Source organism: Lampetra fluviatilis, chromosome 1 (genome assembly GCF_964198595.1).
Source record: "Lampetra fluviatilis chromosome 1, kcLamFluv1.1, whole genome shotgun sequence".
Taxonomy (NCBI): domain Eukaryota; kingdom Metazoa; phylum Chordata; class Hyperoartia; order Petromyzontiformes; family Petromyzontidae; genus Lampetra; species Lampetra fluviatilis.
Genome location: NC_136275.1, coordinates 1,588,335 through 1,659,303, shown reverse-complemented (window position 1 = coordinate 1,659,303; position 70,969 = coordinate 1,588,335). Strand labels below are relative to the sequence as shown.

At 46.4% G+C, this 70,969-nt stretch overlaps 4 protein-coding genes across 9 annotated transcripts in view; 1 reads left to right on the top strand and 3 right to left on the bottom strand.

Moving 5' to 3' along the window:
• The first annotated feature begins 15,351 nt into the window (after positions 1–15,351).
• CDC27 (cell division cycle 27) lies at positions 15,352–25,088 on the top strand. The gene is made up of 19 exons (XM_078879732.1): positions 15,352–15,575; positions 16,880–16,955; positions 17,083–17,230; positions 17,899–18,024; positions 18,155–18,252; positions 18,347–18,492; positions 19,262–19,473; positions 19,697–19,808; positions 19,912–20,018; positions 20,116–20,224; positions 20,337–20,535; positions 20,703–20,875; positions 21,056–21,208; positions 22,049–22,257; positions 22,421–22,538; positions 22,674–22,802; positions 22,926–23,000; positions 23,780–23,960; positions 24,165–25,088. Exons 1-19 carry the CDS (start codon positions 15,549–15,551, stop codon positions 24,248–24,250), a joined length of 2,484 nt encoding a protein of 827 aa, XP_078735858.1. The 5' UTR covers positions 15,352–15,548; the 3' UTR covers positions 24,251–25,088.
• A 2,352-nt stretch (positions 25,089–27,440) lies between these two features.
• On the bottom strand, positions 27,441–49,109 carry LOC144949399 (protein mono-ADP-ribosyltransferase PARP14-like). Of its 4 annotated transcripts, none has more exons than XM_078879524.1 (20): positions 49,004–49,109; positions 46,872–47,062; positions 46,435–46,586; positions 45,810–45,873; positions 45,304–45,489; positions 44,581–44,847; positions 43,980–44,213; positions 41,133–43,378; positions 40,722–40,838; positions 39,854–40,093; positions 38,129–38,350; positions 36,460–36,688; positions 35,529–35,678; positions 34,600–34,662; positions 33,630–33,800; positions 32,350–32,556; positions 31,077–31,685; positions 29,838–29,998; positions 29,371–29,551; positions 27,441–28,867 (listed from the first exon to the last, which is right to left on the bottom strand). In XM_078879524.1, exons 2-20 carry the CDS (start codon positions 47,041–47,043, stop codon positions 28,581–28,583), a joined length of 5,958 nt encoding a protein of 1,985 aa, XP_078735650.1. In that variant the 5' UTR covers positions 47,044–47,062; positions 49,004–49,109; the 3' UTR covers positions 27,441–28,580. The 4 variants fall into 4 exon arrangements, with proteins under 4 accessions (XP_078735650.1, XP_078735513.1, XP_078735733.1 ...); XM_078879387.1 differs by having other exon boundaries at positions 48,992–49,094; XM_078879607.1 differs by having other exon boundaries at positions 32,350–32,532; positions 48,992–49,094.
• A 7,095-nt stretch (positions 49,110–56,204) lies between these two features.
• Positions 56,205–59,835, bottom strand: LOC144935461 (uncharacterized). The gene is made up of 5 exons (XM_078862133.1): positions 59,664–59,835; positions 59,341–59,480; positions 57,874–58,051; positions 56,774–57,040; positions 56,205–56,212 (listed from the first exon to the last, which is right to left on the bottom strand). The coding sequence occupies exons 1-5, from the start codon at positions 59,833–59,835 to the stop codon at positions 56,205–56,207; spliced, it is 765 nt and encodes a 254-aa protein (XP_078718259.1).
• An 8,299-nt stretch (positions 59,836–68,134) lies between these two features.
• LOC144949217 (uncharacterized) overlaps positions 68,135–70,969 on the bottom strand; it is a 52,111-nt gene continuing 49,276 nt past the window's right edge. For all 3 annotated transcript variants that reach the window (XM_078879145.1, XM_078879231.1, XM_078879314.1), the window contains 3 exons: positions 70,873–70,969; positions 70,532–70,620; positions 68,135–70,152 (listed from right to left, as the gene is read on the bottom strand). The exon at positions 70,873–70,969 is cut by the window's right edge and continues 44 nt beyond it. In XM_078879145.1, coding sequence (XP_078735271.1) covers positions 69,931–70,152; positions 70,532–70,620; positions 70,873–70,969 — 408 coding nt within the window. In that variant the 3' untranslated portion in view covers positions 68,135–69,930. The remainder of the gene's footprint in view (positions 70,153–70,531; positions 70,621–70,872) is intronic.

Sequence of the window (70,969 nt, the reverse complement as noted above, 5' to 3'; positions counted from 1 at the left end):
CCGAGATAGCTTTTCTTAGAGCCTAGTCTCACATGGTGTTGGACCAGATGACGCCAAAAGGCATTTGTTTGCGTTATGACTGCAGGTATTGTGGTGTATGCAAACATGACTCCTTGTAAAAAAAAAGGTGTCAGTTTTGTTGCCAGATAAAAGGGTAAAAAAAAACAATTATCATATTTTTTACTGGCAAATTAGGTTCCAATGACGTTTCTTTTATTTTTTTTGCCGTATCAATAGCCACCCGCGATTCCACGCACATAGCCGCCCGCGAATTGTCACGATTTGTCAATGCACTGTTACTGTTTTGGGGGTTGTTTTTCCATACTTCGCCGTGTTGCTTAGTATGGGTTGGTGAAGGGAGGGCCCAGAACAGGTTCAGCTTGTCACTACACACACGTGTCAGCCGTGGCCAGGACTCAGACTCAGATGCGGGTTCACAGCGCATTGCACGGACCACTGCGTCACCGCTTCACCCCGACATAATAATAATTGAGTGTTTTATTAACTGATGCAGTCACCGAGTTCAAATACTCCTTTAACGTAGGAGCATGCAATGCAACGCTTGACTGATTCCATTTCAATGAGTGTTTTTGCTTAGATGAAACTGAACAAGTCCACACGGATGAGTTCATGAACCAACTTGCTGTACTGCCAATGGCAGTCCGCCATATTATGGCCACCCGAAGGTTTGCACCCCACACAGTTGTGCAACTCACAAACCTTTGACTCCAAAGACGAAATCACAGGCATGTGTAAACGAGCCCGACCTATGCATCCAGTACCAGAGGTGGGACAAAGTCATTGTTATGCAAGTCCAAGTCGAGTCGCAAGTCATCAAATTCATGACTCGAGTCTGACTCGAGTCCAAGTCACATGACTCGAGTCCACATCTCATAGGTGGGACAAAGTCATTGTTATGCAAGTCCAAGTCGAGTCGCAAGTCATCAAATTCATGACTCGAGTCTGACTCGATTCCAAGTCACATGACTCGAGTCCACATCTCATAGGTGGGACAAAGTCATTGTTATGCAAGTCCAAGTCGAGTCGCAAGTCATCAAATTCATGACTCGAGTCTGACTCGAGTCCAAGTCACATGACTCGAGTCCACATCTCATAGGTGGGACAAAGTCATTGTTATGCAAGTCCAAGTCGAGTCGCAAGTCATCAAATTCATGACTCGAGTCTGACTCGAGTCCAAGTCACATGACTCGAGTCCACACCTCTGTCCAGTACCATTCTCTGTCTACCAAGGGCGATTTTGACCAAACCAGACACTAAATTTGCGCATGACAAGCAATTGGATTACGTGCATATTACATACATCAAAGCATACACACTCACACGGGCACAACACATGCACAATTACACCCTTGCAACAACACACTCTTGACACTAAGGCACATACATATTTTAGTGACATTTCATATCTCGACTAAACGTCTATTTGCCTGACGACATCATTCGTGTTTTGTACGTGGACCATTGTAGACAATTAAGCAGCATTTTTTATGCTTCTTGCTGCAATATATTTAAAGAGCAATGATCCAGATCGTCTCCTCTCTGCTTGCGAATTAACAATCGTCAAGACTAAACTAAATTAGAAAGTATTTTTATTTTACCAAATAAGGCCCAATTAGCTATATAGCTCTGGTTCAAAAGTGACCTGGTCACAAATGATAGCTCAAAAAAGTGGCTTGTCATGCGGAAATGTGTAGCAACCAAAAACTCTACAACGCATGTTTCTAAATGTGGAGGGAAAAACCGTAGGACCCGGAGAAAAATACACGCGACCACGGAGAGAACATGCACACGCAAAATATACAGGCATCAGGGTTGGGGTTGGGATCAAACCTACTACCTCCTGTATACCAGGCGAGGTAGTTAACATCTTGCCACCGTGGCAGGATGAAGGCTCATAAAACGTCAATGGCACACTCAATGGAATGGGCTGCTCCAAGAATCAGTGCATCTTTGCCATTTGATGTCTACACATGACCAACCATAATTCCCCAATGTGATAATATTTTAAAAAATCAGATTTTTTTTTCAGTGCCCCCCAGTCAAAGGGGTTTTAAGGCATTGAACACATACCAACCGCCTCCATGAGTGTGCTTGGAGTGTACTATCACACATGTGCCATGAATGCCAACTGCAGCAATTCATAAGCAAGTGTGCACATTCCAGCAGGCCAAGCAAAAATGGCAAGCGGCATGGGATGATAGCATCCAAACGGAGAAACACACAATGAGATTCAATGACACAAAATACTGGCATTGAAAGGGGCACACCAGAAAGCTGAAAAAAGTGATTTTCTTTTACTGTGTGCTCCAGAAACTGGTCTATACAAAATGGGGAGCTTACCGCGAAACATTTACTCCGTGATTGTGATGAAGTCACCCACGCAAAATTGAAACTCAATTCAATCAATCCTGCTGCATCATGCCTTAAAACTCCCTCCCACACGGTCTCGCTTGGATTGCTCCACCATCATCGAGATAGCGTACCTTCGGTGAGAAGGAGAGACAGAAACAGGTGCATGATTCAAGACAGTCATCACACAAACACATCCCACCACGAGCGAGGGTGAAGCTCAACCAAAGATTTTCCTCGGAAGACCCTTAACCGCAAAACGGCACTTAGCATTTTGGCTAAGATCAAGTGTAGTGGGTGCCACGGTGATGGGATGTTTTCTAAGCTTCGTCCTGGTATACATGAGGTCGTGGGTTCGATCCCGACCCTGACGCCTGTATATTTGGAGTTTGCATGTTCTCCCATTGTCGTGTGGATTTTTTTCCGGATCCTACGGTTTTTCCCACCACATTTCGAAATACGCTTTGAGAGTATTTGGCGGTTATACATTTCCACATGATACGCCACTTCGTTCAGCTATCATTTGTGGCCAGGTCGCTTCTGAAAAAGGGCTATATCGCGCAGTGGAGCCTTACCTGGTAAAATAAAAAAAATTGTTCATTAGATTTAGTTTTTAAAAAGGCAGAAAATTTCGACTTAAAGCTTTCGTGACTGCAGGGATTCATCTTCTTGGTTCTTTTGGTAAAGTCACGCAGAAGGGAAATAATAAAATAATTAAAATAAAACATAATAAAATACAATTCTCACGACGTTTCGGCCACAACGCAAGCAGCCGTCCTCAGGTGAAGAACAGGTCTGTCGGAAAGACAATGCCTATGACCTTGGAGGATCCTGATCTCTTACAGGCCCTGACCTCAAACCAAAACACTGATGGAATCTAAATTATGCGACAGATGGTGTGGCAAAGACGGATGACAAGTGAACCAAGTGGTAGCTCAGACACGATCCCCAATGTGAATATGCAGAGCCTAAGCAAACGCTTGAGCACCGTCTGATGCAATGCCCTTGGTCGTCAACATTTTGCTCATCTGAGCAGATAGTTGAGCCCAGTGACAATACCATTTCTTGGCAGTAGTTTGGAGTGACAAGCCATGACATTTAATTCAATGTTCGATTTGTAAAAAAATCCAACAAACTACATAGTGCCTCTGGGTGGTACACATCATGTAAAGCCTTTCAAATCAAATTGGCACTGTGCTGTAAGCCTCAAAAAAACATTGTATTTGTACTGCACATCCCAGTGCAATGCAGCTGTTCAAGAATGTGTAATTTAACAATAAATCTTTTTTTTACAGAACACTAGACGCACCGCATAATGAGGAACACCAAGACAGTGGACTGAAAAGTGCGCGGTGCCCATCTGTTCCCGTACAGCGAATTCCTTCGGGCTGTATCGGACATGTGCTGGAGAAGACCCCCGTGTGTCAACACACACACGGCCCGTTCGGGCGGCACTCACAACAACAAAACGTCGACTTCACGGCTGTAACGAATGAACATAACATCACATTCTCATCCTTCCCTCTTTTATGACAAAGATACGTTGCTGCACACAAAATAAGGAATGGTAACGGAGAATAGAAATTATCATAGGAAACGTTCAATAGCATATTTAAAAGGGTGCCATTTATCGGGTGGTGGTTATGCTGTCACCAGACTGCCTCCGGGGAGACATTAAAAAGACATCGGGTGGACGTGTACAGAACGTGTAATCATGGGAGGGTAGTGGCACAGCCTCAGTTCGCACGGTCGATGCATCCTGCAGCGTGGCTCAGGTTGTAGTAGCTCTGTCGGGAAAATGATACATCTTACGAACGGGCGAAAACGGTTAGGGTACAGCCCTGCGTTTGCCGGGAAGGTAACACAGTGGTTGGCGCACTGTGCCACAAACCGGACTACCTGAGTTCAATAGCCAGTCATGGATAATATCAGTGACCAGTGATGTATGAATCGGTACTGGATGGAACCCTATAACCAACCTAAACTGACCAGGGTGGTGAAATATGGTCAAGCAACCCTCATGGCCAACACGGTGGTGTTGGAGGCCTTCAACCACGAGCAGTGGATCGACAAGGACTGTGTATTGTAATTAATTTGATGGTGAAATGTAAATAATAAGACCAATAATTCCATAATAATATTGTCAACAACGTTGTTCATTTTACAGTTTTATAGTCTTGGTAACAATACGTATTTCATTATGGATTTACTGTTGTTTTTGAAAATCAAAGATGGATTGAATGTTAAAACGTCATTGCTTGTAATATGATTTTAGTTATTTACAAATTAATAAAATTGACGTCGAAATAAACTGATTCTTAAGCAGTACCGTAAAATTAATTCCGGAAAAAGAACATGCAGATCATGATACAATTAGAATTTTGAATGCAATTTATTTTATATATCGTACGACCTTCCAGAATGGTCTTACAAGTGCAAATCATTTACGATCACATTTCTTGCCAGAGAATTACTGTTGCCATGGTATTATAATTAAAACGGTTATCGTGGCATGAGATTTAAAAAGAGTTACAAAATATTGGAGAGAGGATTAACCATCTCTGATTCGCTGACAAATACGGTCATTATACATTTCTAATAACTTCAGAAAATGTACAAAAAGAGCTGCAGAATTGGGTTCAGCAAAAAAAAAAAATGATTGCTGTGGTTTCCCACCTCATGACGATTGCTTGTGTCGCGATCGAAACGTCGTGATTTATTCTATTTTATACCTACGTGACTTTACCGAAAGAACCAAAGAGTAGAGTATGTGTAGGAAAGTTTGTTAAACAAACGAAAATAATTGTTGGAAGAATACAACTGGGTTTAAAGTATGCGTTTAGAGATGCACTGAGAGACAGAAAAAAACATGTTAATTAGAGAATAAGCAGAAATATATGTTTAGTGAGATCGCGTAGGTATAATGCCACTATTAGCCATAACTCTCCATCACCTAGCATAGCCAATTAAATCAAGTTGTCACTTGGGTAAATATTCAAATTGATTTGATTTTTAAGCAAACCAGAAATGTTGAAAGCGAGCAAAATTTGTCACTATTTTATATTTTTATTTAAAACTTTCGTGACTGCAGAGATTAATATTCTTGGTTCTTTCAGTAAAGTCACGTAGAAGGGAAATAATAAAATAATAAACATTATTATTATTTCTCTTCTACGTGACTTTACTATTTTATATCTCTAGTATAAAATGAAAACTTGATTTAATTCGTTGTCAGGTGGTGGAGGGTTATACAGTAGTTAAACGTGACATTATACTTACACAACATAACCTAAAATAAAAAAAATAATCCTGAATCATAATTTTGGTCGTGAAAGCCTACGCGTGAAACTAAGTGGAAATTAGAGACGATAACATTGTCTTAAAAAAATCTTAAAAATTACGGCTTGGGCAAAAAACATCGCGAGAAGGGATGATGATCGACAAGACCTGTGACAGAAGTGCAACTTAAAGAAGTCTACTGTGGAGACGGAGCGATACCATCAGCTCATGTACAGGAGCAGAATTAAGTTTGGTGTCGCAGGACTGTGTGGGATAGCTACAACAGCGATGTGTAGATCATGGCTGAGGATGATGTCAGTTTGATTACCAATTCAAATGAATATCAAGGCAACCTGCTGGGTTGCATCAAGCACGGAATACGTGTTTCGCTTAATGAGGAAAAGGCACACTGCTAAGCAAAACAGTGATTACGTTTCATAACTAATCTACTTTGCTCAAGCAGTAGAGTTTTGCAATGTTGTATAACTAATTGAGGTGCAATTTGTTTCTCTGAGACATGGCAAAGCCCTTCCCTCGCCACAGTGAGCTGCTCTTCTTTATTTCTGGACTCCCCTATCTCTGACCTGCCCTCGGGTGCTGGAGGGTCAATGTGTCACAGTGCATTTGTGTGGAATCGCTACTGTACCAGGAGGCTTATGGCATTAACCAACAACCTTGGCTGGGTAGGGCAGCGTTTTATGCGAACGCCTCACCAGTGAAAGCAATTGGACAAGCAATCCCACGCGTTTTTAATAACTCACTGTTTCATTTGCGTTTGATTGTTCCGAGAAAGTGAGACGTCCGTGTGACTTTTTAAAATTCTAAACTTTCAAACAACATCATTATTAGTGCACTGTACGGTTGCTGTTGTTTCCGTTATTTATGCCCCAATATGTTATCGCATTGTGACTTTATGGTTATCATTATTCGAGTTTTGTAGAATTCACGGGCTAACATTGTGCAAACTGACAGGCGTGACTAAGCTTTAAGCTCTTCAAAGGAGGTGTGTGAGCATTTGTTTGACACCGCAAAGAGGGCAGTCCTTTTCAGCAAAACAATCCAATCTGGAATGAAATTCTCCATTCAACATTTGAATGGCCATTAAGGTTACTGGGCAGTGACGCACCATCACTGGTATTTCTAAGAAACCAAAAATTCGACAGCAGTAACCTTGTGACGAAGGTTCGTTCGATCAGGTAGAACATACTGTGAAGGCCATAACGCTTGATAAATGATGGCAATAAAAACTATATTGACAAATTCAGTGTTTTCACCATAAAACAGGCGTGACGGTTATGGAATTGACTGTATTTCAGATTTCTCCGGTAACCTCACGTTCAAAACGTTAAGTCATTCCACGTTGCAAGCCCCGTGTGTATGTGTGTGTAAACAAAGCAGTGCTTCGGCAAATGTGGACATTTCCTCTATGGATTAAATATCAACAAAGCCACAGTTGCTATGGCGAATGTTCATTTACAATGTGGCTTACAACGTCGTGTGCCTGGTCACGACCACCTCAGTACCCACGTGACAGGCAGCTGTGTGCCTCGCCACTACCACCCCAGTGCCCACGTGACAGGCAGCTGTGTGCCTCGTCACCACCACCCCAGTGCCCACGGAGGCAAGCAACAGTTCTCCTACTATTCTTGGTTCTTTCGGTAAAGTCACGTAGAAGGGAAATAATACAATAATATAAACTTTAAACAATAAAAATTCCCACGACGTTTCGACTGCAACACAAGCAATCATCATCAGAGAAAATGTTCTTGCTGTGGATTTCACACCTGATGATGATTGCTTGTGTTGCAGTCGAAACGTCGTGATAATTTTTATTGTTTTATATTTATATTATTTCCCTTCTACGTGACTTTACCGAAAGAACCAAGAATATGAATCCCTGCAGTCACGAAAGCTTTAAATAAAAATGTAGTTCTCCTACTCTTTGGTTCTTTCGGTAAAGTAACGCAGGTATAAAATAAAATAAAATCAGGACGTTTCGGGCGCAACACAAGCGTCCGTCATCAGGTGGGAAAGCATGGTCTGCTGATGGGCGACGATGACGTCACGAAGCGCGTCACAGCCATCTTGTAACACGTGACTGATGAACAAAGAATGACAACATCCACGGGGCTCTTTTGTGTTTCGTGATTATTCCGAACGAGATCATTAAGATGACTCACGTGAGTATTTAAATGGTGATGTCTGTTTTTTCCTCGAGTGTTCGTACAGGAATAACTATTGTTTAGAGGCCACTTTACGCTGTAGTTGAATGACGCACGCAAGAGCGTTAACAGTCGTCGACGTCAATCCGCAAACAATGAAGGCGGTAGGCGAATGTCCGCTCTCGTTTACAAAGGGACGAAGGTAATTCCACACTGAGCTGAATTGGCATTTCACTCGAGATTTATCTCCTATGCCACCGAGGGCTAATGCTTTGCAAAGACTATTTACACGATTTTTCGGTCAAAAATAATGTTTTGAATCACGCAGCGTTCTGAAAGGTCGCGCAGACAACAGAAGCGTTACATAAACTGCAGTGCAGGGGAGCACGCACCATATCACCCGATCCCTTTTGTAACATCATGTTTTATACAGCACGAATTACACCTTGCAGACAATAAGACATACACACACTCTTTACACATCAGATTTCAAAGACCCACAGGAAGATGCTTTTAAGAGATGGGGGGGGGGGAAACCCTACCCCAGTGTAAGAATATACACATTTAGAATCAATGTGTAATGCATATTTAAATGAAGTTTTAGTCGAATGTTTATTTAAAAAAAAAACACTTAACATTATCCAATCGATCATTATAATTAGCATAATCTGTTGAGCACTTTTAGCAAAATGTTTGTGTATTTGTGGCCCGATTTATTTCGATGTCTAGTTTTGTCTCCGTTTTAAATGCATTTAATGCCACAAAGCACCCGTTGCAACTACTCATCAATTTGCTCATTGTAGTCTAATCTTTAAAAAGCACTCTCAAAAGCTACTGGAAATGGACATGCAGACATACACCCAGTGCCGGATTAAGCTGGTACGGGGTCTGTTCGCATATGTTATTAAGGGGACCTAAATTAAAAAAGTGCAGAATCACTGAACCGGAATTAATAGCTTGAAAGCATAATAATAGGGTTTTTCCCCTTTTTTTTGGGCAACAAAACTGAAACCTTTTTACAAGGATTAATGTCTGCATTAATCACAATACTTGCAGTCAAAATGCAAACAAAAAACACACCATGATAATATATGCATTGTCCTTGAAACTGATTGGTCCACACCAAGGGACGGCTTTCTTTTTAGCCTCGACCCAATCGCTGACGGATCACAACTCGTCACGATGATTGGCTCTGCCGGTCCTGGTCTATAGCCAATGGGGGGAAGCCTAGGGACGTGGCCCTGACGTAATGGGAAGGTGACAGCTGTAAGTAAAGGATTGTTTCTGCTGGCTTTAGCCACAGCCAATGGGGAGACGAGTCAGGGGCGTGGTCCCGGGAGCCTACGATGGAGTCTAGAAGATTCCATAGAGGCTAACCAGGATTGGTGGAAATGTACCACGTGACCCGGGTATTAAATAGGAGTGGAGACGAACAACACGTGGTCAGAACTGGAACGAACGAGGGAAGGGGCCACGCGAGAGCGGTGGTCCAGGCTGCCACGTGGCTGCGCGCGTCTTTCTCTCTCTCTCTATCCCTCTCACGCTGTCTGTCAGCAGCGTGAAGGAGTGTTGTAAAGAAAGACAAATAAAGACCGGATTCCAGAAGTCGCTTCAACGACCTTTATTACACATATGTAGCTACTTTTGCTACTAGGATAATCCGGCACTGCATACACCGAGGGCACAAACGTTGCAGTTCATCCACTTTTATTTTGCTGCCGCCACCAGTTCGCAGGCATTTTACTGCACACAGAGGGAATACTAATGAGTATTAATATCCGATTATTTCGTAATTACGTCGCAGTTTCACTCATTAAACAGTCGAGAACTACTCCGAGATGTACTGCAACATACGAATTGAAATGGCCAAATCCTTGGCAACAGTAGGGCAATTCAGCCTCCAGGAGGGAGAGGAATATCTCTGTCCAGGGTCTCACTCTATGTACAGTTTATAAACCGCATTACCTGCACCGTGAAATGCTGTGGTCTTGCAGTTGCAGGGTGGCTTCACACCGTATCCTGTGCTTCTTTTTTGCAGCCTCAGAAAATCGCTATACTTTTCCAATCGCTGGCTTGACCTCGTACTCGCAGTCTTTCGTCACGTTTTAAAAGACGAAATTCGCTTGAGCGCCACCAAATCGTTCCACCAAGTTCGATCCTTCGTGAGGACAGATTAAATCATGAGAACGATTGTTTTATCCCGTCCCCCACCCCATTCTAAAAATAATGTGCAAGTGTTTCAAGCCTTCAGTCAAGTGCAGTGACTATGAAAAAGGCCAGGGAAGGGTGAAACTCCACTTGCAAGGCCCCCTCCCCCCGCCTTGCAGAAGGACGCTCCTGCGCGGACACAATGCATTCTTAGAATGTAGTTTTTCACGTTAATCACTCGTCTTATAAATGTACAACATTTTCTTTCATGTCTCGCCTGTACATGATGACAACTCGCAACCCACACGTCCTTTAGACGTGGTTGTTCGGCCCTCCCAGTCAGCCAGCCAGTAAAACTTTTAAACTAAAATCTTACGTAGAACCCTGACTCTACACCTTATTCTTGCTTCATCTGCACGAATATCCCAATTTATGTCTTACTTGTATAGGTAGGACTGCCGTCGTTAATTTAATGTATACCGCAATGTATTGCGATGCCCTCTTTGGTGTGGGCGAGTTTTTACTAAAAAAAGACATTGAATGAATAATTGGATGTCTCGCTTTATCTCTACTTCTCTGTTCCCCTCCTGTACCTCTCCCTCCCTCTCTCTATATTTCACCCGCTTCCCTCACCCATATCTCTCTCCCTGTTTCTATTTCGCTAAAGGCAAAGTCTATTTCGCTCACCCTCGCTCTCTCTCTATTCCCACCTCTCCATTTCCCGTCCCAATCTCCCTTGACCCTCTCCCTAATCGTCCCTCCCACTTGCTCGTCGCTTTCCCTCGCTCTCCTCTTTCTGTTTTGCTCAATCTCTTTCCTCTCCGTGTTATTGCACTTTCACTCTCTCTCCCTATCCTCACTCACCTCCCTCCTTCCTCTCTTCTCGACACAAAATCTCGAGCTCTTAAAAGGTATGGGAAGAGTCGCATATTTATCAGGACGGCTACCTAAGAAAATAGGACGATCCTAGGAAAACCAGGACAAGTGATGAAAAAATAATAGTTCTTATTCTTTCCAGTAAGAATAGATGTTTAAAAAAAAGTAACCCGTAAAAACAAAGTTTTTCACTATAAATCCTTTATATGCGTGGCATCGGTTTTATTTTATTATTCATTTCTGTTTTTCTTGAGTAAGAGTTTCATTTTTATCATATTGGTATTTTAAATTAAAAATGAAATTTTTTCTTCCTAAAAAATGGAAAATTTTGGAAAAATATTTTCACGAAAATAAATTGTCACGCACAACGAGTCTGTGTGCAAAATGTCAGCTCGATTGGATCACGGGAAGCGGGTTAAAAACGACCGAAGGATTTGCAAGGTCGTAAGCGCGCAAGCAAGTGAACTTAATATAAAGGATTTAAAAACACACCAAATAGCCATCCATCACGAGGCATAAAGTCTGCATGACTCACACGTGCTTGCGGTCAAATATGTAAACAGGACAAGTTGCAATCCTGTAATGCTGCAACGGATAAATGCCTATTGTTTTCGAATTGTGAAAATAACCGAATTTGCAACTTAACTGGATTGCAACTTATCTAACCGATTTTAAATTGTCTCCATCCATAATACATTATCTGACAGGACCCCCATTAACAGAGGAGGTACTCCAGGCTCTCTGCTTGGCCCTGTCCTGTTGTCTCTGTATTGGGACATTAATATCTGTCATCTGCACTTTTTCACTAATGACACGGCCCTGTTGACCTCTGGAAATTCCACGGAGTAGTGACAACAGTGTATACAAAAGGACTTCAGTAATTATCTTAAACTTAATACCCTAAAACTGGTTCGCGATGCTAAAAAGACCAAAGTTAGGTTATTCTCCACCTGACCCAAACCTGTCTTGGCACATTTGCGTAATGTGGCTCTGCACTCACACACTGACTACTTGGAACAATGAGATTTAAAAAAAACTAAATTGTATTCCAATACAGAAATAAATTAATATAGTTAATGCCATCGTCATGCTTATATTTGATTATTGTGACATCATCTACTGCCGAGATTCTGACTCTACCCTACAATGTCTCATTCCGCAATACCACTCCACTCTGTTTTGCCCTTTACACCCCTTATAGAACTCATCAGTGCAATCTGCACATTCACTCAAATCTGCCCCCCTAAATACCCAGAGAGACCATCAACAGGCTGTCTTCATCTGAAAGGTCCTCTTAAAATAAATCTACCAATTAGCTAAAGGACCACTTAGTGTCTCTAACTCCCTCCCATAGCTTCGAGATTGCCTCCTTATTCCTTCTTACAATTCCGTTTGCTAAAACTTTGCTTGATTAATCCCGCGATGCTCCTCCACGTTTCTTTAAAACCCTTGCAGCTCATCTTCCGATCGGTTCCCTTCCATTACTCTCCCTACTTATCTCACTATTAATCCAAAAACACGGCTGATAAATGCACCCGCACTTTACTTTTTTTTCTGGCGCCTCTTGCACTCATGTTACATTTGCACAGTTTTATATTTTTTTTATTCGGAGGGAAGCCTGGCCAAACGCCAACCTGCTCCAGAAATCCATCGTCAGCGACCCCACGATCCTCCAACCAGGATCTGACCTACGGAAGAAGATCTGGTCCTCGTTGAATCGAGATCCGGACACTCCATGCAAGATGTTTGGGACACTTTCTCCATGAAAATTAACGAGAGTCCAGTTTGAGACTGTGGTGGTGGTGATGGCGCGACATATCGGACTGTGCAGCATCTCGTGAGCGACCGCCCAATCGGATCATTCAACGGCAATATGAAATCAATCCACGCGGCTACTGCTGAAGCAGTCGAATGGATATCAAATCTCGACATGAATTTGTAATCTGTTGTGATTCCCCAAAATGCCATACGAAAGAAGACAGTTTTATATTCATTTTTCGTTTATGACCGTTAAATATCTTGGGTTTTTTGTCATTGCAATATTCCTTAAGGACTCGTTTGCTGCAATATTGAACTCGTTCTCTGCAATATTGATGTTTGTCTTGGTTTTGTTGTGCTCACGCCCCACGAATCTTCCTTGTGAAATAGCTGGGCAACTGGCTAAACGGCATCATCAGTGTAACAAATACACTCAAACGCAAGCATAGTGGTCAGTGCAGATTGCTTCGGACATTATTAGCTGCTGTGTTCGCCGTCACCAGGAATCGAGCTTATGTAGCTGGGTTCATGGCGCAATGCGCTAAACATTTGACCACCACCACTCCCACCGCTTGTACATACCGTGACCGATGCCAGGCACTTTGTGACCCTTTAACTGAGCTCGGAAGTAAACCCATCAATATTCGCTTGGTAACGGACAGCATAGGCGGGCCATGCAGATAGAATCTCGCATATTCAACAAGGGTTTGTAGAGCCATCTGGCAGCGACTGGGTGGAACTGCAGGAAATGTTTCATCAGCCAGTGCACGTTCACATTTGAATTGGGCCATTGTGTATTTTTCAACAATTATCTCTACTGCTGGATGAAAGTCACCCGAAGTTGTCGCGCCATCTCTCAGGGCAACGTGATGCAAACATCCACCTTAGCTCCTGCACGCGAGCGGATTAAATCGCTCCGTCTTCGCAGTTGGCTTCTTACTTTCTTTCGAGATGACCAGCTCGCTCGTTTCGACCCGTGGCACCCAGACACCCATCAGCCCTTCGAGCGCCATGTCCAGCCCAAGACCACTCTTCCTCCGGTCACAATGTCCCTAACTTGCGTACGTTCTCTCGTGCGTGCGAAAGGGAGCCCCGTTCCATACGAGTCGTCCTGGCAAGGGGACTTTTCTGATGGTAGCAACACAACACTCACAACTACACACACTCTCGCGGGAAGCTCTCTTGTCGCCAGTGAAACCCCGCGCTCACGTCGCATCCCATTTTTTTTAAACATCAGAATCAGACGATGTATTTATGCTGGAGGAATCCGATGAGCTGTGAAGTTCTTATTCACAAATGTCCAGTAGGGCCGAGTCAGAACGTTACAAATTAAAAAGATTATACTGGTAGGAACCTCCTGGTTACACCAGCCCACAGGGGATTATTGTGTCCGTCTGTCCGTCGTGCAGGAAGGGGCTGGGTGGGGAGGGAGGGGCTGGGTGGGGAGGGTGGGGAGGGGCTGGGTGGGGAGGGTGGAGCTGGGTGGGGAGGGAGGGGAGGGGCTGGGTGGGGGGTGGGAGGGGTGGGGCTTGGGGAGGAGGGGCTGGTCACCCCGTGGTGCCCCTATAAAACTCAACGTTTAACCTACTCACGCCGGCTTGTGCCCGCCCTCACAGTCGGCCATATTTGCGGAATACACCACGTCGCCGTTGACCCTGGCCATTGACCGAGCAACCCAACGTTCCTACCAGCTCCCTCTGCATGAGTGTTTTTGCTGCTATAAATTTGCACATGATAAGCCACATTGCTGAGTTACCATTTGTGACCAGGTCGCTTCTGAAAAATAAGTTAATACCTCAGTGGGTAAGATAAACAAAGAAAAAAACAGTTGAGTTTTATTTGTATATTTGAAGTGATTTGTTTACCTTTATCATATTCTGCACTCCTATCGTGTTTTTGTACTGTGTGTCGTTGTAACGTTCTGACCCCGTGCCCCTACTGGACATGTGTGAAAAAACGCTTCATAGTTCATCGGATTTCTAGTGCAGTGTCAATACAGATTCTGATTCATGTATTACCCCGTGTCTTAAGGGGCGGAGGCCTAACTATAACAGGGCGTGGTCTAAACAGGAAGAGGCGGGGCTTACAGAGGAAGGGGCGGTGCCCAAAAAGAAGGGGGTGGGTGCAAATAGGTGAACTTCCCTGTTGATATTCTTGGTTCTTTCGGTAAAGTCACGTAGAAGGGAAACAATAAAATAATAAAGTAATACAAATAGTAAACATTAAAAAATTCTCACAACGTTTGGACTGCAACACAAACAATCATCATCAGGTGTGAAATCCACAGCAAGATTTTTTTACAAATATTTTTTAAAAATATTTTTTACTATTTTATTATTTCCCTTCCGCGTGACTTTACCGAAAGAACCAAGAATATGAATCCCTGCAGTCACGAAAGCTTTACGTCAAAATTCCCCGTTGATATTTAACAGTCCAGTAATAAAGCTTTATACTGCACAGTAATCGAACACGTGCAGCGCGCACGCGGTGAGAGGCCAACTGGCCGATTCTATCGGTCGTCGTTGCCAAAGCAGCTTGCACCCCAAATCGTCGCATTACAAATTACGAGCTCGGCCCATTGCTGCTACTGCTGCTGCTCGAGTCGCTGTCGGCGCTCCACTTGCCAGGCCTGGCACGCACCGCTCACTCTTCTCTCGGCACTCCACTGCCCGGCCTGGCGCGCGCCGCTCGCTCTTCTCTCGGCGCTCGACTGCCCGGCCTGGCCGTGGCGGTTGACGCGCCCTCCCCCCCCCGGTGACGTCATCGCCTAGCCCCTCCCCCATCAGTGTCGTAAATGGCGGCCGAGTGATCGCCGGGCCCAGGCTCTGCCGCGTCCCCCCCGCGTCTCCCTCCTCCTCCTCCTCCCCGGCGTCTCATGCCCGGCGTCTCCCCTCGGCTACCTCGACTGCGTCTCTCCTCGGCTGCGCGTGCCGCCCGCCTGCCCGCCTCCCCGTCATGACCGTGCTCCAGGAGCCCGTGCAGGTACCACACGCAAGCCTCGGCGTGACCCAGGCCCCGTTGTGGGCGAGGGGAGAAGGAGCGCGGCCAGAGCGGCACGAGGGGGCACGGGGAGGGGGGCACGGGGAGGGGGGCACGGGGAGGGGGGCACGGGGAGGGGGGCACGGGGAGAGCGGCGGGGGGGAGGGAGCGGCACGGGGGCGGAGCGGCACGGGGGGGGGGGGGCACGGGGGGGGCACGGGGAGGGGGGGCACGGGGAGAGCGGCACGGGGAGGGGGGGCACGGGGAGAGCGGCGGGGGGGGGAGCGGCACGGGGGGGGCACGGGGAGAGCCGCCCGGGGGGGGGGGGCACTGGGAGACGTTCACAGTTGGGGTGGCAAGGAGCGCATGGGGAGTGGGGATCTGGGGCAAATTGACACAACGATTGGGCTGGCAAGGGAGAGAGCGTAGAGAGAGAAAGAGGAAGGGAGAGTAAAGATGTAGGAGGGTCAGGCGGAACAAGGGGAATTAGGAATAAAGAAGGTACTGGCCTGTCACGGGGGGTAACAAAGGAAAGGGGTGGTGGTAGTGGTGGGGGGGGAGTGATAAGTTGCAGGAGGGGGTGACAGCGTCTGTCTGCCCTGACCTGTCAGGGGGGAATAAGACGGGACCAGGGCAGGTGGGAGCGGATAATGAGGAACAAGGCTTGGCCCGCTTGGCAGGAAGCAGTGACCGGTGGAGGGAGAGTGGCAGTCGAGGTTTGGGCTACTGCCGGCTTTTTAGATGCCTCGTGTGACAGCAGCTGACGGTGACAGCCGCCCAAGATGCCCCATTTTTGGTGGTCACCCTCGCCTCTCCCACCAAGCGCAGAGATTAAAACCCTTTGTGACGAGCTGCTGCTAATGCGAGCACTCCTGGTGCTGCTGTGGTGATGATGGCTCCTGCCATTTAAGTACAATGCATTTTTTAAAAAATAACCACGTTGAATAAAACCAGGAGCAGCGGCTTGTTAGGGATATTAAAGGAATTTCCCATTCTTACAACCACAAGTTAAACCGTGGTCCCACTGATGAATGACAGTGCGTACTTGTATTAGGGGCCAGCCACCCCTAGGCACCTTAACACGTCTTGGGATCTCTGGGCCCCCAACGATTTCACTGCAAGGTGATGGTGCGTGGCTTGTTCCATGACCGTGTGGCATCAAGGAGGTTATAAGAGGCTTGTTAAGTGCAAACCGATTGCTTTTGTCACGTACATAATTCACATAGAGCCGATACATTTTAGTGTTAAATTATTACACTTCAAACAACGCGTTTACACGTTGCCCTTTTGTCTGTTGTTGCACGCAGGCTGCAATTTGGCACGCCTTGAATCACTACGCCTTCCGAGATGCCGTCTTTTTGGCCGAGCGTCTCTTCGCCGAAGGTACAGTGATGGCAACGCACGGGTATAATATAGAGCTTGCCCCTATGGTATGGTCCCTAAAGTTGGCTTGGTTTTGACAGCAGCAGTTTTGCTCCAGACAGCCTGCATTGTGTGTGGATTCTTGCAGTTGCATCAGAAGAAGTGCTGTTCCTCCTGGCCACTTGCTACTACCGCTCGGGGAAGCCGTACAAGGCGTACAGCTTGCTGAAGATGCACTCTTGTTCCACGCCGCAATGCAAGCATCTGCTGGCTCGCTGCTGTGTGGAGCTTGAGAAGTGAGTGCTCTTCACGATATCACAACTGAAAGAATGTATGCAAATTTTGGTGGATGTATCTGCTTTTGTGCTTGTGGTGTCAAATTATGAAAGGTTCGAACGATTGTTATTAAATGACTCTCAAACTACACTACCAGGTGAAACTATCGGACACCACGAGGTTTATTTGATAAGCGATGTATTTATATTGTTTAACTCTGCTAGGAATTTGTCCCTGCACTGGTCAAGTAGCTCAACCCTGTAAATCATGTAATTAGCTAGTTATCTCCACAGGCTTCAAAGCGTAAAGTGTTACGTACTTGTGAATGTGTATGTCACGTGAACAACCCTTGCTGCTATTGATTGTATAAGGCATCCAATAACAAAAGAGGTGTCCGTTAAATGTCCTTTCCAAAATTCTACTGTCTACAGTGTACCGATTCTGTCTCAACTATTTCAAATTGATTCGTTTTCAGGCCTGCATATTAGTTTTGTTAATGTAACTACCCTATGGTTTTTAACACTACATTTCTTATATAGGTTATGACGGTAATTTTTCGCCCATACCCCAAAATAAATTGTATTGCTAATTTTAAATAAAAATGCCACCCTTCGCTCGTTTGCTGTAGGCAAGCTTTATTAAATAAAACAAGATAATTGTCACAGTGCAATTTTGATCTATGCTACAGACTCGCAGAAGCAGAGCGCATCCTGGCTGGAGGCATCTTGGGGAAAGCCCGCACCTATGAGGAGATAACGACCGAATTTGGAGATGCTGCGTGCTTCGTCCTGGCCACACTCGGCCAGATCTACATGTTAGTCCGGGATCAGGGACGGCTCCTTTAATTGTTGCTCATTGTACAGCACACCCAGTACATTTGCCATTACCAACTAAACATGCATTCTAAGGTGGCTGTGTCACTCGTGGTCACTGTGTTTTTGCAGTAAAACTGAGCGTACCACAAAAGGTGCAGAGTGCTTCCAGAAGAGCCTGGGCTTAAATCCCTTCCTGTGGTCCCAATTTGAGGCCCTCTGTGATATAGGTGAGTGCTCAACTGTTATGCACGCTCTTATAATGCTTAATTTTTGGTATTCTATGGTTATTTCCACTTACCACGAAACTGTGCTTGATTACAGGTGAAAAGCCAGACCCGGACCAGATCTTCAGATTGTCGTCATTGCAGAACTTTGGGACCTGTCAATCCAACTACCCCACACCGTGTGGCAATGCTGGGCCTCGTGTGCAGGAAACTCCGGTCATGGAGACCCCACAGGACACCTTGGTAAGGATGAACTATTTGGTGATAGTGCATTGGCAGCGGTGCACAGGCACAAACCAAAAAAAACTCAACACGGTCAATAACACTGCCTTTAAGCGAAAAAGTATATAATGGGCAATATTTCAGGCAATGGCTCTTCACAGCACAGAGCGAGGTAGAGTGGTGAACCATGTGCTGTGAAGAAGGGCCATCATCCAAAGCATCACCTGTTATGTGCTTCCTTTTAAGGCCACAGTTTTGTTAACGAATGTGAGTTCTTGGTGAGAATGAGAGTGGAGTGCCAATACAAAAGACCAATTTTCTTGGGCATACAGCTGTGCACTATACAAGCATGATGTTGAAGTGCATCATAGTTATTTGTTAATCGGCCCTTCTAAATATGCTGCTGTGTACAAGATTTTGCATACGGTTTTAATTAAAGCAGAATCTTAAAATATAAATAGGTGTTTTCTGCTCTAGATGCATGTAGTTCAATATATATGGCAATTATGAGAACATTGAAATGTTGGTTTAATGACGCTTTATTTTAGGAATTCCAGAACTACACAATAAGTTACAAGCATGCTTATGTATTGCATACAGCATAGGTGACAACTTGTTTAATGCCAAATGTGTTACATATATGCTATATTATATTTATTTTGTTTAACTACTTGAAAAGTCATCGGACCAGGATAGTCTCATTTGAGAGTGACATAGGTTACCTTACCCAGCTTATTTGGCTCTGCAGTTCAGTATTTTGTTTTCTCTTTTTTTCATGATGGTCAACAAGGAACTGAACCGGCTAAACCTGGAGTCGTCGGTAGCGTCGCGACACGCACCACTTACACCGTCCGCCTCGGGCTCCGTCATCGACGTGTCGGTCAGCTCCGATTCGGTGGGACTGCTGACGGGCGACCGCAGCCTCATGTCCCGCCCGCCCCGAATGCGTGCACGGGGCACGTGGAGTATGCTGACCGGCTCCGCCAGCCCTCTCACCCCCAGGTGATGCGGCTTGCACGACGTTTCTTGGGAATTTTATCTGTGCAAATGGGTCATCGGCTCTAAGTTCTGCCGTCGAGTTATGTGAAAGTGCCTAAAAGTACAGGTTCTAGGGAATTCTTCTGGAATTGAGCAACTGCTATTTAAGCCACTATACCAAGACACACATGCCCCTTTACATACCATTCTGCAACATACAGTGATGTAACTGTTACTATTTCTCTAGCTTTGGGGTTCTGCCCATGGACACTCCAAGCTCGGCAGACTCCTCTGTCCTGTCAGGCATCACGCCTACTTCCGCCATGATCGAAACTGGGCCTGTCTCTGCTCCAAAGAAGGTACAGTGTTCTTCATGATATTAATTACTTGGGAGTTTGCCAATTTCAAATAATAACTGTTTAAACATTGTATGTATGATATTGCCTGTTTTTTTTTTATCAGACGCTGACTCGCCTCGGTCAGGGAGTGAAGCCAGTGTTTAGCCAATCTGGTAACAGCCGTGAAGTCGGAACAAACGCTCTGACCCAGAGTTCCACTCCTCCGTCCAGGTCAGTCTTGTGCAGGTACATTTCACTCATGCCAAATGTGAAAATTACTAGGATGGACACATTCAACAGAACTTTGTGTGGGTGGTGCCTCCTCCAGTACTACCCAAGTGCTCTTCCCTACGAGCGGTGCTCCTGCCAACACGTTCACCAACGCTCCCCCGCGGAGGAGCTCACGCCTGTTTACTAGTGCCAGCTCAACCGCCAAGGTGAGTTACAGTTTGAACAATTCGTAAGTCTCCTTTCAAATTAATAATGGTGCCTTCCCTGGACACTGCACAGTTGCATCTTGCTAATACCATTGGAGATTGGCTTTCTCAGGAGAACAGCAAGAAGCCAAAACTGAAGTTTGCATCGCCGAGCAAGTCGCTCAGCCGCAAGCCAAAGAGCAGGAGCAGTAAGGGGGGCCTGGTGCAGCCCAACCTCGGCGAGGGCCTGGACGGCACTAAGCCAGAGCCTGGCCAAATCGCGGAGAGGCTCAACCCTGCACAGGCCGTCACGCTGCAAAAGGCTGCGGCGGGTAAAATAGCATCGCTGGAATCACTTGCATACCAACGGCATGACTATTGTAATTTTTAAAATATATTCTGGATGAATTTATAAATCTGCGTTATTGTTGGATATTGACCATTTTTGATATTTAATAAAACTGTAATTGTACCTTTGGTTTTTTTGCTTTTCTTGCAGAAGGGCTAATGAGCCTCCTCAGGGAAATGGGGAAGGCCTACTTTGCACTGTGCTCGTACAACTGCAAGGAGGCCATCAACTTGCTGAGTGAACTCCCACCCCACCACTATCACACAGGCTGGGTTCTGGGTCAGCTCGGAAAGGCACATTTTGAGTTGGCAGAGTACACACAGGTATGATTGAGCACAAGCATGCATGTGCACAGTGATACAACCTTCAAGTAAAGTGATTTACTGTGTATGTGGCTAGACATGGCTTCTGATTTGTAAGTAATTTTATTTCATATTTGTTTGTATAATTTGCTGGTTGATATCAATGAAAGGAAAACGTGTTTTTGTCATACGTGCGTGTAGGCAGAGAAGATATTTCTAGACTTGAGGCACAAAGACCCAACACAGCTGGAAGGCATGGAGACATTCTCCACCACTTTGTGGCACCTCCAGCGAGATGTCGCCCTCTCTGCCCTGGCTCAGGACCTGACCGCTATGGACAAGAACTCTCCACAGGTGAGTCATGGTGGCGGTGGAATATTTTCACCGTGTGGGGCCCTTTCACAGTTCAGTCCTTTCAGAATAAACATGCCATCATTGCCAAAGCCATTGATGCCACCAAGCCTTGCCCATGCTTTTGACATTCTACTCGAGCCTACAAGTGCTGCACATAAAACACATGGCATCTCAAGATCTTTCCTAAAAGTATTCCACCATCTGGACTTCGGTCTTCCCCTTGGTCGTGGGACTTGTGGAGACCACTCCAATACCCTTCGGTCCTTTAACAGAGTTTATAAACGGTCAATAGAACATTTGTTAAATTGTAAACATGTGCCTTACATGATTTTGGGTTTTGTCAACTTGAGTCAAGGTACTGATTTATTTTATGTTCCCAAAAAGCCATCCTTAAGGCTCCACCTGCCACTAATTCCAATGCTTCTCTTCTTTGAAATGCAATTCGATCATGTTCACCTTAACTTATTACGGTGGTTTTTCAATATGCTAACAGCACATGTACGCCGTGGTAGCGAGATGTTAACTCCTTGGCATGCAGGCGGTCGTGGGTTCGATCCCAACCCTGATGCCTGTATATTTGGAATTTGCATGTTCTCTCCCTGTGGTTGCCTGGATTTTTCTCCCGGGTCCTCCAGTTTTTCCATCCACATTTAGAAACATGCCTATTTGGCTGCTATAAATTACCACTTGATAAACCACTTCGTTGAGCGATAATTTGTGGCCAAGTCACTTCTGAAAAAGAGCCATATAGCTCGGTGATCCTTACCTAGTAAAATAAAAAAAATTGTTTTATAGTAGTTTAACAGCTGCAGCTTTCCTCGAATGCTCGTGTTCCGGTAGACGTGGTGCACAGCGGGCAACTGCTTCAGCCTGCAGCGTGAGCACGACGTGGCCATCAAATTCTTCCAGCGAGCGATCCAGGTGGACCCCAGCTTTGCCTATGCCTACACGCTGCTGGGCCATGAGCTGGCGCTCATCGAAGAGCTCGAGAAATCCTTGGCGTGCTTCCGCAACGCCATCCGCATCAACCCTCGCCACTACAATGCATGGCGAGTAGATCTGTGCACCGCCCTGCGCCCTTGTGCACCCTGTGCACTCGCTTGCCTTGTGCAGAAACTACCAGGGCGAGTTGTGCATGTGTTTTTTCTTAAATGTGACGAAGCGGTGTGATTTAAAGTACTGTTATTCAAAAGTAAACATTTTGTCCTGCAGGTATGGCCTGGGCATGATTTACTACAAGCAAGAAAAATATAGTTTGGCAGAGGTTCACTTCAGGAAGGCGTTCAGTATAAACCCGCAGAGTTCAGTGCTACTTTGTCACATTGCTGTGGTGAGTGATAATACAACATTGCTAACAATTGTTGGTGCCATTATATTGTAAGTGCTGCAACACTTGAACGTCTTGAATGAGCTTTCTTTGGAATATCCCCTAATGTGAAAATGTGACCCATTTTTCATCCCACAGGTGCAGCATGCACTGAAAAAATCTGATGCAGCACTCGAGACCCTCACCAGAGCCATCAACGTCGAGCCCAAAAACCCACTGTGCAAGTTCCACCGTGCCTCCATCCTCTTTGCAAATGAGAAGTACAAGGTGAGAGCGCGGATTTCTGTGCAGGCTGAGGTGCATGCAAGCCTGCTCGATGCACGCCGCTCCATCGGCGGCGGTGCGAGTGGGATGTAATGTTGTTCCCCACTCTGGTTTTTGTTTGAACAGGCGGCCTTGCAAGAACTTGAGGAGCTGAAGCAGATTGTACCCAAGGAGTCGCTGGTGTACTTCCTCATAGGCAAGGTAATGCAAGTTTGTGAATGATGAAGGTACATGTCAACAAGGGACCGTCTTGGGTTTGAAAATTTTATTTTCAGTGTTGGAATTTATTTTGATCATGTTTGATGTCAAATCCCGATATGCGCCAAATGCGTTTCCTTCTGATCTTAGGAATGCTCTTGCTTCCGATAATAGGAAGCCACTGGAGCTATTCACTTTTAAGTATAGATTGAAAAGACATTTCATTAAAACTTATTTTTTTGTGTTTAGTTTGTTGTCATTCCCCCGGTTGGCTACGTACGGTGGGAAAGAAGGTCTACATACATATGTAGTTATTGACTCGGAGACACTAAGAGGAGGAGGCACTCTGTTTATTAACACGGCCTGACAGTCACATTTAGTTAACTACGGTTCCCAGTCAGGACAGCTGGTAGACTGCCTGACTGGCGACGCCGAGATGGTGAAGACTCCAGCAGCACGACGGAGATCCCCCCCACTCCAAACGACAGCTACGAGCTCCCCTCCCGGGGGGGGGGCCCTCTTTTCCTGTCAGCGTGGCCTGGCTCCGCCCCCGGCCATGCCCCCTTCTGGAACCTACGAGCTTGGTTCTCGACGTGTCCATTCCCTAACCTTTCCCCCCCTAGATCCCTCTCTGGTCTATCACGTGGCCTGCTGTCACAGGGCTGCTGCACGCTGCAGATCCCCTTCCCTGCCAGCGCTATGCTGCTACGTGACCGATTCTGTGTCAATACAATACACGCACACTGTGCCTGGGCATAAGCTGATGGCAATTATGTACATAGGTTTACAAGAAGCTGGGTCAGGGCCACTTAGCCCTCATGAACTTCTCATGGGCCATGGACCTGGACCCCAAGGGAGCAAACAACCAGATCAAGGAGGCAATCGACAAGCGGTACCTTCCGGACGATGATGAACAGGGCCAAGATTCGGCCATGCAGGAAATCATGGACTTCAACGAGAATGGTAATGCAGCTGCAGCAACACTCAAGCACTGACAAGATTTATCGCCGCTTTTCAATAGCTTATGATAACGCAAGCAATCTACATTTTCGTGAACTGGAAAAGTCATCCAGTGACCTCCACAAAATGCACTGTTGTTGTGTAAATGTAAACGTCGACTTATAAAATAAACCCCCCCCTCCCCGCCCCTCCCATCTTTGTGCACAGCGGAGGGGTTTGACTCTCACGAGAGCAACATGACGGACGCAGAGGACACTCAGCTGCATGCGGCGGAGAGCGACGAAAGCCTGTGACGGTGCCCAGCACCATCTGGAGTGAGGCGAGGCCACGACTGAGCCACGCGCATTAGCTGCACGACCCAGAGCCGGCGGTGCTATTAAAAAAGGGGTCTCGCTGACAGTTGCGGCACATCATGTCTCGCAGCCTCCCGGGTCTGCCTTCACGAGATGTTTCATGCAACATGCATCCACCAGAGTTCAAGAAGGTTGCTTAGGACACGTTTGTGGCTATGGGTGTCTCGCAGCTTTGAGAACATTGACATGTGCCCTCGTACGATGACTGCAAGCAACCATTTAATTGTAAAATAGCCCTGAACATGCTTATTGACTAGTCATGTTTGAGATAATGGGAGAGCCATTTCAATGCGATTGGCCTCCATGCTGTCTCTTTTAATGTGAAGTGCAGTCAGTTGCTGCACCAAGCTAGTGGATGTGGGTTTGTTTTAGCTCGCGTTAAAAGCAAAACCACTGAAGGTCATAATATACTCATCTTAACAATGGATTCAATTTTATTTCAATGGGCTTGCTTATGCTTCTGCTGGATTCCAATATTCTCATTTTTTTTTGCAGTGGTATATCCGATGTATGTAAATCTGTGCGTTTTTTTTTTTACTCGCTGTGTTGTATCCACAACTACAAATTTGGTGGGCTACCATCACACACTTGTTCTCATTACCACTAACTTCTCTGCGTGCAAGTGTATGCTTGGTCAATCTGTTCTGTGTGACTGTGTGCCTGGTTCTGTGATTATAAATGTATGCATCTGTAAATTGAACTAAATTACGGCAAATACATGTTCAAGTTTTTGTTTCAAAGTCCATTTAATAAAGGATAAAATGCTGAGTATATGAAACGAGCTGCAGCTGGTGCCATTTTTATTGCTTTTAAAGATGAATGGCATCGGATACCTCGTCGCTACTGTAATGTAGACTGCAGTATCCAGTGTATGTGTACTGTATTGTAGACGAATGTTCCAGTAAGGGGTCCAGGTTTCACAAGCATAGAGAAGACATTATTGTGGTTAAGACCCGAAGCGTCGTGTGGAGCGATAGCGGGTAGCTTCCACACAGCGTTACATCGCTGATAAAAAAAAGAATGCCGCTCGACCGATTCGGAGTGGGACCTCTGCTGTCAAACTAGAACTGGTCACAGGCACACTGCCAGGTATGGAAACGCCACTCTCTCCACAACTCCCCCATCACCAATGGGGAGTTCAGGGGGTGGAGTAAGTATGGCTTTTACCATTTCTGACGAAACAAGTGTTAAGGTGTTAACACCAAACAAACCTTTTGCAAGGAATCATATCTGCATCAAACATATGTACTTGTGGTGAACATGCACGCAAAACTACTCTGTTTTTGATACTGTCAAGAATGATCCCATGAGCAGGTTGGAGTGTTTGACACAATACCTATGCAGGCGATTTGTTTTGGTGGGGCTGATAGTGAGACCCCGCATCTTAGTAACACGCTCCAGGTTCGACAGGTGCGCCTCAAACTCTTGAGCAGCAATCACAAGATCATCAGCATACGCAGCATGGTTGACCAAATAGGGATTTGCGTTGGCTAAGTAATGTATCCTGCACGCCCAGCCACCGCATGCCCAAGCAGCTTTTGTTTGGACAGATAGAGGGGGCTAAATGGGTTCGGCACAGGCTACAGTAGAGATGGAGTGATGTGGTACAAGAGGATATGGAGCTGAGTGGACTTGCCGATGACTGGTACCAGCTGTCAAGATCGGTCTCTGTGGAGGAGGCTCGTGAAGAATGGTACTGGGCAGTTGGAGGCAGTTGCCCTTCAACAAGAGTGGATGGCAGAGGAGCGACGTTCACAACTAGCAGAATGCCGTGCAGCTGAAAGTTTCCACAGGAAATGCATCTGACATATTGACTGAGATATGGTACCTGGATTTGTCCCCTGACCTGCCAGCGAGCCTTCAACACTTCACCTAACTTAAAAGTGCACATAGCCTGGCACAAGTGCCGTTACCGTCACTTAGTGGCGAACGGCGATCATTGTAGACTAGTGTCAGTGCTGTATTGTAGGGTGTCGTGTAGGTGTACTTAAATAACTGCAGATACACCACAAGTCTTATACCAAAAGACATATCTGTATAGCCTCCACATACTTTTGGGGCAAGTGTGGTTGGTGAGGATGTAATGAAGGTTGGCACGGCACACGGGGGGGTGGATGACCACCACCCACACCAACAATCTCACACATCTTCAGAACCATCTTATGGGACGTTCGCTTTGGTTCGGCAGTCCAAGGCTTGACGGAGGGCTTGGCCTCTTCCACGTCCACGACTTTGGCTGCCACTCACGGAGCGAGACGTTGGTTGCGCCCAAGGGATCGACCCAGAGGTTGCGGTCCTCTGTGCTGCCTCTGAATTCCGCTCGCCTGCCTACGCAGGCATGCCCGTGTGGCCTGCCTGTGCGCTGCTGCCCACTTGTGCATGACTGCCTGCCTGTTGTGACCACACCTTCGCTGCAGGGGTATACCCAGATACCTGACCTGGCCCGCTCTGTGGGTTGCGGCTGCCAGCCCCTCCACCTTCACTATTGAGTCTCTGCACCTCCATCCTTTCCTACCCAGAATGGCTCTCTCCTCACCCTTCTCTGATCTGCTCCTTTCTCTACAATCTCATTCCACCTCTCCCCAACCTCATTCATCCTTGCACCACTTTCTTTGGCTCTTGGTTTAAATTCCTTCCATGTGGCAGCACCTGATCTCTGGCATAACCGAGCAAAAATGTTTGGGGTCAAAACCTCACCATATTCTTGTCCTACTTTACATCACTTTTTGGATCTCAATTTCTATGGAAGTTGAACTTCATTCGCACCGTATGTAGCCAACCATGCTAATTGGAGGTGCCATTAGCACGTGTGTAGGTGCCAATTGATCACTGCTTTGCAGAATAAGTTGTACATGTGATGTGTTCCAGTAGCCGTTCTGTGCTAGTTATGCCACATCGAATCACGACATTCTGTACTTGACCATGTAGTTGTTTTTGGATTCGTTTTTTTGTGCCGTAACTACGGTAGGTGTTTTATGTCTCCATCTAAAATGAACATTTATTGCCCAGTGAGGTTTACCTGTGCCAAAATAAAACCTAAATGCATAAAAAGTAATAATCCAATTGCTGATTCAGCATCATGCTTGTTTGTGTTTGCAATAACAGTTTTTACACAACACGTACAAATTAATTTGTGTACTTTATTCAAAGAGTATGTTGTGCATGTATTCATAAACATAAGATCGAATTAAATGTGTTTAGTTTTCTAACCTATAAATGTCATATTGCGATATTGCATACCATGCGCGTATTTATCTGTTAAAGAAATAATTGCCTTAGCCCCTGAAACAAGAATCCTAAATTATAAATCACTGAAGCATGTATACTTTGAACTGTGGGAACTAAGTCCGAGCCTTAATAAACTGCTGTAGGGTAAAAACCACGTGAAATATGCAAACATGTTATGTTTTTACAGCAAGTACTCAAATTCGATAATGCGAGTAGAGTGTTGTAATGATTTGTATAGGTGTCCGAAGCTAATTGAAGAAAACATACAAGTGCATCGAATCTGCAAAGGCAATGTATCTGCACCTGATTTTAAAAGGAATTTGACACAAGTTATGACTACAAAGAAAAACCTAGGATAAATTCACTTATGATAACAGTCTTAACATTACCGGTATTTTTGGCAAAATTGCAACTTTTCAGCACATTCACTTATGGCAGCTGTTGTCTACAAAACCAGCAGTCTACTACTGCACTTTTATGAATCACACTACGTTACTTATTACCAGAGGTGTGGACTCGAGTCATGTGACTTGGACTCGAGTCAGACTCGAGTCATGAATTTGATGACTTGCGACTCGACTTGGACTTGCATAACAATGACTTTGTCCCACCTCTGAGATGTGGACTCGAGTCATGTGACTTGGACTCGAGTCAGACTCGAGTCATGAATTTGATGACTTGCGACTCGACTTGGACTTGCATAACAATGACTTTGTCCCACCTCTGCTTATTACTGTCAATTATTACGATGATCACGTGACATGTTTGCTCCCAAGCTGTAAGATGCTGTACAGGTTAAATCTGTTTCACCATTGGCTTGTGGACTGTACAGCCACTGCATAGTTAAGAGTAATCACAGCTTGCACAACAGTAATGTACTTAATCTAAATATCCTTATATCCAAAAAGAAATACATCAGTTATATGTGTGTGCGTGCTCAGCTTGACTACAACTGAGACCGCATCCTCGTGTTTCAGTCAAGCAAAGGTAAATTAAGTCATGCATATTCAGGTGACCAACACACGGTAGCCAATCTCCTTCATTACAATTTGAATTTTATGAGATGTTCGGGGAAGGCCTGGTTATCGTTAAAGATGACGAACATAGTTGGGTTGTTCATATTGTCCGTCACGCTGTCGTACAGCACGGAGTTCTGCTGGCCCTTGGTTGGAGGTTCGATCATGCCCTGTTTCCCCGTCGTGAAGTCACCGGTCAGCACCCGTGCCCGGTACATATATTTGCTGCCATCGCTCTCGGCTGGTGAATATGTCGGCTGTGCCGAGTAGCTAGCACTGACGGCAAAGTACACTCCATTCCCATAGCACGTGGCTAAAACGAGACGTAGAAAATGGGATTCAAAGATAACATTTGTCATATAGAATTATTCCAATACAGTATAAAACAATGCCGCAAAACTGTTTCACCCATTTGGTCTCTCATTTAGCCCTGCAAAGAGTTTGGCCGACATTCACATGGGCAACACAGTGCGTGGCACACTGCCATTAAATGTTGTGTCAGGCATAAACTTTATCGAACGTGTTAAGACTGCATTGCTACGAGGTGGGCCGTAGGTGACAGTACATATATACCCTATATGAATTTCACTGGTATCCCCATCTTATAAGTTGCATATCTCCAGGTGCATATACTCGATGTCCAGATGTCACAATGCAGAAGCCTCCTGGTCAAATGTCTTGAGACTCAATAAACATTCATATCCCCTTCTATCCCACATTTCACGTGCTTGTGCAATTGTCCACCTAGGGGTGGTGATATCAAAGATAATCGTGAAAATATCACTGGATGCAGTGGTGAGAGAACTAAACACTCACCATTTTTTCCACAGTAGCTTCTGTTGAATCCATTTGTGTTGACTGTATTACACGTGGTAAGTGCAGTTCCATGGAAGAGAATTCTTTCATTTAGCTGGGTGTTGGGTTTGTTTGCCTTATCCATCTCTTTCTTCTTTGTCATGTACAGTTGCCATAGCGAATGGTTCTGAATTTGAGTTATCTACAACAAAACAATACAAAAATGATGGCCATGGTATCTATAACTAGTGTGCTGTTCTAAGCCCATATTGGACATTCCAAATTCATGTACACGGGCGTGCAAGTGCACTGGATTTCTTAACACATTTTAAAGTGGGTGCAAAATGCAGCTTTCTGTTGTAAAAACAATGTAAATCCAAAAACATGAAGATTGTAACAGAGATACCTCTTTATAATACGACATACTTATTACTGTTATATTGGCTCTAATACATCTCCTGGCTCCTTAACACAAACCAAAAGCTGACCTCTTCAATCTGAAAGCCAGGCTGCTTGGAGAGGTTTCCCAGAGATTGTGTGAAGTCATTTGCAATGCTCCGATACTTATGTGACGTGGAATCCAGTGGCACAGACAGAAAGCGACCCTGTCCCAAGTCACTCGCGTCCACCCACTCAATGGGAATAACGTCTGAAGGCACAGGGAGATAAATTTGCACAAACATGTGATCCAGAGCGTATAAGATGGCGTTAGTGGATCAAACAGATCATCATTTCTGTGACACACCCAACCCATGGGGCCTGTGAACAACAGGACAGCAAGTGTGTGTTACTGATCTCATTCATGGAGGTTTTCTGGGTTTTCTCACGCATGCAAAATACACATTTAAATGTAATTGGCCAAGCATTCCAAATATGCCTCTTAACGTTTGGAGATTCATACCACATTCCCATAACCACATTAACGAGTCGCAAACCAGGCAAGTGGGCCTGGCCCAGATTCCCATGCTGCCCGAGCCAGCACCAACTAGGCCGTGTGGCCTTCTGCATGGATTGTTTTGTCAGGGTGACCTATTTATCTGGACTGCCCAATAAAACAGTTCTATATATCATAGGGTCAGCACAGACGAAGAATGCACTGTCAGTGGCTTCTCTCACTTAGGTCAACCTCAGAGCATGTTTTTTGGTGAAAAACAGCAGAAAATTACTGACAACAGGCAAAAAGGGTGGGGTAATCTAAATCATGTCATGGAAATGGCCTCCAAGGGAGGAGGCAAAGGGAGTGTCGGTCTGATTTCTAAACGTAGTTTCAGCAGGCATTTCTACGTGTGCTCTTCTGTATGATTAACTCATGTTGAAATAGCTTTGTCACAAGCAGGTGTTGTGGTCTTCACCATACCCAGTCTCTTTTGCCTCCAGTGCTTTTGTTTACACATGGCACCACTATAGGTTGGGGCACAGTGTGTGGGGAGGGATAATTCAACATAATACGTTCTTGGGCATTTTCAAGTTTATCAAATTAGGTTTTCCAAAGGAACTACACCCACAGTGTTTTGTTTAAAAGCATGCTATACCGTTACATAATCGTATCATTACCATAGACGTTTTATTTATAGCTACCTGTAAATCACTCTGGTGCATTTCCTCTTTTGCAAAGGGACTCCTGTATGTGAAAATGCAGAGTACAGGAGACCGAATAGAAACTTGCCCTGTGCACCAGCCCTGCCTGAACTCTCCCACACGCATGGCACGAGCTAGAGGTCACTTACCTTCGGCCTTCTTTCTCTTAATTTGGAGAGTTTTTCCATCCTTGGTTTTGTACACCTTTTCAGCGACACTGACATGACCTTCATGCTTCTCCTCTTCTATGGAAACCACACCCTGGTTCTTCTTTGACGCCTCCTCAATCAGAGCATTGTACTTTGGGTTGAAGGCAATGTACTGCTCGTCTCGGAGGAACATCCACTGCACGTTCTTTGCCAGCATCTCCTCCTGCTGAGCACGATCCCTCCTCTTCCTAGTGTCATTCACCATTTCGTGGAGCTTGATTAAGACTTGGCTCACATCAGTGATGTTGCCTTCGACGCTGATTGTGTCTTGTGCAGTAAAATGTATCAGCACTTGGTTTTGATCTTTTAGTAAAGATATGGCCTCGTGCTCCTCCTCTCCAAACTCTGCAATTATTTCATCGATGATTTGCTTGTTGCATCCTTCGGTCGTCAGCTTATCATCGATCTCATCAAGGACCTTGCTGTTGATCTTATCTGAAGCTGAGTAAACCTGGATGTGGACTTGCTTAATCCCCATGTTCGTCTGAGCAGTGTGGTTATCTTGCTCCTGCAGTTCACTTCCAACACTAAAATATGATTTGAATGTTCCTGTGGAATAAAAAATATTTGAAAAAAAGTGGTTTGTAAAAGGGAAGAAAAATTCATAAGCTTAGATTCTGTAACGCTTTCCAACATGCGTTTGTCCTCGGAAGCATTTAACTAGCTATCAATGTTAAGAGTTAACCCATGCGCCAGATGCACAGGAAGCAGTTCGTCCGTGGATATCGGTGAGACAAAGGGGGCACGCCTCGGCTGGCAGCGATGAGAAGATAAAGTGGGGTCCTCGCACTGTGTTGGTTCTCTATTGTTTGGGCGACTATTAATTTATCCTGTTTTCAACAGGGTAAGTTCTAAATAGCAACACAACTGTATACTAAACTGTGGTACATGTTGGATCACCTTTATGAGCGTTATCATGCACAGGCTGCAAGACAACACGTCTCAGATTGTGGTTCTGCCAAAAAAAGGCACCAGGGCGAGTGCTTGAAGCACTGCATTTGTCTCCAAGTTTTAGGCAACAGTTTTATGAATATGGTCAGTTTTTCCAAGTCCTTAATAACAAAACAACTTTATAGTAAAGTTTAATTCATATTGTATCATCTGAATAGGAGTAATCGTGCCCCCCCATCCCACGTTACAGACGGACAGAGCTAATGAATAAAGGCTTTAATCTCAAGTTGTTTTCATACAGTGTATTTGGACTGCCTCTTACTTTTCATTAATGAGAACAATCCTCTTTGCTGAGGACCGGGTTTCTTCAGTCGGTCCTGCAGCTCACGGTAGAAATCCTGAAGCATGTCCACCTCGAAAATGATGACTCTGACACATCGCAGCTTCTTGGGTCCCTTCTGAACTGAAAACTCGGCCACCGCATCCAAGATGGCCGAGGCAGAGTCTCGGGGCGAAAGGCGCCCACCACCTTAGAGACAGGCGGTGTGAGGGGCATCACTGAGCGGCCTTCAATTATTTACAATGTTTTTCAGAAAATAAAGTAATTACGCGTTGGAGTGATTCTTGACCTGGCTCGAGTAGCGAACGGCTACGGAAAATTACGCAAAGGGGCAGCGTAAAGTTACCCGAGATTCTGGACCAAAACTCGTGTCCCCACACACGCTCACTCTCACAAACATCCCTCTGTGTAGCCTTAATATGCTTTTGGGAGAAGTGCTGTTAGCGAGAAGCACCTAGGAAGTCCGGCACGGCATACGAGGAGGTGGGTGGCCAACACCACGCCCGGCCGCAATTGTTTCCCCCTTTGAAATGTTTACACATCACACCAGGTATTCATTTGAGGCGGAGTTAACCTATGGGAGGCCCAAGACCGGTTCAGATCGTCAATCGGGTCACCGGGTTCATAGCGCTGCATGCTAACCGCTGTGCCAAAGCTCCCCACACAGACTCATATGTATACATGTAGAATTTCTTTCGCACCATACATAGCCAACCACACTTATCCGAGGTGTGGGAGGATAACAAGCTAAACACAGACCCGGAGACACAGACACGAATACACTCATGCAGTTGGGCAAATTCTTGTCACGAATTTTGGCAGTGCCACTTGATTTCCTCGTTCTCGATAAGTATAAGCAAGGCATTGTGATTTCTCTCTCAGCTACAACGCATTCCCACCGACCCACCCGGGCCCACGGCGATTTTTGGTGTCCTCATAACTACTGCCAATTACCGCAAATTTACCGCAAGTACCACAAAGGCCCCCCACCGCAACCAGTCACCAAAGCTGTAACCCCCCCCACTCCCGCACCCTTCTCAAGCCTCCCACAAACTCTCCCCCGACTCGTCGCTGGCCTATTGCACTATTTCCCACACATGTGCCTGCATTTGTAATTGAACAATAACAACATTTTAACTGAAGAGCTCAGAGCAGAGGCAATTGTAACATCAGATAGCACGTAACAGCCTCACAGAACACAGGGAACATCCACGCCATACACAGCACACTGATCACATTCTCAAACGCTCTGACCTACTCACCTGTTCCTAGAGCCGGTACAGAGATGGAAATCATGCCCAGATCGTCGCAATGACCCAGGGCATTGAACAAGACCTGGCCGAGTTCTTCCCTGGAATTGTTGAATACAACGTGGACAATCTTCTTGCAAGGAAGATCCCCAGAGCCAGTCACTGCAAAACCCTCATTGATAACTGGAAACAAAAGACGAATACACGAGTGGCTCAACAATTGGCAAATTATCACAAGAAATAAAGCACACCAAAAGGAATAAAAGTATGAATTAGTTTAGCATATTACAATTAAAATGCATATATTGGGTGTGGTTGTGGCACAGGTGGTGCATCTGCCAGTCATCTCAGTCAATTCATGGCACCTGGATCCATCCCCTGACCTGCCAGTGAGCCTTTTGGCACTTTCCATGGCCTCGGAGTGCACCTGGCCTGACACAAGTGCCGTGGTGACATCGCCGCCACTTAGTGGCGAGTTTCAGCTGTTGCTGTTGTGGAGGTGTGTAATCTAACAACTTGGAGCTGGGGTTGGATTGCTCACACAGAATGACGCAAAATGTCTGACACATGCATAACTATGCAGTGCCTGCAGAAGACAGGAGTGCAAGTACAATATTTACCTGTCTGTGCAATGTTTAGGTACTCTCTGGTTCTTTCGGTAAAGTCACGTAGATAGAAAAAAAACACGACGTTTCGGTCGGACGTGAAGACGGATGCTTGTTGCGACCAAAACGTCGTATTTTCTTTTATCAGAATTTTTTTTATCTACGTGACTTTACCGAAGGAAACGGAGAGTATGGATTCCTGCAGTCACGAAAGCTTCAAATCAACAATGTTTAGGTGTTACAGTTAAGCGCGTATGGATTTTATATTGGCACTCCAGTTCTATGCTATGTTGCAAATTAAATAATGCATAAATGAGCCTAAACACATCTGATAGTGGTGTTTTTGCTGAATGTGAGATAAGTATTACATTACATACCTGTTTTCTTGCAGATAGATTGGATACGTGGGCCAGCAGCTTTCATGATCACAGAGGAGACACCTAAAGGGCAGGTGACAGGGTTTGACCACACAAGTACTGGTATGAAGTCAAAGTGTCTCCTTGCGCAATGCCAGTCACTGCATAAGACGATTGCTGTTGACTTCCCACAAACCCAGAGCGATACTTATTTTGTTGACCACATAGTATGTACTGTACTGTATGTATGTTGAACTTATTACATAGCCAACCGTGCTAATCGGAGGTGCGGGGGAATGACAACAAACGAAGCACATGTAGATGATAGGTTTCATTTTGGAATATAATTTTCCACCTTCCAATTGAGTCAGAACCATCGAGCAAAATGAAATGAATGTGGACACTAAACACCACTTATATGAATGTTTATTATTATTTTACTATTTATTGCATAACATTTTGGTATATGTATATGGTTTAAACTGTTTAACACGTAGGCTTACGCGACCAATATTAACCATAAGAGATTTTTGGGTAAAATCGCGTGAATAGAGATGTGTCGTTAAATCCACCACCACCTGACACAGCCAATTAGAATTGGCATGTTTAAGAATTGGCATGTTTTGTTTACGTAGCAAATCTTACTAATTGGTTGTGTCGGGCGGTGGCGGGTTTAACAACACATTTACATTTACCCGATCTAACCCAAAAACCTCTTATGAATATGGTTTAAACTGTTGGAAGCCTGGTTTGTTGAACACAAACATCACCATGTAAGCAGCAGAACCACTGTCCACTCATACATCGCACCAAACATAACAATGCGTGCGCCTCCCTCTGTATAAACCTCACAATAACTCAATTGCAAGCAGACTAGCTGTTTAAGCTCTTGTATTGCTGTTTGTACTGCCCACGATGGCATGACTTACACCAAACATGCCGTCTCTCACCTGAGCCATGGCTGAACTTCTCGTCGGTAGAGTTCACGATGGCATCCGTGCGTTCCTGCACGATGTTTCCCTGCTTCACCACCACCACCACCTTTCCAAACTTCATCTGCAGCGTCCCCAGACCCTCCTCCTTCAACTCAGAGTAAAAACCTATAATCAGTCCAACCAAACAGAACAAAATTACAACTTTATTCATCCTTCAATCACTGTAAGAGTAGTTTGCGGCACTAATGATGATAGTGGTGGCAAAGATGTTGATGTGGATGGGCTGACTGTCAGTACAGATGAGGTGACAGCGATTGCCACCTTATCTCAAATACACGACGGATATCATCGCGAGGCAGACTCACAGATCAGACTTATAGGAGAGGAAGACACTCACTGACAGATAATTAATGGTTACCAACTCTCAGGATATACTTGCTTCCGCTGAGCATTCAAACCCACATATAGAGAGGATCTTTGGCCCCTCGGACCTACCACCAAATCACCATGAATGCTCTCAATCTTGTCAGATCTAATATGCTGGGGATCAAGCCTGATTAGTGCTTGGATTGGTGACCACCAGTCACATCAGGTGATGTATACTGTACTTATGGTTGAGAGGGCGATAAGGTTCCAGATGGCAGTCCAGTAATGGGAGCGATGCAAAGTTTGATTTGATCAACTTGCCGAATTTGATCTATGCATTACAGCTGAGTCTTATCGCACGTATATGTGGCACTTCTCCAGGTTCTCTGGTTTCCTCCCACAAGCCACACATGCGTCAATGGAATTGGCCAAACATCCTAGTTCAGCCGGTCCTGAAAAACAATCTTGAGCCTTAGTGAGGCTTCCTTATACAAATAATTGACATTTTAATAGAACCTGGTGTGGTCAACATTCCCACTCTCTACACAAAACATTCACTCCCCTCATTCTCCTGTTTTACCATCATTTCCTTGGGGTTCTTTTGTGAACGAAGGTGAAGCATCGCTCCCTCCCCGAGCACCTCCTCTCCTCCCGTCAATGATTTCAAATTCTTCTTCATCTTCTCCTCTGCCACTGCCTTTCACTTCTTCTTCGCTTCCTCCTCCTCCTCCTCTAGCATCGTCCTCTCCTGTTGCTCCTCTTCTCTCATTTTCTGCTGTTCTTAGCTTCTGAAGTTCGTTGTGGAAAGCCTAGCAACAACCACATTTATATTTGCATTAATAAAATTAGACTCGTGTCGACAAAATCTAATAAGAACAGGACCCTGTGGGGTGGGCTGGTAGGACCGAACAATTGAATGGCTATAATAAAATGAAATAGCAAAAAATGGCCGCCAATAAGTGGATGCCCCGTGGCCCCGCCCTCCACCCGCGTAACCCCGCCCCGGCCACCCGTGGCCCCGCCCCATCTTGGTGTCCCCGCCCCCAGCTCGTTGCCCCGCCCCTTACCGCCGTAACCCCGCCCCAACCCGGCGTAGCCCCACCCTCCACCTCGTGCCCACGCCCCCTGCCGCCGTTGCCCCGCCCAGCCCCGCATAGCCCCGCCCCCTGCCACTGTAGCCCCGCCCAATACACCCCGAGCGGGGGAGAGATTCCCAGGCCTGGCTCGGCTGTAGAGCCGCCGAAGAGGGGGGGGCGGGTAGGGAGTTGTTTTTAATGTAAAAGCTTTAAATTTAAATGTTTCTATTAAAAAACATCAGGGAATGTAACATTGTTAAACATTAACTCCCTTTCACACACACGGGGGAACTATACGAAGGGAGAGCTTGAGGCCTAGGTCTAGGCTTTAGGCCTAGCTGTAGGCCTTAGGCCGCCGTGAGTTAATTGTTAATATAAATGTTTTAATTATTTATGTAAAAGCTTTAAATGTAGATGTTGCTATTAAAAAACATCAGGGAATGTAACATTGTTAAACATTAACTCCCTTTCACACACACGGGGGAACTATACGAAGGGAGAGTTTGAGGCCTAGGTCTAGGCTTTAGGCCTAGCTGTAGGCCTTAGGCCGCCGTGAGTTAATTGTTAATATAAATGTTTTAATTATTTATGTAAAAGCTTTAAATGTAAATGTTTCTATTTAAAAACATCAGGGAATGTAACATTGTTAAACATTAACTTCCTTTCACACACGCGGGGTTACGATACGAAGGGAGAGTTTCAGGCCTAGGTCTCGGTTTTTGTAGGGTCATGCCAAGTGTTTGCAGTAGGGGGCGATGTTGCTACACGGACGGACGATATAATCTATTGGTGGCTGGTCCACTTCGTTCCTACCAGTATAATGGTATAGTAAAGCAGTGCACTCACTAGGAAAATCACTAGATGATTAGTATCGGCTGCATGAGCTATAGTGTGGTGGGACTGCCATCACACTGTTTTTAAATACTTTAAAACGTAGTTTGACTTTTTTTTTTAACTGCTTTTTCTGTTTAGTTTGTTGTCCTTCCAGCACACCTCCGATTAGCAGTTGGCTACGTACGATTTGAAAGAAGTTCAACATACATACATACAAACATCCTCGAAGAAGCAATTTTCCAGACTGCATTAAGGCTTCAGCAGGGCTCAAGAAAAGGTTCTTCACCTCATATGAAAATCATTCAACTCTCAACGAAGTTTTTAAATATAAGAACTCACTGCGAATGTTGCATCATCCTTCCCGTACACCATTAGCCGAACATTCTGAAGCCGAGTGGTAGGGTTCTGTTTGCTGAACTCCACAAATTCATCGAGCATTAACTTGGCCGTGATGGGCTTGGGAAAGTTCAAGTTGCCAGTGCCGATGGCCGGAAAGGAGATGCTTTGGTGGTTTGATGATTGAGCCATCTTCAGGCAAGTTGACACGATTTGGCTCAAAACCTTGTGAGGGAAAAAGATCACATGTAAAAGTTTAACCCCACCGGCCAATATGTACCATTAACTCGATTCAATGGACGATTGTAGCTTAGAAATTGTTACCGTTCTTTTGAAACGTGCGTCCCAGGAAAAGCATGTTTATATTCCCCCCTCATGTTCAAACCAACCAACCAGACGGGCCAAATTACAGTGCGTTGTTCTAAGGAAGTATCTCCAGTTGCACTTAAGTGGATAACACATCAGAGTAAATTCTTACATAGCCCACTCTAACAAGAGTGATTGATCAAGGTAAAACATACACCATGACCGAAACAGTGAAAAGGGACCTTCAACAAGTCGCAAATTGACAGAGGCCTGTAAATTATTACTTTCGTTTTAGATCCATAGATACAGTAACACCTCATTATTTCGGTATTTGATCATTCATAATTGGGGATAATTCAGCACCGCTGCGCTTTCGGCATATGTACAGTGTTGGTAATTCGCCATGAGCCGAATTACCATACCGAATGGTCCAATTTTGGCATATACGTGGAGCGAGGTCACGCACCATGGCCAAAACAATCACTCAGTCTAGTGGCGGTGCGTGTGGTGAGCGTGAGTGCTGACCTGTTGCTTTGGACTTTACCTTGTTTGTGCACTGTGTGCACGCCAACCCTCCCATAAATACCGTCTACACCTACATCAAGAAGTAATATAAAGGGACTTAAGTATAAATCCCTTAGTTTGCGAGACAAATTCAAAGTTTTGGAGATAATTGAAGCAAGTGTGTCAATGGTTACTGATGGAAAATGTGACTTTTTTAGGAAAATATTTTTTGGAAAACAAATTTGTGCATTTTACCATAATGTGTCAGACAAGTACCCTACAACAAAATAATGATGCAATTTATAACGCACGCAATATTTTACAGACATACACGAGTGTGACTTTTATGCATGGAGCGTTCTTACAAGCGAAAACTAAATGTGTCCTTGTGTAGTTTGGACGTGTTATCAGTGTGAAGGAGAACTCTGAAGTTTAAATATGTTTATGTATATAAGGATGAAATTCATTCGGCAAAACCGTAATACTGAAAGCGTGATTATAGAGTTTTATAAACCTAGCTCAACATTCGAATTAGAATTACAAACAAATCCAAATTTCAATGATAGTATGTTGTACAATACCATACATTAAAAAAAGGTGTTCTTATATTGCATGTATTTTATGGTTATTAAAATCTTATTACAGCCTGCCTAACATGATACAATTCAAAAACGACACGTAAAGAAAGCCAAGCTGCTTTGGAAGTGGGACCTGCTTCCTCAGGAGTTGCTTAGCATGCCGAGGGTGAAATCTTTTTCGATGCTTAGCACATGTGGACACATCATATGACAAAATGTGTTGAACATTTCCGTTGGAGATCTTAATGGCGATATTTGGTACTATTACAACATTATCGTCACCTTATATGAATATTTAAATGATGGATTATGATCAAAAACTAAAAATATATGACCATACCTTCTCAGTTCCTCCACCTTCTTTCCAGCTACAACACACAGTGTGGTAGATCTCTCTACATGCCAACTTGCAGCCCTTGGTTTTCACTTTCAAGATGTTTCCAACTCCCAGGGACCCTCCTCCTGATCCATCATCCGTGAGCTCCTGCAGCCGTGGGCCAGCTTTCCGAAGAAGAGCTGCAGAAACTGCTCCTCTGGTCAAGTCCAGATCATTGGCAACCGTGTTCACAATGACGTCCACCTGTACCGAACAGCGTCATCGCAATCGTTAAACCTACAGACATCGCTCTGCCGGTCCAACGAGACCTAAAAGAATCCCCACCCCATAGGCCGAAATCCAGGAAACTTTTCCGGATGCGTGCCTCTGCTCTAGCAGCCAAAAATAAAAACATCGGCCTGCACTGGATGGATTCGTGGGTGGCTATGGACTTGGCAAACAAGAACCTCATTAAGGACCCAACTGTGGAAGTGCTGGGTCCCATGACAATTATGGTTCACTCTAAACCACAGTCGATAGCTACATGGGAAATGCTCGTCCAACTTCGACAATTGGAAGATCAAAGAATTGCCGCACTGTGAGTATGGTAAAGTCCAAACCATCAAAGACATCACCGACGAATGCCACCGTGCATGTACATCTTGGCGGTGTTGCTGCAATCCATACAGAGTCTACTGCCTCCTTGGGTTGGTAAACAAATGTTGCCATTCAACTTTACAACATTTAAAAAGGGTTGCTTTTCCATTCTGCCATACGAAAGAACAAAAAGAACCTCCATGACGAATCTGGTTGCAGGAGTATAGGATGGCCCGGTGACTGCATGGACACTTTGTGCAAACAACAGCTGTGGAATTTATTCCGTAAAACTTACTTCTTCCTCTTCCAGATTCCCCTTGACCAGATGTATCTGCAGGCCCTCTTGTGTGTGGTATTCATTGGGGTTGGGTGGTTGTGTTGTCTTTTTGAACGTTTGTAATTTAGCAGTTTCCTGTTGAATATAGTACATTTAACTAAATCACACATTAAAACAAAAAATATAGTGAATAAAATATAATTGCTGTTACCTCGCAGTGTCATAACTGAATTTTATTGCACCAACAAAGTTGATACGAGATTACACTGAGGATTTCCCCGTGCAGTAGTGTGCCTGCACACATGGCACATTTGGCTGTAGCAGCTGTTGTATTAATCTCTGCATTGCCCATTCTGACCCTTAATAGTGCTTTCACAACAGCATCCACAGCACCGGCATTCCTCGAATTTCAAACAGCACCGTTCTTACCTCTTTTCTCTGCGGTGGACTAGTCCGGGCTTTCTCTTTGACACTTCTGTCCTGCCTTTCACTGCTGTGCCATCTCCCAGGCTCAAATGAGTTCGTCACGTGGGAGGCGTTGGTTCCATGCTGGGAAAATGACGATCCGGCAACGGCACGGTCCTGCTGCTCAAATGTGTTTTCGAAGGCCAGCTGCATTTGATCCACTGTGACACTGTCATTGTTAATCAGCTGGATGGACCCGAGGGAGGTCGGGCGATATGCAGGATCTTCACAAAAATCTCGAACAGCCGACATGATTGTACTACAGCACAGGGGCAAAGGGAATCCAAAGATTCCAGAACTTATGGCCGGTATGGCAATAGATGTAAAGTTATTTTGCGCTGCAAGCAAGAGACTAAGCTCCACAGCTTCCTTCAGCAGCGCCTTTTTAATACGAGACCGAGAGGCATCCCATCGAGGGCCAATGGCATGAATCACGGCCCTGCATGGCAGGCTCCCTGGTCCCGTCATCACTGCCTGACCTTCCTGGAAAGGACCATCATTAAGCCTCACCTTCCTGTTGCTTTCATCCTGAAGGTCTTGCCCACCTGCTTTCAGCAGGTCCTTTGCCAGCCCACCGACATGCCGCAAGTCCCCATTGGCAGCATTGACCACCACATCTACAGGGTGATACTGTAGGTGTCCCTTCAGTACTGACACCGTTATTCCACACAAGGAGGTTTCACAAACCACATGAGCCTTGGCGTTTTTCTGAGGTGCCGTATCCTCGTGATCTCGGGGCTGGTTGAGGAGGATTATGCACTTCTCTGTCGACTCCAACACTCCCAAAAAAAGTTTGCCTCGCCCGTGCAAAAAGCTGGCACAACCTGGCTTTTGAATGGTCCTCTCTTGACGCTTGATGTTTTTGGACATGTCTCCTATCAGTTCTATAATTCCATCTTTGTGTTTTGTTTGTGTGGCGATTGTAAAGCCATTTCTATCATTGTCTAGTTCTATTTTAGTGCCATTTGGCAGCATGCTTTCCATGTCCCCATGTGTTTTGAGGTATTGTAGGACTCCCTTAGATTTTATGGCAATAAAAAATTCAAGTGCTGCATTCATGTCCATTAACTCTTCTACTTGTTTAGCAACACGCTGGATAACATCTTTATAGCCAGTTATGAGTACCTCACTCCCACTGGTCCACTTCATTTGGAACTTGGCGTCAGTTTCGATTTCACTACATTCTTGAGATGCTGTCAGCTCTTCCTGGAATTCTTCCCACTCCTTTACATTCTGATTCATGTCAAACCCTTTCATTGCCTTCACTTTCACCTCCACAAAGGTCATGTTCAGAAGATCCTCTGCTTTGCTCAGATCATCTTCATTCGCACCAACAATCATGATGTCATTTCCCCTTTCTGAGATGGATGCATCTATGCCATTTTGGCTGAAGGTGTTTTTTATGAAAGCATCACGGTTCAGCTGTAACACAAAGGCTTTAAGTTCTTCAGAGATTAACCAGGGCTTCTCACTGCACTGCAGCATCATTTGCAGGATTTTGCTCTCAGCTGCTAAGGAGTCATCCTTTGGGCCTTCCACGGTGATCAACCTCTTTTTGACATTAACGTGAAAATCTACTTCAGGAAAGTCATTCTGCAAACGCTTTTTAAAGTTGGGCATCAAATGAACAAGTGTCTGTTTGACATTCACTTCCCCCCGTCGTAATTGTTTTATTTTTTTAAGGTCCTTAACAACATGTTCTACATCCACTTTCTGACCTATTATGCTTATTTTAGTTTGTTGTTTGTCCGGTATAATCTGCACACAATTATTCTGACCTGTAGAAAGCTTTGCCACAAGTTCATCAAATACATTCGCATGGATGGTTTCAGAGTAATGCATATATCTTTCAAAAAAATGTGTAAACTCATTGGAGATGGATTTTGACCATTTGCTTCTCAGCATGAAATTGGCTTTTTGGCTATCGGCAAAGGCAGGTGAAACCTTCATGACGTCCTGCGTGGCCCCACTTGGCCACTTGAAGGTGGCCATGTGATTATTTAGAAACTCTTGCAGCTGCTGAGATTGCTCTGGTCGCGCTGTAATGAACTCCATCAGCACGGGATCCACTTTTAGGTGCTGAGGCTCAGGTGCCTTGAAGCTCCCTTCATCCCAGGAAAGCAGCGCCAACCCATGCGCCTCGTAATAGCGGTGTGCTGTGACGATCATCTCTTTCAAAAGCAGCTCGCTCTTCAACACTTTCTCAACATCTGTAATACCAAAGAGGAATGATGTATTAGTAGTTTTGTTCAAAATAACGTACATTTATAAAAAAAAATATTTGGAATAAAAATGCCAATGTACCTAAAAATGAAGTGTATAGGATGATTATTAGGCCAGGGACAGAGATGGGAATGCCGAGATGGATTTTTAGAGTAAGTAGAAGGGATCACGTAAGAAACGCAGAAGTGGGATGATAAGCGAAAGTAGTGTCGAGAGAGAAGATGAGTGAGAAGAGCTGGAGATGGTTCGGAAATGTCACCAGAAAGTCGTAAAATTACGTAAGAAAGAACACTAGAGCATGCAAAACTACTGTGGAGATTGAAGACCGTGGAGAAAGAGGACTCAAAAAGAGGATCCCATCGAGCAAGCGGACCCCACCTCGTGAGACAAATCCTCGGAAGAAGTGGAGGCAGGAAATCATTAAGCAGATTCGGAAGATCAACTCCGGCACCACAGCCCAATGTAGAAAATTGGCAAACTCTGCTCCGGCACCGAGGACTCGGGGCCGGCTCCAGAGTGGCAGTCTGGCCAACCCTCCCCTCTATATACATCTCAACAATGGAGAGCCTCTGTCCATCACCACCTTACCCTCATTGCTCTGGAGACGGACGACCGCCGCGCTGCATCCAGCCCTGAACTCCACCTCTTTCACTTTGACGGCAGGCCCACTCCTGCTCTCCAGGTAAAGCTCCAGGTAGTCCCTGCTCACGCCCTCAGGCAGATCCTCCAGCAGCACGCTGCTGGTGAGCGGCAGCTGCTCCGCCTTGATACTCATACCGGATAAGGGCTTCATGCAGCAGCGACCTATGACGGCTTGTGTGTCTGTGAAGTGACCAGTAATTTTGTTAAAATTACAGCATTTAAAAAAAAAATAGTCTCCACGAATAAAATTTGGATTTACATTGCAAAAGGTTTAAATTTAACTGCTTCTCAAGATGATATGCACAACATAAATCAGTTGCAAAATTAAATATTGATCTAACCCCCAGAATACAAAAGTTCACAAAGGAATGATAAACACCACACAACACACCATCTGCACAGAGATAACTTGTGGTAAAAAAAATGGTCCACTAACCAGCACGGTTTGTCACTTACTAGCTGACTCATGCCAATTTGTAACCGTGCAGAACTTCACTGGTGTGGCTTATGAATACATACACGCTAAGTAATAACACTGAAATGTCACCTGTGTCGGAGGAGAACGATACCACTCTGCAGGAGTCGTCGTCTGTATAGTTGATGCAAAAGTCGTCGGTGCCACTGCAGGTCTCCACGTAGAGGTTGAGGAGGTTGCTATCCGCCTGCTGCGCGAAGCCTCGCAGCAGCACCCTGCGTGGATCAGGCTCCAGCACTTGGACCACGTGCTCCACTCGGGGCTTCTCCACAAACTCCGAGCACACCAGCGGCTTTTCGGAAAACGTGTGTTTGGGGCGTGACAGGACTCGCCTGGCCACTGCTCAGCCACCAACAACAACAAGATCAGCACCATTCAACTCCGCCATGACAATAAAGTGTTGGGCAACTGTGACATGTAGGAGGATGCACAAACTAAAACCAGCTAGGACATCATTAAGCATGCAATTCGATGCACAGCTTGGCAGATAACACAGCCAATTCATTGCTCACCCGATTAATATGGCTTTGCAACATTAAAAGCATGTGCCAAGATTATTTTCTATTGCTGTGTAGCTCAGAAGAGCTCTTCAAATGTAAACTACCCCAAGACTCCTACATCATCTATATATATAAACACCCAGGTCTGTCACCCAGGGTGGAAAATGACTGAACATATTTACAGTTTTTGAGGTCTTTTAAAAATCTTGGAATTTAGTTGCATTATTGTGTAAAACACCACACCCACAATGTGAAATGCAGCCCAGTGCTATTGTAAAACAGTTTCAAAGGTTACCTGCTGGATCTGCAAAAGTAATGATCCAGTACTGTTCCCTGTCCTCCACCTTTGTGACCTCTCCTCCTCCAGATCGTTGCTCGTTTTCAAAGTACATAGCCACAGTGGTCGAGTCCAGGGAGTCCACCTTGTCGACTCTAATGGTCGAGTTACCCTCAGGATCCTCTTCCTTTCCCCCATGTGATGCTGCACAATGGAGCATCACATCAGCCATTTTAATTGGTCTGTATGAGGTAACAGCAGGAGTGACCCATCCACGTAACATTACACCTGCTCTCAGGCAGATATTGATATTTAAGTGTAAATTTAACATTTAAATCCACTTTATAAGCAAATAAATGACAATTTACTTTCGTGTAACTTTTTTTTACAATAAAAACATCACAAGTGTTTATCAAGTGGATGAATATATACATCACAATTAAAATGTCATGGCCTTATTAAGTAATGTACTACGACAAAATATGTCACGCGTGCAGACTAACACGCTTTTCTGGTAAACTCACCGACTGGCAGCGCTGCAGTCACTGTCTTGGCAGGACTTTGCCCAGGAGTTCCATCGGGCCTTCCCTATCAAGAAATGTACACGAGTGCATTGACACAAGCACAACATGACCATGGCACACTACTCGATGAAATTCTGGGTTAAAGTTTTTCTGTGATGAAACTGGATTATCATGTGTCGTTAGCCTGGTCACCTATGATTGGACCAAAAAACATAATGAAATTAGATTGTGTGCTTAATTTGGCAAACTTCCAGCTCTTGACAATTCAAAATATTTGTTCAATTGCCATTTGACAAACATGTAGTATCTTTGTAGCAGGGCAGATGGCAAGGTACTGCCCCCTAATATGGATACGGTCAGTGGAAGATATTTTAGAAGGCATTTTGTGACATCTCTTTTTGCAGACCATTCTTCGACACAAGGTGGCACACTGCTCTGCGATAGAACCAACTAGACTGTGTCTCACGACTTGACACCAATCAGAACACAAATGGTGAAAAGGCGAATTATTTTGACAAAAAGACAATGACATATCGCCAATACATTGTTGGAAACGCACGCCTCTGGTGTGCAGTAAATATTTTGAAGAACATTTATTCATTGCCACTGACGCTGAGCTGCCCACCGTGTCGCGTCCGGTGACTCTCGTCGGTGTGGTGCCTCCTACTCCCAGAGGAGATTCCTTGACTTCTCCAATGGAGCGAGACACCTCCAGCTCACACTGCTGATGGTTGATCTCCAGGACGTGCTTCTGCACATTCAGCACCCGCTCCAGCACTGCGCACACGGCAGCGAGTCAAACAAGTATTGTGGCATTCTTTAATTTGGACGAACAGACAAATTACAGTCTTTGTGTAATTTACGTGGTGTTCAAGTTTCAAGTGAATGTAGTTTAACCAGATAATAAATCAAGAGACCAGGATCATCTCATGGACTTGCAAACTCAATTTCCCTGCACAAGAATACGGGGTATAAACCGTGTGGGTTGACGAGGGATGCCACTCGTCCACTGAATGTCCCCCCTGGCGTGGCACGTGTCAGGGGTCGATGTCGGGGCCTCACCGCCCTCCTGCTTGAAGCGAAGTCGTGCCCGGCCACCGGGCAGCAGCGCCAGCTCTTCGCATTCCCCACCACCCGACAGCTTCTTGCTCTGGAAGTACTTCTGAAGCTTCGTCACCACCACTCTGTCGTCCGCAGGGACAGCGGGGAGGCCCTTCACCTCCAAATAGGCCATCACGGTCAGGCCTGCAGCACTGCGGGGGTTAGAGGGACAGCCAGAGAGGGAAGGGGGAGCAGGGCAGAGCAGAGCGCAATGATTACTACAGCTCGGAGAGACCCCTGCTATTGTATCCTGGTGTTCTTTAACTCATTTTTCAGAGGCAGGGGAGCCACATTTGCCGATAAGACGACATCAGTGTGAGGGCCGCCACACCGATTCCAAGGGGTGTTTCACTCTGTGCATATTCTTCTTCTTGGTTCTTTCGGTAAAGTCACGTAGAAGGGAAATAAAATAATACAAATAAAACATAATAAAATACAATTCTCTCTGTGTGCGCACTAAAGGCCACCTCCAGGGGCCGCCAGTGACCCGCGGGCCTTGCAATGAAGGGCATTGCTGTACCCTGTCCTGACCAGACCGTGACCTGACCAAACGTGATTTTAACCCAGCCCAGACTAAGCTAATCTGGCCTCACCCGGCACCGACCTGACCCCTGCCCGAACACCACCTCGCCTCATCAACAGATATAACCCAAACCTGGTTCTCACAGAACCCAGCCACGATGTGTGTGTGTGTGCACCGAGTCTCCACTTGGCTTAGCCTGACACAAACATCACAGGACCTTTCCTAACACAAACCTTTACCAAACCTTTGCTGACACAAACCTTCACCAAAACTTTCATGACACGAACCTTCACTGAACCTTTCCTGACACGAACCTTCACCAGACCATTCCTCACACAAACCTTCACCAGAGTATTTCCTCACACAAACCTCACCAAACCATTCCTGACACAAACCTTCACCAGACCATTCCTGACACGAACCTTCACCAGACCTTTCCTCACACAAACCTTCACCAAACCTTTCCTCACACAAACCTTCACCAGACCTTTCCTCACACGAACCTTCACCAAACCTTTCCTCACACGAACCTTCACCAGACCTTTCCTCACACGAACCTTCACCAGACCTTTCCTCACACAAACCTTCACCAAACCTTTCCTCACACAAACCTTCACCAAACCTTTCCTCACACAAACCTTCACCAAACCTTTCCTCACACAAACCTTCACCAAACCTTTCCTCACACAAACCTTCACCAAACCTTTCCTCACACAAACCTTCACCAGAAACTTTCCTCAAACAAACCTTCACCAAACCTTTCCTCACACAAACCTCACCAAACCGTTCCTCACACAAACATCACCAAACCTTTCCTCACACAAACCTTCACCAGACCTTTCCTCACACAAACCTTCACCAAACCTTTCCTTACAGGAACCTTCACCAAACCTTTCCTCACAAACCAGTGGCGACTCCTCCAGCCCCTACAGTCTCCATTCCCCAATCTCTCCTCTCTCTCCACCCCCCGGCTCGCTCGTCCACTCTGCACAACAACAACCTCCTGCAGTCCTGCTGCTGTGTGACCGCCTTCAACACCCCGTACTCCTCTGCCTCTGTGTGTGTCCCTTGCATGTACGCGTGTCGATATGTCTGTGTCTGTAGCCCGTCGTCTCTGTCCCTCTCGCCTCGCCTCTGAGCTCCACTGCGCATTTCTCTCTCTCGCGATTTCCGTGTTTGTGAAGCTGTCTGCCCGTAGTGTTGCGTCTGCGCCTTGCACTATCGTCTTGTCTGCGAGCCTGTAATTACCGTGTGTCCGTCTGCCTGTAATTACCATGTGTCCGTCTGCCTGTAATTACCGTGAGACTGTCTGTCTCTTCGTGTCTATTTGCGTGTCCGTGTTTCCGTCTGTCCCTACATCCAACTTTTCATGAAGTCTGGTTTCCGTGTCCGTCTGTGTTGTTTTCCGTCTCTTGATGTGTCTCTCTGTTTCTGTGTGTCTCCGTCTGTGGTTCTGTCTGTCTCTGTGTGTCCCCGTGTCCCCCTCTACCTTCCCCGTGTGTCCGCGTCTACCCACCACGCTCACCACCACCCCGCTCACCCCCAGCACCACGCTCACCCCCAGCACCACCAGGCTCCGCGCGTCTGCCCCCGTGGACCGCTCTGCCGCCCTCCGCCTCGCCACTGCAACAAGTTGCGGCAACCGCAGGCCGACCGACCCCCACCACCACCACCCCCACCACCACCACCCGCACGACGAGACCGGCGACGTCGCACGGACGAGAAGAGAAGGAGGAAGAGTAGGCAGTGGTTTCGGTTTCGTCATCGCTGGAAATCCCCGCTTCCTCATCCGCCCCTCGGCGTGGCGAGGCCCCTGGCGCGCACTCCTCACGCCGCCCGCATCGGCGCTCGAACCCCCGAACCCCCGAACCAAGGCGGGAACCACCACGCCCGGGGGGGGGGGCTCCTCGGAGGAGGGGGGGAGGGGGGTGAAGGGGGGAGGGGGGGTGAAGGGGGGGAGGGGGTGGTGAGGAGGGGGAGGGGGGGTGATGAGGGGGGGGATGATGAGGGGGGGGGTGATGAGGGGGGGGTGAGGGGGGTGATGAGGGGGGGAGGTGATGAGGAGGGGGGTGATGGGGGGGGGGTGATGAGGGGGGGGTGATGAGGGGGGGGATGATGAGGGGGGGGGTGATGAGGGGGGGGTGAGGGGGGGTGATGAGGGGGGGGTGATGAGGAGGGGGGTGATGGGGGGGGGGGTGATGAGGGGGGGATGATGAGGGGGGGGGTGATGAGGGGGGGGTGAGGGGGCGATGAAAGGGGGTGAGGAGGGGGTGAGGGGATGAGGGGGGTGAGGAGGAGCCGCGAACTTGCAGGCAGCAGTCACGCGAGCCGTGCCGGATGGAGCGGTGGGTAGGAGATGTCAACTACCTCGCCTGGTAGGCAGGAGATTGTGGGTTCTATCCCGAGTGTCTCTCATTATCATCACAGTGGGTAGGAGATGTCAACTACCTCGCCTGGTAGGCAGGAGATTGTGGGTTCTATCCCGACCCAGACAACGCCTGCTGCTGCTGCTGTCTATTTGTAGTTTGCGTGTCTCTCTCTCCTTGATTGTGTGTTTTTTTCCTCAGGGTCATCCGGTTTTCCCCCTCCACATTTAGAAATGTGCATTGAGAGTATTTGGCTGCTATAAATGTGCATATGATAAGCCACTTCGTTGGGCTATCATGTGGCCGGGTCGTTACTGAAACAGAGCTGTCTGTACAGCTCAGTGGGCCTTACCGGGTCAAATAAAATATAAAGTTTATAGTTTAGTTTATATTAGTGGTGATTGGCGTCTGCTGCTGCTGATACTACTGCTGCTGTTTATTTGGAGTTTCCATGTCTCTCTCTCCCCATTGCCGCGTGGTTTTTATTTTTAAACGCTTTTATTTAACTCACTGTTGTTGCTGTCGTATCCTCAAGTCTTGTAACTCAATTTTAACCCACTTCCCAATGTGGTATCGACTGAAAACTCGGTATACTCATGTCATAGTGATGACAATACTATATATATAAAAAAAATAATTTTAAGCATTAATTTTCATGTTATGTTTCGGCTTGAATCGAATTGTCCGCGCTCAACTGACGTTGGCTGTCAATCACCACGGCCCCTTACGTTATGGCAAGCCTCGGGGTCACTTCCTGGAGTCGTGGAGTTCTGCCATTACGAGTAGGGTACATTCCATTAAAGCGTGTTCTTTTTAAAAGTATTTTTAAATATTACTTTTTTTCTTCCTCCGGGTCCACCGGTTTTTTTCCCTGCACATTTAGAATCAACTTCACGCGTTTAGAGTATTTGGCTGCTAGAAATTTCCACAAAAGCCACTTCATTGGCTATCATTTGTGGCCAGGTCGCTTCTGAAAAACACACATGTAAACACGAATTGGCAAACACACATGTAAACACGAATTGGTAAAAAAAAAACACCTCGACCAATATAGGACCACTGAGCTCAGGACGGAATTTTGCATCGATTTACCTCCTGGCTGCTACCTTTCCCGCTTGCCTGTGAATCCTCGCGACGAATTACGGCTGCTGACTGGTGCAGCGATTGACACTATCGATTACGGAGTCTTTTTACACCGCATTGAATCTGCTGTTGGGGTGACCGGCATGACACTTCTGTGGCAAAGGTAAAAAAAATTTACAGGCCGGAGGACACTGGCCTTTAGCCCATCCATTTCTAAATCTGGTCCAGTCATGTTTGAGTTGTTCAGTACTCAAGAGCATGGTTTTTCATCTGTATACTACTCGGTTAGGTCATTCAGTGGTACGGTATAAAATATTATTTATATGCGGATGACACTCAAATACATACTTCATCAGAATTAGACATTGCCCCAAGCTCTTTCGTCTTTGATGTCGTGCTTGGTCGACATCAAGTGGTTGCTGTCTTATTTTCCAGTTCCACAGTGAGAGGTGTTGCTTGTGGACTCTCAGCATCTAGAGATGGCGGTCCACGCCACAGAATAATTGCCAGATAAGTTGTTGTATGCGTTAATAGTTTGGTGTCGTACCTCCAATTAGCATGGTTGGCTATGTACCGTGCGAAAGAGGTTCAACATACATACACGTGTATAAAACACAATTATCAAGTGCCAATGAGTCAACCAGTTCAATTAGCAGACGGTTTCAGAACTTGTCCTGGATATCCGTTAGATTGACTCAACCTTATTGAGTGCATGATGAAGTGCGTGGAGGTCCACATGGTTTTTTTTTCATTATGAGGTACTTTATTGTTCCAGTCTTTAACACCATGTGCAATTAGCACGGTTGGCTACGTACAGTTCGAAAGTTCAACATACATACAACGTACACTCTTCTTACCACTCCATTATGCCGCTCTTGCATCCTTCCCACAACAGCCCCATGCTCGCATCATATATCGTCTTCTCCCTCTCGAACCATCTAGATTCGAGAATCTCTAACCTCCGCTGAAGTTTAGAGTACATACTTGGCTGCTATACATTTCCACATAAGCCACTTCATTGATCTATCATTTGTGGCCAGGTCGCTTCTGAAATACAACTAAATAGCTCAGTGGGCCTTACCTGGTAAAATAAAAAAAAAGGTTAGTTTATTGTTTAGTTTAAGTTCCCACTTTCACCAATCCCCTTGTCCACCCCTATCCGTTTCTCTCTGGCATCCTTTCCCTTCAAATCTCCTGGCCATTCATGTGGCCCCTCACTCATCTCTGTGATCAATCCGGGCTCCCGGCCCTGCGTGCTGCTAGCCTGGCCCGCTGATGAGCCTTTGCGTCTTCAACGCTGACAACGACTCCTGCGGCCCTTTGGCCGGTTTATGTTCAACCACAAGTGTATAAACAGCGCCGTTGAGGCGAAAGAAACCTGCCGTAGAGTGCTATACCCACATATCCCCCACAATGAGCTATTGCTGTCACCACCTGACAACCCAGTCGTATAGATACGGCTCTATTAGGCATCATTATCTTGTGTGCCCGGTGTGTGCGATACTAACCATCTTATGTGTCATACCAGCCTTAATAGGTTTTCGCTAGAATCACTTGTGTTAACATACCATATTTACAATAAAGGGCACGTTTGTTTGCTTGAGGTTTGCCGCTGTCTTCGATTACTTGGCAGCAGACTCAAACTGCCACACACCACAGATGTCAACCAGTCGAATTTCCGTCGCATTTCTGGGCCTTCGTCTTCAGGGGCAGAGTGTGAGGGTGACGAGAGCCTCGTTTGGGAGGCGGGGGACTACAGACAAAATGTCACTGACACTTTTGGAGTCTTGCGAAATTATTTGTTAAAGAACCTGCCTAGAATGTGTACCAGTTAAGATTGTTAAAGGATCTACAACCAAAGACTTTCTTGCAAAAGTTATTTACAGCATTAAATGCCATTGTTATGAACGTTATAGCCAGGTGAAAAATTAATGGGGTGCATTACCTCCGAGATATCCTTTTGGCAAAAATGATATGGGAAAATGTAGACTACAAGGGCCCTCTGTGTAAGCCCTCTCTACTGCACTCCCTTAGACATTCACGGCCCTCATTGGTGGTAACTTACTAGGGGCCACCTTTTTTTTATCATGGGGTGAGTTTTCCCACACTTGGTTTTCTCAACGTGTTCAGCGATATTGACGAAACCCTCGAGCTGTCTGCTCTCCCACGGAAACCTCAGTCCTGGTTTCTTCAGCGAAATGATCAAATCCTGAATCCTAAAGCGATGGCCTGGACAGCTCGTGGTCATCGAGAAAGAACATCAACTGCATTTCGTGCGCGAGCAGTTCATCCTGCACAGAGTTTCTCCTCCGTTCTTTTGCATCATTCACCATGGCGTAGAGCTCAGCCGAAGCTTGCCTCACACTGCTGCCGCTGCCTTGGACACTGATCTTGTCTTGTGCAGTGAAAATAATTCGTACTTGGTATTTATCCTGGAGGGAACGTATTGCGTCCCGCTCCGTGTGAACAAACTCTGCGATTGCTTTATCATCTATTGTATTTGGGCATCCTTCGGTGGTGAGCTTTTTTTCTATTTCATCGAGGACCATTTTGTTGGTCTCGGCTGAGGTTGAGTAAACCTGGATGCTCAACGGCGTCATGCCATCGTTTGCCAGGGCAGAGAAATCATCTTGCTGCTGCAGTTCACGCTCAACTAAATATGACTGCAGGGCCTCGTCACATCCTGTGAATTGACAATCATGCATTTTAACAAGCATACAACCTCATTCTGGGTAATAGATACACATTTAACATAATTTTTTTCATTTTTAAAGTAGTTTAAGTTAAGTTCAGAAATAGACGATATATTATACTGCGTAGTATGTTTACGTTGCATCTTACCAGTTATTCCATGCCTGGAGGTTTGAGGAGCTGCATTTTGCTGAGATTCTTCTTCCTGTTGGTCCCTGGGCTGATCGATGAGGATTATGCACGTATGTTCCCTCTCCAACACCCCAAACAACATTTTACCTCGTGCATACAGAGATTTGGCAGTGCCTGGCTTTCGAATGGTTCTCTCACAGGAGGTTATGCTTTGGGAAATATCTACTATCAGTTCTATAACTCCATCTACATCTTTTTTTTTTGTGGTAATGGTAAAGCCTCTCTGTTTGTAGTCTATTTTAAATGTCGTTCCACTTGGCAGAATGCTAGTTATATCCACAAATTTCTCCAGGTATTGCAGAACACCCGTATAATGAACAGGAATAAAACAATCGAGTGTCACATTAAGATCCATGAATCCCTCTACTTGTTGAGCAACGTGCTGGATAATGTCTCTATAGCCAGTGACGAGTATCTCACTCCCACTGATGCAATTCATCTGGAACGTTGTGTCACTTCTGATTTCACTCAATTCCTGAGAGGCTTTCAATTCTTCCTGGAATTCTTTCCACTCATTGACATTCTGCTTCATGTCAAACCCATTCCTTGTCTTCACTCTCACCTCCACAAAGGTCATGTTCAGAAGATCCTCTGCTTTGCTCAGATCATCTTCACTCGCACCAACAATCATGATGTAATTTCCCCTTTCTGAGATGGATGCATCGATGCCATTTTGGCTGAAGGTGTTTTTTATGAAAGCATCACGGTTCAGTTGTACCACAAAGGCTTTAAGTTCTTCAGAGATTATCCAGGGCTTCTCACTGCACTGCAGCATCATTTGCAGGATTTTGCTCTCAGCTGCTAAGGAGTGATCCTTTGGGCCTTCCACGGTGATCAAACTCTTTTTGACATTGACGTGAAAATCTACTTCAGGAAAGTCATTCTGCAAACGCTTTTTAAAGTTGGGCATCAAATGAACAAGTGTCTGTTTGACATTCACTTCCCCCCGTCGTAATTGTTTTATTTTTTTAAGGTCCTTAACAACATGTTCTACATCCACTTTCTGACCTATTATGCTTATTTTAGTTTGTTGTTTGTCCGATATAATTTGCACACAATCTTTCTGACCTGTAGAAAGCTTTGCCACAAGTTCATCAAATACATTCGCATGGATGGTTTCAGAGTAATGCATATATCTTTCAAAAAAATGTGTAAACTCATTGGAGATGGATTTTGACCATTTGCTTCTCAGCATGAAATTGGCTTTTTGGCTATCGGCAAAGGCAGGTGAAACCTTCATGACGTCCTGCGTGGCCCCACTTGGCCACTTGAAGGTGGCCATGTGATTATTCAGAAACTCTTGCAGCTGCTGAGATTGCTCTGGTCGTGCTGTAATGAACTCCATCAGCACGGGATCCACTTTTAGGTGCTGAGGCTCAGGTGCCTTGAAGCTCCCTTCATCCCAGGAAAGCAGCGCCAACCCATGCGCCTCGTAATAGCGGTGTGCTGTGACGATCATCTCTTTCAAACGCAGCTCGCTCTTCAACACTTTCTCAACATCTGCATCACCAAATGAGAATGTACAATACATTATCAGATATTCTTAAAAATTTTAATTGAAGTAAAATAATTTTTCATACATTTACTTTATCCTAAACACTACGATAAAATCAAATAAATAAATAAAACAACAAATCCGTGCTATATCTCGTGTGCTGTGTATTGCGCTTGTACTGTTTGGTTATGTAGTTACCATTGAGGTGATGATGCCCTCCGGGAAGTAAAATATCAGTAAACATGAAAACCGTAATGTGTGTTTAAATTACGTTTTGCAGCAGATCGGTTAAGTGCATTGAGCTGTTCCATACAATTGAGAGTCAATTTACATACCGGTAAATGTTCATATACATTCTCTAATCGGAAGAAAAAAAATCTGTCCTCACTTCCGTTAAGAACAATGGTGCAATAACTCAAGGTTAATTAGTTTTTAGCTGTGTCACGAAGACGTGAATCTATCCCTGCATGTACATCCCAACAAGGGGCAGCCTCTTCCCATCACCACCTCACCCTCATTGCCCTGAAGACGGACGACAGCTGTGCTGCATCCAGCCCTGAACTCCACCTCTTCCACTTTGACGGCAGGCCCACTCCTGCTCTCCAGGTAGAGCTCCAGGTAGTCCCTGCTCACGCCCTCAGGCAGATCCTCCAGCAGCACGCTGCTGGTGAGCGGCAGCTGCTCCGCCTTGATACTCATACCGGATAAGGGCCTCGTGCCACAACGGCCGATGAAGGCTTGTGTGTCTGAGAGGCAACATGAAATGGTGTAAATACACAACAAAGACAAGGATCCATACTCTTGGTTCTTTCGGTAAAGTCACGTAGGCAAAAACACATTTTAATCACGACGTGTCGGGCGCAACACAAGCGTCCGTCATCAGGTGGTGACAACCACAGCAAGAAACAAGTGACAACCACAGAAGAGCTGATTGTGACAAGGGATTATATAGCTGAGGAAGGGGGGAGGAGCCAAGGGGAGTGTGGGGGCAGGGCGTGGGTCAGAGGAGAGTGGCAAACAAGATCCAAATGAGGAGAGAGGGTGGGGGGGAACGTGGGTCAGAGTGGAAAGCTGCAGGCTCGAAACAATGCACAGCAAATTTCCAAGTGATGGGAGTGAGCAGGGCTAAGAGTAAGAAACTGGAGATGCGGATATGAAAGTAAACTATAAAACAGCTAAGGTTTAACTTGGTTAATAACATCCTTCCCATGATTGCTCAATTTGTATCCATCTTCTCGGTTGGAGTTATGTCTATGTTTGTATATCTGGATGGCTTCATGAACAAATCTTTGATGGTAGCCAGACGGCTTGCTTTGGTCTCGGAGAAAACAATATCATGAGAGCCCACAGCGTTGTAGCAGTGATCAGCCACGGCGGAAGAGTTAGTCCTGCCGTGTTTCAAATCTGCCTTGTGCTCGCAAATACGGCCAATAGTGACACCAACGTGTAACAGCGCAGAAGCAACTTACGTTGCTTACGAGGAGCGCACAGAGTGATAGCGTTGAAATGTCACCTGTGCCGGAGGAGAACGATACCACTCTGCTGGAGTCGTCGTCGGTGTAGTTGATGCAAAAGTCATCGGTGCCGCTGCAGGTCTCCACGTAGAGCTTGAGGAGGTTGCTCTCCGCCTGCTGCGCGAAGCCTCGCAGCAGCACCCTGCGTGGATCAGGCTCCAGCACTTGGACCACGTGCTCCACTCGGGGCTTCTCCACAAACTCCGAGCACACCAGCGGCTTTTCGGCAAACGTGTGTTTGGAGCGTGACAGGACCCGCCCGGCCACTGCTCAAACAGCCACCAGCAACAACATCAGTCAGCACCATCCATCTCCATCATTACAACGACGTGGTGGGGAAATGTTACCTGTAGCAAAGACACATCAAACACGACCTGAACGAATGTGCAACAGCATACCCGAGGGGTGTGAACTAAAATGCTAAAATGCATAGCTCACTTTTTTAAATCAAGTCCCATTATTGCTTTTTATTGGTCAGATTTTCGTGCACTTCGATGACGTGCATCTTCTCTCGTCACATCCACAGTCTTCATTTCTAATTCCACTACATCCTTCTACCTCACACCCTTCTACTCGTTCTGCCCGTCAACCGGAATTTGTATAGCCCTTCTCATGGTGACTTTTGTCGCTTCTTGAGAAAGACCCAGAAGGTTGGTGGAGCACACGGAGTGTGTGGAAGGTTCGGTACAGACGGCGGTGTTCGACGAGGAGGTAAAAAAGAGGTGTGGAACGGAGATTGGGGCTCGTAGGTCCGAGCGCAGTGGGAGGGGCGGCTGTACCCATCGAACCAGCCATGGCAAGGGGGGGGGGGGGTCATATAAAATTGGGTGCCCTATTGCGGGTACTCTTACTTCTCTGTTGCCAAAAGGCCCTCAATGCTTCGTCCTGTTACACAAGTCACCTTAATATCATGTTCCACCCAGTTGAGTCGTATGGAAGTGGCTGCTCGAGTGGAGGTTCGTGCTGGGCCCAGGGAGAACATTTACTGTATGTATAAACATTTTTTTTACCATGGAACGTAGTTTTTAATTGTGGAGTATACCACACCCGCGGTGTGTAAGGCGGCCGAGTAATATCAGACAACAGCTTAAAGGGTCACCAGCTGGATCTGCGAAGGTGATGACCCAGGACTGTTCCGTTTCTTCCACGTTTGTGACCACTCCTCCTCCAGATCGTTTCTCGCTTTCAAAGTACATCGCCACGGTGGTCGAGTCCAGGGAGTCCACCTTGTCCACTCTAATTTTCGGGTTGCCCTCGGGATCCTCCGCCTTTCCCCCCTGTGATGCTGCACAGTAGCGCAGCACAGTAGCTGTCTTAGTTGACCTTCGTTAGTTTAACAGCAAGACTGACACAAACATACGACCTATCACACACACACACACACCTGTTTTGAGTATTGGAAGTGGAAACAATTGCAACATTCAAAGCCACGTCAAAGCTGTCCGCATTTTTTCGTGATGCATTGTAAAATAATTTATACACACAAACTTATTTTCTTTTGTACAACATTTTACAAGGGGATGAATACATACGCCATCGTGAACATTCTCGGTCTATTTTTAACAACGCAGTCTTTACAAAATATCATGCATACGAACCAGATTTTCAGGTTCACTCACTCACCGCCGTTCAGCTGGTCAGTCAATGGAGGTGCATCGGGCCTTCCCTATGAAGAAATGTACATGAGTGCATCAACACAAGCACAACATGACCACGACACATTACTCTATGTGGCTGGGTGGCTCAAAGGTCTGAGCACTGAGCTGCCACTGCTGAGATCGTGGTTTTCAATCTGACTAAATTGGCTTTTCAACTGTAGTTTGTTGATGGTCTCAGCCTGGTCACCAACGACTGAGCAAAAAAAAAGACTCGTGTTTGATTTTGTGCTTAATTTGGCTAAATTTCAGTTCTGAGAATTACAAATATTGGTTCAAATGTAATGCAGTGAACGTGTCTCTATGTAATCGTACGGGTGGAAGAGTACTGCCCCCGAGTATTGATCAGACAGCTTGTAGTTATTTCAAATGTTCTATGATAGTTATGTCTATTTAATCCGGGTTTCATCAGCATCACGTATCATGACAGGATGCCGATAGCACAATAATTTCCACTTGTAATCCGCACGGTATGTGCTCACTTCCCGAAGAAGCGCGAGGAACCGCGGAATAAGCGAGAAAGGCAGCGAGGTGGTGAGCTGGCGCCAAATTCGCCCCAAGCTCTGCAGACCTCTATTCAGGTGTTGCCGGCCAACGAATGTGAGTTACGTGTGGGAGGAAATTGGAGCACCCAGAGAAAGCCCACACTTGCAAGGGGGCAACGCTCTATCCCATATAGATTTAACCGGTCGAGTTAACATTTCCGTGACACGTGTGTGTGATCCACCAGCCCTCGTCTCCACAGTCTTGGTGTACCGGCGTGTGCCACCACTATGTGCCAAAACCAGGAATAACGGTGGGGGACAAGACGAGAAAATACAAAAACTCGTGCGCTGTTGGAAATGCGTGCCTCTAATGTGGAGTACATTTGATTGAAGAACATCCACTGCGACTGAAGGTGAGCTGCCCACCATGTCGTGACTGGTGCCTCCTGCTCCCCGAGGAGACTCCTGGAGGCCTTCTTCATCGCAGTGGATGTTCACCTCCAGCTCACACAGCTGCTGGTTGATCTCCAGAACGTGCTTCTGCACAGTCAACACCCGCTCCAGCACTGTGTACACAGCAGCGAGTCAAACAAGTGTTGTTTCATTCTTTAGTGTGGAGGAACACACACACACTAATGTACAGCGTTTACGTGCAATAGTTATCATCCGAGTATCTGTGTCCACCGATACTGATGCCGCACGGAGTGGCACGTGTCAAAACCCCCCAGGGGTCGATGTCGGGGCCTCACCGCCCTCCTGCATGAAGCGAAGTCGTGCCCGGCCACCGGGCAGCAGCACCAGCTCTTCGCATTCCCCGCCACCCGACAGCTTCTTGCTCTGGAAGTACTTCTGAAGCTTCGTCATCACCACTCTGTAGTCCGCAGGGGCGGCGGGGAGGCCCTTCACCTCCAAATAGGCCATCACGGTCAGGCCTGCAGCACTGCGGGGGTTACGGGGCCAGCCAGAGAGGGAAGGAGGAGCAGAGTAGAGCACAGGCGTTCACCACAGCTTGGAGCAACCATGCTTATATCCCGTCCTGGCCCAACTTGACGATGACCCGTTTCCTGCCTGAGCATGACCCGACCTGACCCCAACTCAACCACCACGTGATGGATGCAGATGCGGCTAGTGGCTCAAAAGCTTTGATCGGACATTGCCGTCACCGCAACAGCAGGGCAGGGAGGGGATACAAAGGCATTCAATCCGGAAGTGTATTGATGAAAGGCTGTACATTTACACCATGAGGCCTCCTTTGCCAGTGCCAAAATATAATAATAGGGTGCGCCTTTTGGCGTCATCTGGTCGAACACCGTATGGGACTAGGCTCTTGGGAAAGCTGTCTCTGGTGCATTCTGACTGCAAGTACTGTGGTTAACGTAAACATGATTCCTTGCAAAAGGTTTCAGTTTTGTCGCCAGAAAAAAGTGGAAAACCACTATTATTATAAGCTGTAAATTATTGTACAGTATTAATATATATGTTATATATACAGGTTGTTGATTGTACCATATTCTATTCAATGGATAATTAAGTCGGAAACCCCTGTTTCGAGGTGGGGTAAAGAGGAGGACCCATTTTTCCTTAAAATTATTTATTTAAAGCGAAACTTACGGTGGGGTGTCCCCCGCAACGCCCCATACAGCCCTGCTTCGCTTCCACTGGGTGGTCTTCTCCTTCCATTTCCAACTCGACCAAGCTCTGCCCTTAACCTTGACCCCTTACTGTGACCCTAGCTCCTGGTTCCAGACCCCGGCTGACTTTGCTGTTCCCTTGTCCACTTTGTCCGTCGGTGTAACTGCCTTTAATCCCAGCCTTGAATGTCTGCGTGTCTGTTCATGTGTTTGTAAGCATGTCGATCTGTTGGAAATTGTCTTACTGATATGTGTTAATCTCACCTTGTCCGTCTGTCCGTGTCCATGTATGCGTCTTCCATATGTGTGTGCCTTTGTCTTTGCCGCTGTTAGTTTCTATCAGTCTGTCTGCCCGTGTCTGTCTTTTGGCACTTTAAACCAGAATGTTTTGATTGATCGCCTAGAATATGATTTTGCCATCAGTTGCGCAGATATGGTGGCTCACACCGTATCTCTCTGACAAAAGGTCCCCGACGTCAAGGTTGGCAAGTCCTCAAGCCCAGTCGTTGCATTCACTCCAGGTGTTATTCACCTGGAGTGGTGGCACGGTGGCAAGATGTTAACTACCTCGCCTGCTATGCAGGTGGTTGTGGGTTCGATCACAATCTTCGACGCCCGTATATTTGGAGTTTGCATGTTCTCCCCGTGGTGGTGTGGATGTTTCTCTGGGTGCCCCGGTTCCCCCTCCACATTTAGAAACGTGCATTTAGAGTGTTTGGCTACGATACATTTCCACATGATAAGCCACTTTGTTGAGTTATCATTTGTGGCCAGGTCACTTCTGAAAAAAGAGCTATATATCTCAGTGAGCCTTACCTGGTAAAATAAAAAAAATAGTTTAGTTTTTAGTTTATTCAAGGATTCGTCCTGGGTCCTTAACTTTTTTGAATCTCCCCCGATTGGGCATCTCATTGGTAGCAATGGCATTAACTACCACACTCTAATTTCTACTTGGGGCCCACTCAAACCTTCCAAATGATACCTCAACCTTACAGCAACAGCAGTGTTGCTTGCCGCCAAATCATGTCCGGAATCTCCCTTCTAAGATCGTGCTGTGAGCATCCTAGAATCTCACCCAGATCCGGAAGAACGCCGGCGAACAGAGCGTAACAACGCTGACATTCAAAATAAACGCCACCTCATTCGTGACCCAAACATCGCAACCTCCCGTCTTTGACATTTCGTCGAAGACACCGGTGGTGTAACCATCGACCGCATCAGAACATCGGCAGGACGATGCGCAACATCTCCTTCATGAATGGAAAATAAAAAAACACAAGCCACAGTACGACTGTGGCCATGCAAATCAAATTTTGGAGCACATAGTGAAATCACTGTGCTCCTCCAATGAAGGAATAGCAACATTACACAAAACTCTCTCCTGATGCCTTCTTATTGCCATACGCGAGAATAGAACGTTTTGGGTAAATCCCAATTAAACGTAGTTTGTGTTTAGTTTGTTGTCCTTCCCCCGCACCTACGTACAGTGCGAAAGAAGTTAAACGTACAACATCACACGCAATACACCCAGAAACATCCAATAGGCCTTTTTTTCGACGCACCAGACAGACAGCTCGATCAAAATCAACTCACCACCGGCTCCACGATCAGTCTCTTAAATACATTTGAACATCCTCAGCATCACCTACGACTTATTTTTTTTATCAGTTGACAGCGACGCCTTGAACACGACAGAGATATCAAATGCATCCATCTTGGGGCAACATTCGGCCGATGTTGACTACAGCAGCCACAGCAAAAAAAAATTACTTGTGAGCAATGTCGGCACTTGCCACGATTACTGCAATGCCATCCTTACCGGGACACCAGAAGAAGAAGAACCAGGCTAGAGTCTACATTATAGACTGCCAGTACACTCACCCAGCTTAATAACCAGGCTACAGTCTACATTATAGACTACCAGTACACTCACCCAGTTTAATAACCAGGCTACAGTCTACATTATAGACTGCCAGTACACTCACCCAGCTTAATAACCAGGCTACAGTCGACATTATAGACTGCCAGTACACTCACTTTACTTTATAACCAGGCTACAGTCTACATTATAGACTGCCAGTACACTCACCCAGCTTAATAACCAGGCTACAGTCTACATTATAGACTGTCAGTACACTCACCCAGCTTTATAACCAGGCTACAGTCTACATTATAGACTGCCAGTACACTCACCGAGGTTAAAAACCATTGCTACAGTCTACATTATAGACTGCCATTGCACTCACTCAGATTAAGAACCAGGCTACAGTCGACATTAGTGTTTTTTGTTTTGTATTTTTTTTCACTTCATTTTTTATATTTTTATATCTACGTGACTTTTACCGAAAGGGCCAAAGAGTATGAATAAGAAAACACCTCTTGACAAACTCCAGTGTCTCATAAACAGCCTCTCGCACGCTGCCATGCCTCTCCACTCCATCGGCCACAGCAATCCAACGGAGCGCGCCTAATTGTAGGATCGTCCTAACCAGAACCAGTGCAATGCTGGTCGATCTTATGCCTGGCCGAGCGGCGTTTCTCTGCAAGCTGAAACTCTTTCCCACCGCACACCATCCAAGCATCATTCCCCTTCAAGCAGCAGCTCAAGACGAATAGGTTGTACCCTTTCTGGCAGTAAAACCACCTGTGTTACGGTGTTAAAACACCAAACTGAAACCTCTTGCAAGAATTCGTGTTTACATTAACCACATATACTTGTGGTGAACATGCAAACAAAAAAAGAACACATGCTATGGTAGTATATGCATTGTCAAGACTCTCACCTCTTCAGCCTCTCACCTGTCCAAGCTCTCACCTGTTGAGGCCGTCACCTGTTCAGGGTCTCACCTCTTCAGGCTCTCACCTGTCCAGGATATCACCTCTTCAGCCTCTAACTTTTTCAGGCACTCACCTGTTCAGGCACTCACCTGTCCAGACTCTCACCTGTTCAGACTCTCACCTGTCCAGGCTCTCACCTGTCCAGGCTCTCACCTGTTCAGGCTCTCACCTGTCCAGGCTCTCACCTGTCCAGGCTCTCACCTGTCCAGGCTCTCACCTGTTCAGGCTCTCACCTGTCCAGGCCTCTCACCTGTTCAGACTCTCACCTGTCCAGGCTCTCACCTGTTCAGACCCTCACCTGTCCAGGCTCTCACCTGTCCAGGCTAGCATACGAGGAGGGACTGAGCTCTGGCTCCGCGCCTCTGAGTTGTCAATAGAACAATGCCTCCCTTTCGTGAAATATGTGCACACTTTTTACATTTTATTATTATTTCTACCTACCTGGCTGTGTGTGTGTGTCCATCTCTGTCTAGGTGTCTGTCCGCGTAACTTACCAAGTGTTGCGTCTCTTAGGTTCGCCACCACCAGCACATGAGCAGGGGGTACAGGCGGCGGCCCACGAACAGGTGGTGGTGATGTTGTTGATGATGACGAAGATTGTAGTTGTGTTTTCAGAAGGGGCTGCCTCATCTCGCTGGAAAGTCCCACTGGCTCAACTCTTTTCCCTCCCCCCCTCGCGTGACACCCACGCCTCAAGTGTCCTTCCTTGGCCCTTGGCTTCAAACTTTAAACGCGCTGAGTTCCGGCGACCAATGCGCTCTACAATTTTTAATCATCAGCAATGTTTTTTTTTGTGTAGCCGTTTTCTTCGTTGACGAAAGCAGTCACGTTGGTCCGCTGTTAGTCAGTCTTCATCACTGGCCAATAACGTTTTATCATCTTAGTCCACAGATTTCTGAAGATTAGTGCTACTATTAGTTATTTTATTGTTTCGTTTACTTCTGCATATGTCCCACGTGTGTCATTGTGCACGTTATATTTAATAGCTGCTTACCTTGCTATTCTGTATTTACGAGTGCCATTAATATAATCCACTTGTCACTGCAACTTGAAAATGGCAAGCATGTTCGCTCAAAAAGAGGAAATGAAAGTGTCATTCTTGCTGTGAGAGATGTCATTTGAAAAATGCCACGCGGGTTCCTCTCAGTAGTATCATGCGGAATATGTTGTATTACTTACTAGATATCCATTGTTCATTGCTCTGATCTTTTTGTATTAATTCGTCACGTTTGTAAAATATCCTTTGTGTTCTATACAACCCAGATAAACCCTCCTTCCCCATATCACGTGTGTTTCCACCTTGGCCACTTCGCCATTGAAAAGGAGCTTCTTAGAAAGTCGCTGATATCCCTATAAAGTCTATAATCCTTCATATTCTCATGTGTAACTCATAGCTTGGGAAACATTTAAAGCTAAATATTGCGAAAGAAAGAATCGCAAAATATGCTCAACATCCGTTTCGAGTATCGGGCTGCTGCAGATTTCCACACCAGCCACTTTGTTGAGCTGTATTGCTCAGTGGGGCCTGACCTGGTAAAAAAAAAAACCTTTAGTTTAGTCTCAAAGAAAATAGATGATGGGGTTGACTCGCAACTCCGGTGCCTCTCTGCGTGGAGCTTGTATGGGCAACCTCCGGGCACTCCAGTTATCTCCCCATAGCTAAAACAAAAACCATACAATGTACAGTAACCAGTTATTGGCCAAATATCTCAATGCTGACAACTTACACCGCAAATGAACTCAATTGAGATCACGCAGCAACAGCATCGCCCCCCTTATTGCAAACACTTGGCATTGGCATTGTTGCTGCATTGGCATTGTTGCTGCATTGGCATTGTTGCTACATTGGCATTGTTGCTGCATTGGCACTCGTGCACCGCCCGTGTTTCCGAGTTAACCCCCCCCCACGCACCCCCAGCTCTCTCGACCTCCCACTTCCAGCCTCCCCCCCACTTCCCCCGTACAGCTTCACGTCCCTTCTCCTAGCATCCACGCAGCGCCCCTTCCTCTCTCTCCCCCCTTGCCCCTCCCCCCCCCTCTCTTACCTATGTAACTTCTTATCATGGCATCTCTCTCCCACTTCAGCAAAACAAATTCTTGCTGTGGTTTTCCCACCTGATGACGATTGCTTGTGTTGCAATCGAAACGTAGTGATTTATTTTATATTTTATATTATGTCTAACTACGTGACTTTACCGAAAAAAACAAAGAGTCGAGTATTGAGACTCAGTCAGGGCTTTGCTGATTCAATAAAGCATAGTGATACATTCGTGGTATAGCAAAGCGCATACTGAGGATAGTTAAGGTTAGGAAAGTGCACTCTTCCTGATATTGTGTATAAGCATGTAATGAACATACATGTGTAAAGGTTAAATTTCGATTTAAAGCTTTCGTGACTGCAGGGATTCATCTTCTTGTTTCTTTCGGTAAAGTCACGTAGAATGGAAGTAATAAAATAATAAAGATAAAACATAATAAAATAATGCTCACGGATAATTAATTATGTATTAATTCTCACTGAGAATTATGTTTTATTTGTATTATTTTATTATTTCCATTCTACGTGACTTTACCGAAAGAACCAAGAAGATGTGTAAAGGTGTTATTGGGAGAAGATGCGACATTCCCATGCAGGTAGCCGGTAGTACCGACCACATGCCAATAGGGGGCAGAAGAGGGTCTGAGCCCCAGTGCTAAGAGACCATGGCCCATAGGGCCCAACGGTTACCCCTATGGAGCGGCATGTCCAGAGGTACAGACTCCTGACCCCAGGAGGGGGCTGGGTGATGACATCACCCCCAGGTCCTTCTGGAAGGTTCAGGAAGGAAGCTGTGGCCGGGGTGGAGCGAGCCACGGCCCTGCATAAAAGCCGGACCTCTGAACGGTCCCAGCAGTCGTCGTTCACCCGAAGGATCGAAAAGCCTCCAGGAGAGAAGAGCCCAACGGGTAAAGCCACACCCCTGGCTAGGGTCGGCTCTAGCGTATACCAGTGAAGACCCAAGCTTCACTCAACACGTTGTTAGGTTAGCCAGTTAGAGGCGTATGGGTCCGGAGGGGCTCCCTCTTTAGCGTATCGGGTGTAAGGGGCCGTTACCCCTCTGTGTTAAGGATTTATTGTTGAATAAATTCGGTGTTTGCCTCAGATAACACTCCTCTAGTTATTTAACCCACTACACAGGTAAATCCAATCATATTGTTTTAGCTTGGATAGAAGTGAAACAGACTTTAAATACTTTGGTATTTAAAATGTCAACTCGTGCCTGTAGGTAAACATGGCATTCCACTCGACTTTAGTTACGTCTCTCTGTTGCGTCAATGGTTGGTTCAAGGTCACCCCACCCCCCGACACCCCTCCCCTCCACCCCCCATTGCTTTACTGCACTCGTGGTATGTGTAAGGATTACCTAAAAGTCCTTCAACTAGAGTTCACTCGCCATCAGCCTGCCACGACTGTTTCTCATCATTACAATTAATAATGATTAGTTGATGGCCCCAACATCCTGCCTGGGAAAGCAGGAAACCCCGTGCAAGCCACGCCCAGTGCGACGTGCCTGATGACTCCGATTACATCACCAAGCTCCACCCATCACCTCCCGTCCAGCAACACATCGGGGCATTCTTTTCCGCCTCTATTTTTCAAGTGAACGGACCAAAAATCGGGAGCGTATCGGTTACTTAAATAATCGAATAGCCCAGCTCTATGCTCAGATATACAGTATATCAATAGACAAGTTACTGTTGTAAATTCCCTTGATTGTAGCACAGGGCGCCAAGGTGGCGAGATGTTAACTACCTCGCCTGGTCTACAGGAGGTCGTGAGTTTGATCCCGACCCTGACGCCTGCTGCTGTATATTTAGAGTTTGCGTGTCGTTCTCCCTTTGGTAGCATGGATTTTTCTCCGGCTCCTCGGGTTTTCCCCTCCATATTTAGAACCAACGTGCATTTAGAGCATTTGTCTGCAATAAATTTCCACACGATGACAAGCCACCTCGTTGAGCTATCATTTGTGGCCAGGTCTCTTCTGAAAAAGAGCTACATAGCTCAGTGGGCCTTGCCTGGTAAAAATAAAACAGGTAATAAATAAACAGGGCTACTCAGAACCCCTGGACTCCATAAAAGTGTTGCCGCCGGCCTTAAAAGGTCATTATGGGGTCACGGGTGGCACAAGTTTCCTCAAGGGGCCAGAGGCTTCATATTGGACAACTGGACTCGATCCACTTGTCTCTCCCAGAGCCAACAATGTCTGCTTTAAAAAAAAAGCAACGTGTGACGGGTGACTGCTCAGTGCTTGAATGGAAGTTTCACGCCTTGCAAGGGCAGGGAGCGCTTTCTGCATGCCATTGTTTGACTTGCATCCCACTGGGATTTTTGCACGCAGCGTTGGAATGCGGTGTTTTTTCTGGAAGATTTTTGCAGTTTTTTCCTGGATGTTTCTGTTGCGTGTAGTCACTTTAAGATGTTTCTTGTTCGTGTTTTTGTTTGTTGCGGTTGCACCCAAGTCAAGAGCCGCATGGCTCACAGGGTTATACCTAATAAATAAAACTGAAACGAGACGGCATTCGCGGCATATGATGCACGCGTGCGTGGAGAACGTTGATCAACGTTGATGCGATAATGGAGAGGCACGTGATTTGGAGTCTTGAGAATCGTGGGTGCACGCTGCGTGGATTCCCCAAAGCGCAGTTACTCATGCACGCCGCCGCCCCCCTATAAGCGACGACAACAAAAGAGCGCACGCGTGCACACGGCAGGCATTTCAAAGTGTTATTGGAATCCAGACGAGAGCGCCGCAGGTACAGCTTCCGTCCAGAGTGGAACGCCGTGCCCTGCCGTGGCGTCGCGGGCGGGAGCACGTTGACAGACTTGCCGCCGCCCGGGATGGCACGCTCGAGACACGACGCGTGAAACCGCACACAAACACGACGAAGTTATGCCCGCTGGTAAAAGAGCATGCATTCACGGTTTGTCAGAATGAACACCACGACGGATGGCAGCGGCTAAACATCTAAACGGATTCTCATGACACGGCACTAAGTTCACTTGAATTAGATTCTGTTGGAATATATATTTAATTACAGTCTGTTCAGCCAATTTAAATGAGAACCTTGCAGTGTGCACTCTACAGACCCACGTCAAGGCGGGCCACACCGATGCTTTATGATATTCAAGGCAGAGGGTCATGCACAATAGTGTACCCATTAGCCGTGACAATGTACAACACCGTTGCTTGATTGATGACATGATCAAAGTACCGTACAACACTGTTGAGGCTCCATTTTGTGGTACCACTTTGGCTGCATACATTTCTGAGGGTAAAACACAGGCTGGCAATGTTTGCCAGCACACACCACCGTGAAACGAATTCGTTATAAGAGCGCAAATTCGACAGCTCGGAGGCAGATGTCTGTTAAATGATGACCGTGGCAAGTCGCCGGACCTCCGGCCTGTGTTTTGACTCCACTGCTAAACGCAGTTCCTGAAGTTTTTTTGTTTTCCAAAAAGGCCTCAACGAGTACAGAATAAATGCAGATTATAAGAGGAATGAGATTTAAGACAGTTACATAGTTATCTTTGCTTACGGATGTAGATCAGTCTACGAACATTTAAAGTCTCCACTATTTTAGTCACAAGTCTCTGTTTAAAATTACAATAAAGTACAGCGCTGCAATTAGCAAGCTGCATTACTGCGTAATAGCTTTCGATAGATGTCCGAAACATAAAATGACTGTGATGTTTTTTTTTATATTAGTCCAGAATGGCAGTTCAGAAGATAACCGTGGTTATCGTTGCTAGAGGCCCATGACTGCAGGCTCAACTGCGAAGGAAGGAGGACATCGCCTTCGAATGGGGGAAGTAAACTCAGGGGGAATTAATGCCAGCTGTGCGCGCACAGCTGGCGCGTAGCGCGCACTGCGACGCTTTGGCACGCCCAGTGCACACCGACTGTGCATCGTCGTGCATAGATTACCAGTGCCTCAGCCGCACTGCGGAGTGATCTTTCACGAGTGGATGGTCCTCGTCGCAAACAGCCCCACACGCAACCCTAACCCCCCCCCCCCCCGAGCCCCGACCCAACCTGCCAGCCATCCTCGACGGCACAGCGCCAACCGACGCTCATCCTGGAACCCAAGGCGTGCCGTAGCGCAAGGCTCAGACGTCCCCAGAGCCAAGCAGCCCACGGTCGGCATCGACGTGTACACATATTTACCTCCGATTACTAAGACACACGTACACACATTCACACGTGGGACAACCTTCAACGTTGACGGTTTAACAAAGGACTCCAGACAAGTCCGTCCTCAAGCACAGCGTCCTGTCGCCGGCTCGCTGTGTTTTGGTGCACGGTTGCGTGTCCGCCTGCGACACGGCCAGGAGTCGAGCTCTTAACCGGGCCGGCAGACAACTCCCGCAACTCCCCCACCGTGGGCTCCACCAGCTGTTCCGATGCGTCCCCTTCGCGGTAGCGTCAGCGAGCCCCGGGGGCCACCGGGCGAGAGGCGCCGCGCCCGCGGGACGCCCGAAGTCGTCGTCGCGAGGCCGCCGCCTTCACACCCACGAGTCGGGCGAGTGCTGTACGTGGCCGGCCTCGTACGGGGACGTGCCGCAGGAAGGCTGTGCCGCCGGGTAGCGGTCGATGCGTCTCTCCGACCTGGCGTCCCTGCGGGCGGGGCGGTGCGCGTGGCCCACGACGCCGACGACGCCACCGTGCGCGCGCTGCGGAGAGTCGCGGAGCCCCGGCGCGACGGGCGGCGCGGGCGGAGGCGGCAGCTGCGGGGGAATAAAAAGACCACGCGCGGTTGAGGTCGTTACACGGCGCGTTACCTGCTTGGCGCGTGCTCGGCACGCGAAGGGGCGTGCTGCCCACGTGAATACGCGGTGCGTGTCACGTGAACGTGCGGTGCGTGTCACGTGAACGTGTGGTGCGTGTCACGTGAACGCACGGTGCGTGTCGCGTGAACGTGTGGTGCGTGTCACGTGAACGCACGGTGCGTGTCGCGTGAACGTGTGGTGCGTGTCACGTGAACGCACGGTGCGTGTCGCGTGAACGTGTGGTGCGTGTCACGTGAACGCACGGTGCGTGTCGCGTGAACGTGCGGTGCCTGTCGCATGAATGTGCGGTGCGTGTCGCGAGCTGGGCGTGCCCCACCTGTGGGGCGCTGTTTTCCGTGGCTGTCCGCATGGAGGTCGACTTGTACGAAGTCGTTGAGGGGAGTCGGGATGTGGAATGGCTCCTACCTGATGTACACAAAGCAGTAAATGGTGAGGTCCGTCAACCCCACTGTGCGAGAGACAAATGTGACGCATTGGAAACGAGGCAATAATTATCCACAATCTTCCCTCTGAATTGCTCCGAGGGTACCAGACTTTTAAATGCGCTCTGTAGTGATTATGTGGCTCCGGTCACTTCTACAACACAAACCAGAGGCGTACTCCAGAGGTGCGCGCGCGCCTTGCGTGACTGCACATGACGGAACGCGCCCCTCTCACCTCCGTTGGCGCCACCGTGCACGGCATTGCCTGTGTGAGCGACGTCGTAACGCGACGTAGAGATGCTTCTCTTCTTCTCCGACTCCTGGGACCTCCT

Excerpts from the sequence above, each read along its gene's own strand:
- CDC27 (XM_078879732.1), top strand. The coding sequence starts at position 15,549 with ATGACCGTGCTCCAGGAGCCCGTGCAG. Across the intron at positions 17,231-17,898 it reads TGCTGTGTGGAGCTTGAGAA|ACTCGCAGAAGCAGAGCGCA; the intron begins GTGAGTGCTCTT and ends TCTATGCTACAG. Across the intron at positions 20,019-20,115 it reads AGTTCCACTCCTCCGTCCAG|TACTACCCAAGTGCTCTTCC; the intron begins GTCAGTCTTGTG and ends TGCCTCCTCCAG.
- LOC144949399 (XM_078879524.1), bottom strand. The coding sequence starts at position 47,043 with ATGGCCTATTTGGAGGTGAAGGGCCTCCCCGCTGTCCCTGCGGACGAC. Across the intron at positions 45,490-45,809 it reads GACTGCAGCGCTGCCAGTCG|CATCACATGGGGGAAAGGAA; the intron begins GTGAGTTTACCA and ends TCCATTGTGCAG. Across the intron at positions 28,868-29,370 it reads AAGCTACTGTGGAAAAAATG|CCACGTGCTATGGGAATGGA; the intron begins GTGAGTGTTTAG and ends GTCTCGTTTTAG.
- LOC144935461 (XM_078862133.1), bottom strand. The coding sequence starts at position 59,835 with ATGGCCTATTTGGAGGTGAAGGGCCTCCCCGCCGCCCCTGCGGACTAC. Across the intron at positions 59,481-59,663 it reads TCGCTTCATGCAGGAGGGCG|TGCTGGAGCGGGTGTTGACT; the intron begins GTGAGGCCCCGA and ends CTGTGTACACAG. Across the intron at positions 57,041-57,873 it reads CACCTTCGCAGATCCAGCTG|TGGCCGGGCGGGTCCTGTCA; the intron begins GTGACCCTTTAA and ends CTGTTTGAGCAG.